The sequence below is a fragment of the Phoenix dactylifera genome, chromosome 4 (assembly GCF_051530095.1).
Source record: "Phoenix dactylifera cultivar Ajwa chromosome 4, Ajwa_hap1_PhDact_Kaust_v1.1, whole genome shotgun sequence".
Lineage (NCBI taxonomy): Eukaryota > Viridiplantae > Streptophyta > Magnoliopsida > Arecales > Arecaceae > Phoenix > Phoenix dactylifera.
This window is the reverse complement of record NC_143193.1, coordinates 42,527,279-42,599,367: the sequence shown is the minus strand read 5'-3', so window position 1 is coordinate 42,599,367 and position 72,089 is coordinate 42,527,279. Positions and strand designations below refer to the sequence as shown.

Sequence of the window (72,089 nt, the reverse complement as noted above, 5' to 3'; positions counted from 1 at the left end):
AATTTCTAAAAGTATAAGTCAGTCACTACACATATAGACATGATATCAAAAATTAATAATTAAAGAATTTAATCATGCCATAATAAGGTTTAAGTTACTGACTTTGCTCAACTAATTTGTGAGAAAGGTATCTAAATTACCTATTCATTATATGTTCTTCAAGCCAAACTAGATTTCTTATGTGTGAACTTTTGGCTGAAGAAGATCCTCTCTCTTGTTTGCATGTGAATCTTTAGTGTATCTTACATGAAGATATCCTTCAAGTTGAAATTTCTCATTTTTCTTTCTTGAAGGAAGGTCATTAGTTTCTTTAAGATACAAAGCATTCATCCAACATATATATTTTTAACTAGATGACTCAATATAAGATATGACAATAGTTGCATGTTGAGTCACTTTACTCAAGAGATTGCCTAAATATAAGCAAGCACATATCACTTGAACTAAAGAGATAGATTCATTAACCAAGATAGTTCAAGGACAAGCATGTGAGGCAATAGACAGATTTATCAAGGTCAAATCAATTTAGTTTAGATTCTATTTGCTTAAGATAATTATCAATAAGATGTGTTAACTAAGTTTTAATCAACTTATCTTAAGCGTTTGTTTCTATCAAAATTCAGATTATGACGTATTTGTTATCAATAAAATATGATTCATTAAAGTTAGATTGATGTCTTGCACAAGGTCACATAATGAGCATACAACCTGGTCTACTAGCTGTATGATAAAATAATTATTCTATCATGCTTCAATACAGCTTTAAACAATAGATCTATTTTGCTCATTCTTTTCAAATTCTACAAGATGGGGTCATAGACATACCTTCTTCATGCCAATCTTCTATGAGAGTTTTCTTGTGGACTAACATTGGTCAATGAAGATCCCCTTTCCTGTTTGTCTTAATTTGGAGTTTGAGAGAAGATGTTAATTCATTCATCATACATATTTCAAACTCACCTTGCAATATAACTCTTCATTAGTAGAACCAGAAATGATGTCATTAATGTATACTTTGAGCAAGTGAGGTGTCACACATTTTTTGATGCAAAGAATTATCACTATTACCTTCTATCAAAAAGGTTATTTAAGCTTTTATATCATGCTCTTGATGCTTGTATCAAATCATATATTGCTTTATCATATTTGTAATGAGTGTTTTCAAATATGGTGGTTATTTAACATATATCTTCTTTAATAAAGTAAGCACATAGGAGTCCATTCTACACACTCATTTGATGGACTATAAAGCTCATAAAGCAAGCAAATGATGATGGTGATCTTTACTTCTAATCATGCAAAAATTTCATCAAGATCTATTTCATCTTTTCTTAATTTAGTCTTTTAGTAGTCATCACTTTTTCTTCATTAAGAGCATATCTGAAAATCCAAGTTGGTTCTAATTATTAACAAGTTTTTCAGATTGTTATATGTAAAAGATTAACCATATACATACATAATTTAATTTTAGTATCTTGATAATAAATCATTAGTCTCATAAAGAATAAAATACCTTGATATTTTTGCAACTAAAAACTTTTCATTGAATACTCTATATGCATTGCTTGATGAATGATATCCAAGGATAGACATATCTCTATCAGATTTGGCATTATTTTCATAAGAGCATATCAAGCATAACATGTACGACTGAAAAATATGAAAGATATGCAATGGTTCATTTTTCATTTTTTTCAGAAGATCAAAATTTTCATCAGAAATAGATCTAATAGAAATCATATGTATGACAAGCAGTGATGATAGTCTTTTAAAAATTATTTAAGTAGATGACTATCATACATAATTGTCTTTTTCATTTCTTCAAGAATTCTATTAACCCCTTTTTACTTATGATGTCCATGGAGCTGAAATAATTGAATTTAATACTATTTTCTGTATAACCTTAATCTGGATTTTGGTTTTCAACACTGTGCCATGATCTTCACAGTTTGGAAACCTTTTTCATTTGAAACGCTTCTACAAGATTTAGTAAATACAGAAAAATACTTCAGTTTTATTCTCCAAGAACAAGTCCAATGTAAGCTTTTGAAGACTTAGAGATGGAAACAACATCTTTAGATTTAGAAATGATTTTTGTTTGTTTCCTTAGTTAGCATGCATAGCAAAACTTTGACCTTTAAGTAGATAATCTAAACAAGCCTATGGCAAGGTCTTTTGATATTAAGTACATACTAGCATGAGTTGATTCTATGTGCCAAGGATGGTTTCTTTAATCTTGGTATTCAAAAGCATACCAAGTACACATTATCATATTGATGATCAATAAAAATAATGCCATAGACAAAAATTCTTAATCAAGCATATAGAGGGTTCATAGAGTTATTTTTAATGAATTAATTAATCATTTAGCAACTTATCCAATAGTGAGTGGAGCATACAAAAAAAATGAAGTGATTTGAATATATTTTCTTTTCATACCCAAAAAGACAAATATCACTTATATCACAAAAATGATTAATACTTTCAAGTTATGTTTTAATCAACTAATAAAGTAATTTCAATACGAGAAGATGTAAGAATTACTTATTTCATCCTTTCTTTCATTTAAATCATTCTTTTTAATTACATTTTAAATTCAATTCTTTAACACATGTCTAGAGCACCCATTGTTTAGATAACATCTTTCATTAGAACCTTGGATAGCTAGACATGCTTGCTGAAAGAATAATCATATTTTCAACTTAGGAACCCAAGCTCTTTTGGGTCCTTGTAGGTTAGCTATAATTGTTCCTTTTGGAACCCATATTCTCTTAATAGCTATTTTGTCCATGAATTTACAGATTTTAGGATTACAAGGGATGTATTTCTGTATCCTCTTGTTGAATTTAACAAACTTAGATCGAACATGAGTAGTAGGAAAACTTTTAATTTTCTGTTTCTCCCTTTTTGGTTCATTAAATTTGTAATGTATAGATTTAGGGACAACAGAAGAGATTTTACTTAGCTTTTGTTTATGAGAATCTGTTTTAGAGTAATTAAAAACTGTTTTAACAAACATATTCTTAAAAGGTTTTTGGGTGTACCAAGGTTGATATCCTAATGTAACTTTATCAAATTCAGCTCCTTGATCATTTATCATTAGGTTCAATTTTTCAGAGCTGAGGGTAAATCTTTCAACAACAGGTTTTAATCTGTCAACTTCTTTAGTTAATCTTCTGTTATCTTCTGAAAGTAACTCATTGTTTTTCTTAAGTTTATCATGACTTTCAGTGAGAAGTTGATCTCTTTGATTTAGTTCTTGATTTTCTTTAATTAAGATTTCAGTTTTACTGGTTAGTTTCAGTTTTTCATCTATTAGAATTTGATTTTCAATCTTCAAGTTTTTGTTCTTACAAATAAGTTTCTTATATTCTAAATACAAATCAGAAAAGGCATCATGGAGTTCATCAAATGTAAAATTGCTTTCAGTTTCAGCATGTACCTCTTGTGCCACCAAGCATAGATTTTCAATATGATACTGCTCTCCTTCTACACATGATATTTCAGATTTGTTAGTGCATTCATATTTGTCTTCAAGCATATTCCATATTTCTTTAGCAGTCATGCAAGAAGATATGTAATTAAACTCATTCCTATCTAATGCACAATATAAAAGGTTCATGGCATCAGCATTCAATTGTGCTAAATCCTTTTCATTAAAAGTTTGAGAGAGTGTGTGAAGATCATTTATTATGATTTTCCATAAATAATAGTTTTGTGATTGAATAAAGATGCGCATGCGTATTTTCCAATGTGTATAGTTTATGCCATTAAATAGTGGTGGTGTATCAATTGATTGTCCTTCTCCTAGAAAACTATCTATTTGAGTTGTCATGATCTTTGGCTCTAGTCGGTTAAGACTACAAATAATATTTGAGCACCTGCTCTGATACCACTTGTTGCCCAAGGTGACAACCCAAGAGGGGGGGGTGAATTGGGTCTTTTAAAACCTTTTAAACTACTTCTAATCTTTTAGATTAATTATGCTAAGTTGTATGGATGCTTAGTGAAGCTTAACCTTAGCAAGAGTATGATTCTAATCTAATCAACTATTAAGCAGTGGGTTCAATAAAAGATTAGTCTAATTTTGCCCTAGTATGCTATTCAATTTAATGATTGAGTAAATTGATTATGCTTGCAACTAAAGGATGCACGAAGAAGAGTTAAGCAAGCTTAATATCTAAGTAAGTGAGTGAGGAGGTCAGTCAACAAAGAGCATCACAAACACAACAAAAATATAGTGGTTCGGTGCACCCCAGCACCTACATCCACTCCCCAAGACCTCTTGGGAATTTCACTATAATCCTAGCGATTACAGCCGGTTGTTTTACAAGCTCACAACCCAACTTGTTGTTTTACGAGCGCACAACGAACTCGGTCGGTTTTCCCAGGCTCACCGACTAGAACCACTCCGATTGTTTTCCCGGGCTCACAATCAAACCCTTACACGTTGGTTTTACCCTCGGCTCACCAACAAACCTAAACCCCGTTGGTTTTCCCTTTGGCTCACCAACAAACCTTACACCGTTGGTTTTCCCTTTGGCTCACCAACAAACCTTTACCCCTTGATTCAATCCCGTGATTGAATCAAGTTACAAGATATTATAACAAAGTTTAAGATAAATCAAAGCTTCTTAAACAAGCAAATATAACACTATAAGCAAATAGAGTAAAGTGAAGTCCTCAAACGAGTTTGGAAGATGAAGGAGCTCGACTTCTTCTTTACTTGACCCTCTTCTGATTTGGCACGAAGTGGAGGATCACTGAGGCAGCACACGGATGGAGAGGAAGCTTTGGGATTCACTTGGATGCTCTTCTTCCCTCTATTTCACTTTGAATGGCCCTTTTGTGCTTTTGGGAGATTTCCCTTGTAATCTGTTTGGAATCTCTTCCCTAAAAGTTCTCTCCCACTTCCATGAGTTCTCCCCTAGCTCTCTTCTTGTTTTTATAGCTTTAGATGGAGTGGAAACAAGAATATAGCCGTTAGAGACAAAAATATAGCCGTTGGAACCAGTCTGCACCTCCTGACAATATTACCGTTGGGATCGGAGTCGACTCGCGCGATCAGGAGTCGACTCGGCTGTAGCGGGAGTCGACTCAAGCTTTTCCGGAGTCGACTCGGCAACTGTTCCAAATTTGAATTTTGTCCACTCGAGTCGACTCGACTATCCTGGGAGTCGACTCGAATCCCAGAGTCCGAACTCCCGATCCTCTGTCTTTTGGCTCGTCCAGTCTTGGAGTCGACTCGAACTTCCTTGGAGTCGACTCGGCTCTCAGTTTGTGAAACACAACCTTCTGCCATCTTGGTGTAGCGCTGCCTTGGAGTCGACTCGAGCTGTCTGGGAGTCGACTCGAATCTCAGAGGCAGTAACTTGGTTTTCTGTCTGTTGATGGTCGCGGAGTCTCGGAGTCGACTCGTGCAATGCGGGAGTCGACTCGAATCTCAGAGTCCCAAAAATGCTCTCTGACTTTTTCCTTGTGTTCCGCTGAGAGTCGACTCTTGCTTTCTTCGGAGTCGACCTACCAACCATCGGAGTCGACTCGCGTTCCACTGGAGTCGACTCGAATCTCAGACCCGAAAACTGCTCTCTGACTTTTCTGCCTGTGACTCCTAGGAGTCGACTCATACTTCCCCGGAGTCGACTCGGTAAACATTGGAGTCGACTCGAATTCCTCAGGAGTCGACTCGAAGACTATTCTTTCGAATTTTTCCTTTGATTTTACTCCTCCAATTTGAACCTTTTGAACTTTAAACTTGGGCCAATGAATTGTAGCTTTCTTCTAACTTTTCTTGAGAGCTTTTGGAGGCCTTCTTGTGTTCTTCCAACTTGCTATGTTCCTTGCAAAATAAATATCTTTCTCCTTGCAACATAAACATTAGTATCTATACTTCAAGGTTTTGTGATCATCAAAATCAATCTATGAATCAATCTTTGGGTCATCAAGTAGGGCTTTGCCCTATTCGGATCCTACACGGGCCTTCGGGCCATTCCAGGCCGGTTAGTGGATCGGATCTAGTTTGGTCCTTCACACCCAAGATTCTCATATCTTCAAAAACCCATATTTTAAAAATCCATAAAATTATTAAGTACGAGTTCATAATAAAATAATCAATGAAAATTCTACTACGAAAGCTTCTTAGCATGATTTTCCAAGCCTGAATGACTTTTCACTCCTAGCCATAATAAACTACTATATTGGTAGTTTGAAAACTAATGAGGTGGGTAAAGATTGCCTACTTCTTTCATCTTGAATTCTTAAAATTCAACTGAGTGAATTACTTGAATCAATTCAATACCATGCAAGGCGCAATTAATTCATATTTAATAAATTCAATGGTATTAAAATTTTAAGAGAGAGAAAAAGAGGGCGGTTGGCCGGGTGACGGCGTTTGGCGGCTCTGATTGGGTTAGATTTAAGCGACTCAATCGGTGGATCATGAAGCAAAATCTTAATTAGGGTCCAAAATTTCAAGAATGCTTGACAAAGGCTGGGGTGATGGGTCGACAAGCTGTGTAGGTACTGTAATGTCCGGGCCCACAACCTACTAGGCCCAATAAGAAATGGGCCCAGTTAAGGGTTTGGGCCCAAATTTCACTGTGGGCAGTGCTGTTATAATGTTTAGAAAAAAAAAAAAAACGAAGGGATAAGACCGACAGGGAGGGGTTACCGCACCCCCTGCTGGCAGCCGTTGCCGGCGCGCCGGAGACAGGGGGGGCGGCGGCCAGTCCCTAAGTATGGAGGAAAAGAGAGGATGGGACCTCTCAGAGGGGGGTTTCATCCTCTAAACAATGATTTAAGCCTCTGCCGGCAACCCTAAGTCACAGACCCCCAAGAACACTGAACGGGAGAGAGAGCCGAAGCCCTGGAGCCGAAGGCGAAGGAACCCTGAAGCTCCAAGAGGAAGGGCAAAAAGCCAGGTAAGCCCCCTTCCTTCTCTCCCCCTGTTTTGTGCAAGACAACAAAGAAACAAAGAAAGAAGGGAGGAAGGGGATTGATGGCAGACCAAGGGGAGCGGCCGCGGGCATCCCGCAGTGCCGCCGGCTTCTCTCGGCATCTCTTCCCCGTGGGAGAAGAGAGGGCCGCCGCAGGCGCGGCCGTGGGCTCAGCCGCAGGCGCGGCTGTGGATGCCGCGAGCTCGGCCATGGCACCGCCGACTGTGGCTCGGCCCTCCCAAACCCCCCTTCTTCCTTCACAGGGGAAGAATGGAGAGAGGAAGAGAGAGGGTTTGGGAGTGAGAGAGAGAATATGGGGTGGTGCCGGAGGGAAGGACCAAAGAAAAGAAAGAAAGAAAGAAAGAGAGAGAGGAGGAAGAGGCCGTAGATTCGGCCAGAGGAGAAGAAGAAGACCGGAGGATCGGCCGAAATGGCTAGGGCTTCCGATCGGAACCAAGGAGAGAGAGAAAAAGGAGAGGAGGAGGGGACTTGCCCGTGTACGGCCGTGAGCGTCGCCGGTGCGGGCTCGGCCGGGGAAGCCGAGAGCTCGGCCGGGGAAGCCGAGAGCTCGGCCGCAGGCTCGACCGAAGAAGCCGAGAGCTCGGCTGCGGGCGTCGCCGATCGCGGTCCGACCCCCTCCCCGTGAGGAGGAGACCATCGACCTCCCTTTCCGCTCGTCGTGCTCCCATCGTCGGAGAAAAGAGGAAGGGGAGATCGGGATGAAAGAAGAAGGGAGGAGAGGAAGCTTCGGGAAGGAGAAGAAAAGAAAAAGGAGAAGAGAAGAAAAGAAAAGAAAAAGGAAAAGAAAAAGAAAAAGAAAAAGAAAGAAAAAGAGAAACAAAAAAAAAAAAAGAAAAGAAAAGAAAAAGAAAAGAAAAGAAAGAAAATGAGAAGAGAAAAGAAAAGAGTGGGTTAACGGACCGGAATCGGGTTCGGATCCGAAACACGTTAAGCCCAATAATAAGAAATTGGTTTAGCCAATTGAACCTGAACCCGAGCCCAATCAAATTGGGCTAAGTCTGGACAAGCCAGACTATAAATTTAACCAATTAAAGCCCAATTCAAGCCAATGTAATTAATATGGGGGCCAAATTGATTCCGGATTGACCCTGACTCAGGCCCAAACGGGTCACAGTGACCCTAAACCCGAAATTAAACCCAATTAAGCTGGGAATTAAGCTTAGTGGCCAATCGGAAGGCCAATTAAGACTTATGAGCCCAGCCAAGACCCCAATACAGAGGAATTAGGCTTGGGCTAAATTTCAGGTAGAAAAGAAAATAACATATTGTTATTATGACATGATTTAGGTGATTAAGGATCTGTCACCTGGACTTGAGCAATTTGGAAAGCGAATTGAAGTAAGTAATCTGCCTTAATCTTATCGTAGATCCTGTATTACATTTTATAAGATGAACCAGTGTTTTTTATACAATTTGAATTGTATGCATGATTAGTGAAGAATGTAAGTAACCTGCCCTAATCTTTATGGATCATACATGAAATTTAACATGTTATGCATGTACTGTAGGCTAAGAATGATATGTGTATCTGACATGCTCTAGTTATACAAGATATGATGATATATGTTTTATATTCCGTTATGCCTGGGATTACGTTACATGCTAAGATATGAGTTATGAAATATGAACATGAGTGGTACATGTCAGTCACATGATTCATAGTTGTGCACATATTATGTTTTCATAGCTCTTGTGATACATGCAAAATGAATGGAGTTCCATGTTATGATTTTCTTAGCATGAGTGTAAAGAATGATAATGATTTGCCCTAGCTGCATATTGCTTGTAAGGGGGTACCTAAGAACTACTAATGCTACGGGCCGAATGCAACTGAGCCGGCCTTGCCAGTGGCCGATAATGACTGAGCCGGCCCCGCCAGTGGCCGACTAATAACTGAGCAGGCCCCGCCAGTGACCATTAATGAATTCGCCGTAGAATCTATGAGGTACTACCTATACGGAGCATTATTTATGAACTCTTAAGAGCTACTGACCCAATATAACTGAGCCGGCCTTGCCAGTGGCCGAGAATGACTGAGCCAGCCCCGCCAGTGGCCGCCTAATAACTGAGCCGGTCCCGCCAGTGGCCAAGAATGACTTCGCAGTAGCATTTAAGAGCATGACCACGGTATGCCGGGGGCACGGTTTCATGTGCATGTTTTATGAAAATTTTGTGATGTGCAATACTGCTTTGTTTAAATTGCATACTTTATGAAAATGATATTTGAAGCATGATCATGAGGCTCGTTTCAGAGCCTGGGTATATGAGGCGGTTGCTTCCAAATCCTGCAGATGTATTTTTGGGGAGAAGCAAAATCGGTGAGGGGTGAAGGACGCTTGCGTGAAGCCCCGGAACCGGCCAACATCTGGCAGGGGAGCCCCGTGTTTCCCCCTCATGTAGGCCCGATAGTCACGTGCCCTGCGCAGGCGGGCCGTGACATTTCTGAACGTGCTTGGCCAAAGCATACATGGTTTTACAACGGGTTTTTGTATATATCGTTATGAAATGTTGTATTTTGCTATAACCGCTATCTCCTTTAAATTGCATACATATTATGCCATGAAGATGATTAGATAAAATATGCATGTCAGCTTCTCAAACCCTGCATAAACATGGTTACCGTTATGTTCGATCCGGTAAGATTATGTATGATTACTTACTGAGCCGTGTAGCTCATATCCGTTCATTTACTTTTTTCTTTCAGATCCTCACCACTGATAGCTGCCAGAGACACGTTAATTTGGTATTAGCGCTTCTTTCTTTTGGGGTAAAGCAAGTATACTTTTGTGTATATAAACTACATAGAAGCTCTGTATTTGGGTACTGACCAGCATGTTGTACTAAGAATGCTTTCATATGAAAAGATTTGGTTGGTTTGACTACCCTATTACCCAGGTATGAGGCTGCGTGCTATTGTGGGCGGTAGTCGGCAATAGCACGGCCGTGTCACGGATCCGGATCCGGGGCGTGACATTCTCGTGGTATCAGAGCAATAGGTTAATCATGAGTAAAAATTTCAAATTTTAATAAGGGAATGGGTAGTTAAGTCTCATTCGGGAGGATTCTGCATACTTGGAGAGAGAAAAAAAAAAATTTTCAAACAGAATGGTAGCGAGCCATGTCAAAATAAGAATAAGCTAGTTTGGAGATTTCTCGATGGAGTAATTTGTATTTTGGATTATGATTAAAGTATATTTTGACTGATATTAAGTGGAGTACTAGCTATGGAATATTAAAGTACATGGTGATTATTTGTGTATTAGTATATAGGTGATTTTGGAAGTTTAACTTGATACCGGGTACTGTGGATAATACTTCTAGTTTGAAGTTAATTATTTTGATGGCAAGATAGGGTTCATTCATAAGTTGTTTAAGGCTTGGACAAGGAAAGCTTTTATATTCTTTGAGGTTAAAATCTGTATGACAATTATGCATGAAACTATTATATAGAAAGAAAGTATATTTGAGAAATGAGATTTAAGAATTTCTCCTTTGTTTACTTGGAATGTGAAATATTAGATCTTTGCAAATTATAATGCAAGATTAATATTTCGATTGGAAGTCATTTAGTAAATTCTGAGAATAATTTTCAATGTTGAAGAATATTTTAGGCTCAAATGTTCTACTATGGATAAAGTGCAGTAGTTTGTGATCCTGTGATAAATCAATTAAACAAATATTAGTTGATGTTTTGACAAAAAAAAAAAAGAAAAAAGAAAAGAGAAGAGAATGATGAGGACATGGGGTCATTAGGAAATGCGAGCGGAATCAACAATAGAGTTGATATGGGAACAGACCCAATAGCACATGATGTTTTAGGGGTTTGTACTTAGTGACCCTGCTTCTAAGATTTGAAGTAAACTATTTCATCTCTAATAGAGGGGCAATTATTAAATGCTTTCATTTATCACTAAGAAGCAAGTCTAAATTGTTTTATGAGAAAGGTGAAAAAAAAAAAAATTATGGATGATAATTCCACGTATCATTATCTAGTGCAAGGAGCACAAAAGAAGAAGATTTTTTTTAAAAAAAAAAAAAAAAAAGATCTTACGATAAAAGTATGCATCTCTTTCTTTTAACGGATATATGAGATCGAGAATTACCTTCTAGCAATGCAATAGGGCAAATTATTGTTCATGCAATTTAAAGATACCTAATATAAGATTGGGATATTGAGAAATAATTTTCAGAAGTTTACACAATTCTGAGCTTAAAATGTTCTAAGATGACTTGAGAGTTCATCTCTTATTAGAAAAGAAGGCTCATTTTTATGGCTGAAGTTGCTGGAAATGTAAAATTCATTTAAAGCATTTGTCACTTGTTTAAGGGGATCTCATGTTGGGATACCCTTTCTTTGCTCGCTCATGGAAAAGTAAAAAGAAGTTCTATCTAAGTAAAACTCGATCAAGATGGAGGAAAGATTTGCAGTGCAAATACACATGAGGTATTGAATAGTCCTGTTTGTAGACAAGTAGTATGTTGTTCAAAAGTTATTAGTGAATTCAAAGGATTGTGATGTTTTGAATCAGAGTACGCAGCGAAAACATAGTGATCTGAATTATTTATCTAAGTTGGCCAGAAGTATTATTCTTTTGATTCGGAAAGTTTTAATAACAAAAAATTTGATCTGTTTTCTTGTGTAGTAAGATTTTTCTGGATAAATAAAAGGAGAATGTTCTGATTTTTGGATAGCACTGTGCTATCCTAGATTCTCCAGTTTTATGTCATGCTAAGAAACTTCTTAGCATCTTTTGACATGAATTAATAGATCATCGATTTTGATCTTGGATCTAGAATACGTTGGTATGAACCTTCTCCCTCCTAAATTTGAAGCTTGAATTTTTTAATTAATATCCATCCTTTATTCGATTGAAAGAAATTGAGGTTGTCAATTGACTTTGATGAATATCTATCAAGGGTGGATTGAAGTTGTTTATGATCTAATCTTGTGATAGATCGGGTAATCGAGAGCAGTTGATACTTTGACAAAGAAACTCGAAGTTCTTATTCAGAATTGAGATGTAGATTTTTGTGTATAAGAGAAAAGTTTGATTTAGATCACCTACCAAAAGAATCAAATCTGAAAATGTTAGACCTTATTCTTTTGATAAGATCTAATGATGAAACTGTATTGATGAATAGAATTATTGAAAAATTTGAATTAGAATTCTAATGGAGAAAAGTGTTGTTGATTCTCTGAATAATCTGGAGATAGCTATATAATTTCACCAGTGAGTTTTTCTATTGTTGGCAACTCCTGGGAGATTTTGAGCATCTTAAATTTAGTATTAACGGATTGATGGTGCCTTGGATGGGCTCAGACCTGGAATGTTCCTTACTCCTAGCTATGACATTTTCGATCTACCTATTTGAAAGGGGTTTGAGTTTTGCTAGGGTAAAAGTTGATCATTAAATTGTAGGCAAAATCAAGAGAAGAAAGAGGATTATAGATTATGAAAAGTATTTGATGCTAATGCTCTCACCTATTTCTGTTAAGCCGATTACGATCTTTGTGTGGACTTAATCGAAAGCAATTAATTTCTCGGGCCAAGGATTATAGCATTTAAAATCTAAGGTGGGAAGATTAGTCTTCTTTTAGGAGAGATCAAAAGAACTCCTATATCATAAATAGAAGGGATCAAGTTTTGAGATGCCATGATTTTTGCCAAAATCTTATCAGCAAGCATTTTAAGAGGGAGACTAACCGAGAACTAGAGGGTGACTCGATGGTTGAATACTTTTAAAGCTTGAACCTTAAGGTATGACTAATTTCGAGGATGAAATTTATTTTAAGGGGGGTAGGATGTAATGTCCGGGCCCACAACCTACTAGGCCCAATAAGAAATGGGCCCAGTTAAGGGTTTGGGCCCAAATTTCACTGTGGGCAGTGCTGTTATAATGTTTAGAAAAAAAAAAAAAAAAACGAAGGGATAAGACCGACAGGGAGGGGTTACCGCACCCCCTGCTGGCAGCCGTTGCCGGCGCGCCGGAGACAAGGGGGGCGGCCAGTCCCTAAGTATGGAGGAAAAGAGAGGATGGGACCTCTCAGAGGGGGGTTTCATCCTCTAAACAATGATTTAAGCCTCTGCCGGCAACCCTAAGTCACAGACCCCCAAGAACACTGAACGGGAGAGAGAGCCGAAGCCCTGGAGCCGAAGGCGAAGGAACCCTGAAGCTCCAAGAGGAAGGGCAAAAAGCCAGGTAAGCCCCCTTCCTTCTCTCCCCCTGTTTTGTGCAAGACAACAAAGAAACAAAGAAAGAAGGGAGGAAGGGGATTGATGGCAGACCAAGGGGAGCGGCCGCGGGCATCCCGCAGTGCCGCCGGCTTCTCCCGGCATCTCTTCCCCGTGGGAGAAGAGAGGGCCGCCGCAGGCGCGGCCGTGGGCTCAGCCGCAGGCGCGGCTGTGGATGCCGCGAGCTCGGCCATGGCACCGCCGACTGTGGCTCGGCCCTCCCAAACCCCCCTTCTTCCTTCACAGGGGAAGAATGGAGAGAGGAAGAGAGAGGGTTTGGGAGTGAGAGAGAGAATATGGGGTGGTGCCGGAGGGAAGGACCAAAGAAAAGAAAGAAAGAAAGAAAGAGAGAGAGGAGGAAGAGGCCGTAGATTCGGCCAGAGGAGAAGAAGAAGACCGGAGGATCGGCCGAAATGGCTAGGGCTTCCGATCGGAACCAAGGAGAGAGAGAAAAAGGAGAGGAGGAGGGGACTTGCCCGTGTACGGCCGTGAGCGTCGCCGGTGCGGGCTCGGCCGGGGAAGCCGAGAGCTCGGCCGCGGGCTCGGCCGGGGAAGCCGAGAGCTCGGCCGCGGGCTCGACCGAAGAAGCCGAGAGCTCGGCTGCGGGCGTCGCCGATCGCGGTCCGACCCCCTCCCCGTGAGGAGGAGACCATCGACCTCCCTTTCCGCTCGTCGTGCTCCCATCGTCGGAGAAAAGAGGAAGGGGAGATCGGGATGAAAGAAGAAGGGAGGAGAGGAAGCTTCGGGAAGGAGAAGAAAAGAAAAAGGAGAAGAGAAGAAAAGGAAAGAAAAAGGAAAAGAAAAAGAAAAAGAAAAAGAAAAAGAAAGAAAAAGAGAAACAAAAAAAAAAGAAAAGAAAAGAAAAAGAAAAGAAAAGAAAGAAAATGAGAAGAGAAAAGAAAAGAGTGGGTTAACGGACCGGAATCGGGTTCGGATCCGAAACACGTTAAGCCCAATAATAAGAAATTGGTTTAGCCAATTGAACCTGAACCCGAGCCCAATCAAATTGGGCTAAGTCTGGACAAGCCAGACTATAAATTTAACCAATTAAAGCCCAATTCAAGCCAATGTAATTAATATGGGGGCCAAATTGATTCCGGATTGACCCTGACTCAGGCCCAAACGGGTCACAGTGACCCTAAACCCGAAATTAAACCCAATTAAGCTGGGAATTAAGCTTAGTGGCCAATCGGAAGGCCAATTAAGACTTATGAGCCCAGCCAAGACCCCAATACAGAGGAATTAGGCTTGGGCTAAATTTCAGGTAGAAAAGGAAATAACATATTGTTATTATGACATGATTTAGGTGATTAAGGATCTGTCACCTGGACTTGAGCAATTTGGAAAGCGAATTGAAGTAAGTAATCTGCCTTAATCTTATCGTAGATCCTGTATTACATTTTATAAGATGAACCAGTGTTTTTTATACAATTTGAATTGTATGCATGATTAGTGAAGAATGTAAGTAACCTGCCCTAATCTTTATGGATCATACATGAAATTTAACATGTTATGCATGTACTGTAGGCTAAGAATGATATGTGTATCTGACATGCTCTAGTTATACAAGATATGATGATATATGTTTTATATTCCGTTATGCCTGGGATTACGTTACATGCTAAGATATGAGTTATGAAATATGAACATGAGTGGTACATGTCAGTCACATGATTCATAGTTGTGCACATATTATGTTTTCATAGCTCTTGTGATACATGCAAAATGAATGGAGTTCCATGTTATGATTTTCTTAGCATGAGTGTAAAGAATGATAATGATTTGCCCTAGCTGCATATTGCTTATAAGGGGGTACCTAAGAACTACTAATGCTACGGGCCGAATGCAACTGAGCCGGCCTTGCCAGTGGCCGATAATGACTGAGCCGGCCCCGCCAGTGGCCGACTAATAACTGAGCAGGCCCCGCCAGTGACCATTAATGAATTCGCCGTAGAATCTATGAGGTACTACCTATACGGAGCATTATTTATGAACTCTTAAGAGCTACTGACCCAATGTAACTGAGCCGGCCTTGCCAGTGGCCAAGAATGACTGAGCCAGCCCCGCCAGTGGCCGCCTAATAACTGAGCCGGTCCCGCCAGTGGCCAAGAATGACTTCGCAGTAGCATTTAAGAGCATGACCACGGTATGCCGGGGGCATGGTTTCATGTGCATGTTTTATGAAAATTTTGTGATGTGCAATACTGCTTTGTTTAAATTGCATACTTTATGAAAATGATATTTGAAGCATGATCATGAGGCTCGTTTCAGAGCCTGGGTATATGAGGCGGTTGCTTCCAAATCCTGCAGATGTGTTTTTGGGGAGAAGCAAAATCGGTGAGGGGTGAAGGACGCTTGCGTGAAGCCCCGGAACCGGCCAACATCTGGCAGGGGAGCCCCGTGTTTCCCCCTCATGTAGGCCCGATAGTCACATGCCCTGCGCAGGCGGGCCGTGACATTTCTGAACGTGCTTGGCCAAAGCATACATGGTTTTACAACGGGTTTTTGTATATATCGTTATGAAATGTTGTATTTTGCTATAACCGCTATCTCCTTTAAATTGCATACATATTATGCCATGAAGATGATTAGATAAAATATGCATGTCAGCTTCTCAAACCCTGCATAAACATGGTTACCGTTATGTTCGATCCGCTAAGATTATGTATGATTACTTACTGAGCCGTGTAGCTCATATCCGTTCATTTACTTTTTTCTTTCAGATCCTCACCACTGATAGCTGCCAGAGACACGTTAATTTGGTATTAGCGCTTCTTTCTTTTGGGGTAAAGCAAGTATACTTTTGTGTATATAAACTACATAGAAGCTCTGTATTTGGGTACTGACCAGCATGTTGTACTAAGAATGCTTTCATATGAAAAGATTTGGTTGGTTTGACTACCCTATTACCCAGGTATGAGGCTGCGTGCTATTGTGGGCGGTAGTCGGCAATAGCACGGCCGTGTCACGGATCCGGATCCGGGGCGTGACAGGTACCAAGGCAGCTCAGAGCCTCTTCATTTGGGTTAAGTTAGATCCATAAAAAAAAAAAAAAAAGGGACACGAACTGGGTCCAAGGATCTTCTTAGAGAGAGAAAGAAGAGGGAGAAATAAGAGAGTAAAAGAGGGATGCTTTGCCTCTCTTAGAAGGAGAGATAGAGGTTGCTAGAGGCCCAGCTAAGGGGTCATGGTCGGCAGCAGGAGATAGTGAACATTCGGTGCAGTGACCAACTGATGAGAAAACAAAGAAAAAAGGGTCAGAAAAATAGGGGAACAAAGATTTCCTTATTTTGGGCACTGGCTGTTCATCGGTGGCCATGACTTCACCATGCAGGATCACAGAGATGCCAAGAAACTTGGCAAAGGGTCTTGCATCAATGGGCAGTGACACCAGTGGCTGGTAAAAGGGGAAAAGAGAAGATAACAGGAGCGGAATAGAGGACGACAATGGTGATGGAAATCTGGTGATTTTTTGCCAAAATTGAATCGGTAGCCATGATCTTATATACAAAAAAGTAGCGGAGAGGGAGAATCCATGGGTGGTGGTGCTTACCTCATCTTCGGCGAGCAGTGGCGGAAAGCACAAGAACACGATGCGGCAGAACTCAACTAGAAGAAAGGGAGAAGGAGGTAGCGGTGATCGACGGTGGGTGGTCATGAGGGGAGGGGAGACCTTCTTATAGAAGAGCCCTAGGACTGTTCTTCTTTGCGTGGACACTATTTTCGACCTCCATATGTGGGAGTCTTCTATCGTCCGCTCATATGTGGGATATGCGTGGGCCAACCAATTGGGCCAAGCCCAAGTTAGGTTGGTTAAATAGACCAAGTACTGACGACATCCTCACAGAACCTTGATTTAAACTAATACCAAGAAAAAGAGTAATCATCCAAAAAAAATCTTATCTAAAAAAAAAACTTAATCCAATCTAATTATTTTGATCTAATTAGAACTTTATTTTCATGAACTAGGCCGAGTCAAAGCTTTGACCCATTCAACATTTCAGATCTAAAAATCAACCCATACGGACTCATAACCCAAAAAAGGCAGGAGGAAACCTCGACCTAAACTCGACCCAAATAGGATGGGTCAGGTTGATAGTTTTGGTTCGGCTACGGTGATTGACTAGATTCGGAATCGGAGATGCACAGGTAAGGAGAGGCCGCTGCTCCTCGACATTCGTAGACTTCTGCAGGAGTGTAGTTTTCATCAGGTCATATACGTTTACTGAGAAGCAAACGTTGCAGCAGACTAGATGGCTTCCTATGCAGTTCACAATTCTGGAGACTTCATTTGGATGGATTGTGACATAGTGTCCGGTCCTTTATCTGGTCTTTTGTTTTCTAATTTTATTAGCCGCATCCATGCCCGTAGAATATGAACCGCCGTTGTACCCAAAAAAAATAAAAATAAATAATAATAATAATAATAATAATAATAATAAATCTCAAAGCCAACATCATAAGCCTGATCTCACTTTGTCAAAGCAATAAGAAAAGAATGTATCCCATTACATGATGTTTCTTTTGCTTCACCCCAGAAAACACGCACAAAAATGCTTGAAACTTCCCTCATGCTTCTCTCCTTTCATCTCCATGGTTGTGTTTCTTCGTGGCTTAGAGATCAACAAGATCGCAAGCTCTTTAATGGAATTGGAAGATACTAGCTTCCAAGAGGAGCTGTGTGGAACATAGCCTTTACCCTTTAGCTACATACCATGCAAAGCAAAGCTAGACTTATGAGGCACGAACTACGAGGTATCACTTTAAGACTGGAAAGAACCAGCAAGGGTGCCCCACGATCGAACAGAATGGCTCTAGCCAAAGGGATCTAGATTAAGCCCTGGCCGTGAAGCAAGGTAGTTGGTTCACTTGGGCTTTATTCCATATGCTTCTATACTTGCTCTATTAATATGTGCCCTACCAGCAACCAAGCTGCAGAGCCCCTGCTACTACTCTCCAGCCTTTGAGGCCTTACTTTGTGCAGCAATTCTTGAGGAAATGGCATCATCGGCATTGGCTTCAGCATCGGCGGCGGCTGCGGCGGCGGCGCAGATGCAGAAGATGCAACTGATTAAGGGAGAGCGTCACCTCTTCTCATCGTCGGACGATAATATTGTGATGAAGCAAACCCTTGAAACGCATTCCCCCGATGGCCGTGAAGTGGATGTGAGGTCGTTGTTGTACCTCATTGAGGACATCATGCAACGAGCAACTCCTGCCATTTTAGAGGTATATTTGACAAGCTCCCTTAAATTCAATATATATATATATTTTTCTTTTTCTTTTTCTTTTCTTTTTTTTGAGATTGGCCTTTAGATGACTCTAAGTTCTGCTGAGCCATCAAATTATGGTGATGAAACAAAGCTCATGTTATGTATATAGGCAGTTATATTTTTAGGCTTCGGCCCAGTCACTTAACTCGATGTGTGGATGGCAATTGGCCAATAGGTGGTCAAGCCATTGGACCAGAGGGATCAACGAAAAAGCCCACGCCTGTCAGCCCATGTAAGAAAGTTTCTTCCATTCTAGTCCGAGCCAAAATAGAGCTTGGAATTCATGGGTTTTTCCACTTTTGTAAAGCTAGAATACAATTAAGTGAAAAGCTGAATCAATGGATCAGGTGACTAAAATTAGAAAAAGGGTTATAAATTATAAAAATAGTTATTTTAGAAAGATTAATAGATAATATTATGATAAATAAAATTTTAAAAATATTAAAAAGAAAATTAAAAAGTATTAACTTTTAAGTAGATTGAGGGTCTTTGGAGGTTAGGTACCAATGACCTAGATTCTAGTTCTGCCCTCGTCCCAAACTTGGCCAGGCTTCTCCATTCTAGTTCTTAAATAAATATATAATATATATATATATATATATATATATATATATTAATGTAAATTATAAAAAACTGCTAATTAAAACTAGTTGGCATGAAAATATAAGATCATAAGAATTTTTAGTAATCATGTTGCACCACCACTTATCAAGCATTTGCTGGTTCATGACTGATGAGTTCAGCTGAGTTTGTTGTCCTTGGATGTTTGAGGAATCATATCGTTTATAGAAGTACAAATAGGTCGGGTCAGGTCGGATCATAAGTGACCCTGATCCAATCTGGTTTTTTGTTCTAGTCCTAATTTTGGACCCAGATCCGACCCCATTGAATATCGGATCGGGTCGGGTCAGGTCCACCGTTACAATTTTTGATCCAATGGATTATTTCGGTTGGGTCGGATCCATGTATAATCCGAACCCAACCCAAAAAATTTGGGTTTAGTTCGGGTCCGGGTCGGATTTTCTTCGGATCAACCCATCCATGGCTTCAGAACTTGTGTTTGCACCTTTGTAGGCTCAAATAATTTTACAGATTTAGGTCGGGTCAGATCGGATCGTGGGATTGAAAATCTAAAATTGTTCAAATTTCAAATGGAGCAGATCGGGTTTGAACTAAAGTAGGGCAAAATTTTTGACAGGTCCAAGATTAAGACTAGCATTTGTCTTAATCTCCCTGTCCTGCCTGCCACCTTGAGAATTCATCATAGGTCAGAACTAAAAAATTTTGGCAATTCCTTTAGAAATGAAGCTTACCCACATGTAGATCATATCAGAAGATAGACAAGAAATCCTGTTGGCATTGTGAAAACACTGTAATCATGCGGCAGCACTGCTGACACAACAATAGAAGCAAGTAGCAAAGCTCTTTCTTCCTTCATCCTTACAATAAGCTCACAAACTTTACTGTTGTTGTCGTTGTTCTTCTTGGTGTGCAGACGCCGCACACTCACATGGAGGTTATGGAAGACAGAGCGCATCATGCTGCAGTTGTTGGAATGCTCGAAGCCCTCGCGTACCCCATTCACAGGATTGCTGCTGAGGTTAATGAAATTAACCTCATGACCAAACCATAAATTTTATCCGTAGATATCACATTAACTTAGATTTTTTGAGATTGTTCTCCGTTCCCTACCATTTTTCCAGCATTCTTCTCTCTTCAAGCATTAAACTAGGTTATTGCTAGTTAAATTTGGTGAGATTTCAGAGAAATTCTACTGATAAGATGTCTTTTGCCTGCTCTCACATCTTAGTTCAAGATCATTATCTGGAAAATCTATGCAACAAGTCTTGGGTAACAGCATACATTTATTATTTTATTTCTTCCACCATATTGTTATAGATTACGTACAAGTGCACGAGCGGTGGCGATGCCCATGCAACGACGATCGCCTTGTTGCACACGTTGTCGAACTATGCATGGGACGCAAAGGTTATCCTAGTTTTAGCAGCTTTTGCAGTGACCTATGGGGAGTTCTGGCTGACAGCCCAGCTTCATACCATCAATCCCCTGGCGAAATCTGTGTCACTACTTAAGCAGCTCCCTGACATTTTTGAGCACACCCATCTTCTTAAGCCAAGATTTGACGCCATTAACAACCTCATCAAGGCCATGGTGGATGTTACAAAGTGCATTGTTGAGTTCAAGGAGCTCCCCTCAGAATATATCTCCCCTGAATCCCCTGACATGTCGATGGCCATGACCCATATCCCAACTGCTGTCTACTGGACCATTAGAAGTATTGTAGCTTGTTCCTCTCAGATCATTATGCTCGTAGGCCTTGGCCATGAGTAAGTTCATGCTCTTACCTGCATCAATAACAGAAAACTCAGAATAACCTCTAACTTTTGTTCTCTTTATTCTTATTTTTTTTCACAGGTACATCAGCTCCACCACTGAGGCATGGGAATTGTCGAGTTTAGCTCACAAAGTTAGCAACATTCATAGGCACCTTACTAAGCAACTTGCCTTGTGCCATCACCATATAGGTTAGTACCTAAATCCTAAATATATTCTCTTGATTTAAGCTAAGAGCATATTTGATGTAACAACAACCCATACCACACCTATAAAGGTTAGCTGAAAGGTATTATTTGAGTTTCTTGATCCTATATTATAAGTACTCAGGATCTACTCAGTGTATAGCTGTTGTAGGACTAAACACACGTCCGTACGAATCCTCACATACTCCCCCCGCTTCTGTCCGACGTCCTCACCAAGATTCAAATCAATTCAGATCTAATTATAAGCACCATAATCGGCTCGTAGTCAACCTCGATGAGCCTGTGTCTTGTAGTCCATATAGGCTATGGGCTGGATCTACTCTGATATTATTTGAAACAATTCAGTAGCTCACTCAAAAGGCTAGATGGAAGGTATTATTTGGATTTTTAGCTCTATATAAGCATCCAAAATCTATTCAGTGTATAACTGAGGTGAGAATAAACACACGCCCGCAAATCCTCGCATTTGGAGCTCTAAAATTCTTCAGCTAAAGTAGATTTAACCTGTTGATTTTGTGAATCCTAAACATGATGTGCTCCTTCTAATTTAGAAAGTACATCTTATCCGTTGATGCAGATGAGAAGAAGCATATCGAGACTTACCAAACACTTGCGCGTCTCTTCGAAGTTGCCCATCTTGATAACTTGAAGATCCTTAGGGCATTAATGCAGTCAAAGGATGATCTTCCCCTCTCTGATGGTACTAGAAAGAAAAGAGTTAGTGTTGATATGCTGAGACGAAAGATCGTTATGTTGTTCATCTCGGACCTCGACATTCCCCAGGAAGAACTCCTAGTTCTCGTTCAGATATACAACGATACACATCAAGGGAAGCTCGAGAGGCCCTATGAGATTGTCTGGTTACCGGTCATTGATAGGCACATCCCATGGAACAGCGGCAGAGAGGAGACTTTCAATCGCTTGGCATCCATGATGCCATGGTACTTAATGCACCACCCTTCGCTGCTCGATCGAGCTGTGATCAAATACATCAGGGATGTGTGGCACTTCGAGAAGAAGCCTCTGCTAGTGGTGTTGGATCCTCAGGGAAAGGTAGTGAATCCTAATGCCCTCCACATGATGTGGATATGGGGCACTCTAGCCTTCCCTTTTACCAGCAATAGGGAGGCAGCTCTTTGGAATGAGGAGACTTGGCGGCTTGAATTCCTCGCCGACGAAATCGATCCTGTGATACTAACATGGGTATGAATTCAAAATCTCATTCTATTATGCAAATATATCATACCGTACTGGTTCGATAACGGTATATGATATAGAGAGTGAATTGACACTCAGTATATCAAACCAGTCCGTACCATATCAATATAGTAATAATATTGGTATTGGTATGGAGCTTGGTATCAAAACAGCGTACGTACCTTGCTCTCATATTCAATTTACTCTATGCATGGCAGGTGAGAGAAGGCCGGTATGTTTGCCTGTATGGCGGCGAGGACATCGATTGGATTCGGAGGTTTGCTACAAGTTTGAGGAGGGTGGCGCAGGAGGCAAAAATCCCCTTAGAGATGGTGTATGTGGGGAAGAGCAATCCGAAGGAGCGAGTGAAGAAAGCCGTGGGGGTGATCGCGGCGGAGAAGCTCAGTGGCTACTGGCAAGACCCGGTGATGGTGTGGTTCTTCTGGGTGAGGCTGGAGAGCATGTGGCACTCCAAGATGCAGCATGGAAAAAGCATTGAGGATGACACCATCATGCAGGAGGTGATGACCATGCTCAGCTTCGACGGAAGCGACGAGGGCTGGGCCGTCATAAGCCGGGGCTCGGTGGAGATGGTGAAGTCCCAGGGGAAGAAGCTTGTGGACTGCCTGACGCAGTTCGACGCATGGAAGGAAACTGTGGAGACTGAAGGATTCATTCCAGCGCTGACAAATGCATTGATCCCATACCACACCCATGAGCACTGCACTCGTCTCATCCTCCCCGGCGACAATGGCCGGATCAAGCATCAGGTGATTTGTGCCCAATGCAAGCGTCCCATGGAGAAATTCATCCTGTATCGCTGCTGCAATGACTGAGATTGTCGTTAGGCCAGGACTACCTTGGAAGTTTGAATGTGTGTGGTTCGAAGGCAAGCTTTTCTTGTAGGCCTAAATAAAGTGTGTTTGTAATGTTTGAAGTGTCTTGTGGTCCTCCTCACATGTGAGATCACTGTTCTTGTGAGTTGTTTCCAGTAATCTAATTTGTCTTTGTTATGGACCTATGGTTCAAGAAATAAAATTTTCTACATTTCAGTGATAAATGAGCAATGCCTAGTACCTTGTCATTTCTTGGATGATTAATGAGAATTTTATGTCCTTAGAAGCTACTCATCATGCCGAACAAAGAAATGATTGATGCGTAAAACGCAACACCGGGTTCCATATAATTTAGAAAACACAAAGCAAACATTTGTTGCTTTAGTTATTTGCAAAAATAAACAAAAAAAAAATGATATAACAATGAAAAGTGAGAACAAGTATTCAAAAGAATTTGATATGCTTGTACCGAATACATTTTTAATTATAGTTGCAAAGTATACATAGAAAATAAATGTTACAATAAATATTCTTCCGAGAGTCACTATTGCTTGAAAATGATTGTCATTTTAAATATGTGATCAATGCTAACATGGTGAAAGATTATTATAATGTTATGAAAAATTTGGAGAAAATCTGTTATATTGTGTATTTTAATAATGTTATGTAAATTATAACCTTCATATGATGGTTATTCTGTATAATGTCATCTACTTATCTTTTACACCAATCATGGAATGTAATAATTTTATAAATTTTATTTTTTTGTACAACTGGAAATAAATAAATTTTTATTTGATCAAAATATATTTTTGGTTTTCTTCTACATCGATCCGCTGAAGTTTTAAAACTCGAACCGGACCGGTCTGTTAACCGGTTAGACCACCAACGAGACAGGTTTGCGGTTCGGATGAACCCCCAAAACCTTTTCACGGAAAAAACGAGCTTTTACTTTATAAAAAGCGTTCAAACCGGTGGTTAAACTAATAAACTGTTTAAACCAGTCTAGGTTTTTACGCGGTCTGGTTTTAGAATTCCGCTTAGAAATCTTTTTTAAATAAATCGAGCCGTTCAGGAGTGCGGGATTTGGTGTTCGCTCGATTCCGCCCCCTTCTCCTTCCTCGAGCTCCGGTCGACACGCGGTGGCAATCAGCAGCCCCAGGTCACCCCTACCCATGCTCTTGTCACGCCATGCAATCCTCGGTTTATAAGTTTTTAAGTTCTTCAGTGAAAAATTAAGTTTGGTCAAGCCAATTTCAGTGATTTCCTGTTGAACCATGTAATTGTCTCTTTTCTTGATGATTTTGTCATATTGTAAGATATTAGATTTTTCTAGGAAATTCTAGCAAGCTGTTTAGTATAGCAATTGCAAGTATTCATTACTTCATTAGGATTGTCAATATCGATAGGAATTGCATACTTTTATTATATTAAAGCTTCTAATTTATGATATCATATAACCATGGTTTTATTCATGAGGATTGTCGTTACTTAGTTCTAGTTTGATTGTTAGTAGAGTTTTTTTTATTCCTTGAAAATAAGAACATTTGGTAGTCGTTACTTGATGAAACCTTTAATTAACTACGGTAAAGAGTACCTTTAATTAATTTGGTATTCTATACTTCCTATGTATGCTAGCTATATAATATGATCGTAAAGAGTACTGAATTTGCTGGGTAAGTGATTATGAATATATTGTTTAGATTTTTTATGTATACTGTTATTTTTATTGTTATTAAATAATATATTTATTTATTATCGACATCACGGTTCGTTTCTGGTAACCAGTGACCGATAACTTTGCAACTTTCTGGTTTTATTAGCAGTCAGGTTTTCAAAGCACTCATTCAGGTTCCCACTATATTTCCATTATGACCATCATTTCGTCATGTTATAGTGATAAATTATAATCATTATAACTATTAGTTTAAGCCCAAATAATCTCAATCTAGAATATTTTGCGCAAAATCGACCATTATAGTGGTCAATAACAGATTCGGTGGTGTCCATTATAATAGGATGATGTTGTTATTAAAACCTTACAATGGACAAAGACCTGTGGAGAGTTGCTGCTTCAGAAGTGCACTGCAGCATTGGCCTTGGAGGTGTTCATGAGGAGCTAGCAGCAGATATCTCCACCCACGTGGAGCAAAAATGTAAATTTCATTCTATATTTTCATCTACAATTAGATTTAGGATAGATTGTTCTTCCTTTTTTCTTTTTAAATGTTTCTAACTCTTATTACGTTCGATACATGTTACCAAATAACTTAGATGACCATGATCACATGCAATCTGTCGTACTGCAGAGCATACTGTACTGGGAGAAAATCGGTACGAAACACATATTCAAGTCGATACAAGCCTCGTACTACCTGTATCGAGGCGTACCAAGGTGTATACCAATCTGTATCAAGGCGTACCGAGATGAAAATTGAGAAAATGAATAAGAGAGCTATTTTGGTACAGAGATGTGCCGTACCGTACCATATCGAACCGATAAGGTACAAACACAGTATCTAGTATCGAGATTGCAGACCTTGATCACATGCTTGATGAGTGGGAGAAGCCAAAGAGTTTATTTCCCCTCTTTCATGCACTTTCCTTCTTTCCTTGGGCATGGAGTATCATGGCTCCATAAAAACGTGGGGCATCATGGTGTTTTATCTTCCTATTATCTCGTATGGCACACAGATTTTTATCTTCCCATCATATTGCATGGCACATGTATTTTTATCTTCCCATCATCTTGCTTGGCACATTGTTTTTTTTATCTTCCATCATCCCACATGCGTGATTTTCATTCTCACATCCACTCACATGAAGTCGGCCAAATCATTAATAGTGGGTTGCACGAGAATTTCCATTATATATGGAATATAGGCTATATATTGTCCCTTAACTTTCATTTTACCTTTTACATCTCCTATGTCTATACTATATTACTTTTGTAGTAGCACAGCATAATTATACTCGTCATTCTTTATTCTTGTAAATTTTTACTAAATATTTTCTTTTCGAGATGCAGTCCTCTTCAAATATAGACATTTGATGCATATATGGCTTAATGCCTTACTTATATATCTATGTTCATTCATCGTCATTTTGTTATTCTTTTCCAATTCATTTTTTGTTCTTTTTAAATTTAATCGCTTTTTTCTTATAGACACAAGTGCGTGAGAACAAATAGAGGATTTAACTTATTACTATATGCACCTTTAGGTTTGCAGATTCTGCCTTCATAGCCACATTAAGTCAACAAAATTAAGATGTCGGATCCCAATTTGGTGGTTCAAACTGATCTTCTATTCCTTGCTCCTATGACAATATAGTCTTAACTTGAGTATATATGTTCTAGGAGAATGTGTATGGTAGCCAAGTTGATAACATATTTCAAATATTGGAAATTACACATTAAACTCATATTTTTTTTAATAGGTTAGAAATATAATATCTTGAAAGCTACCAAAAAAATCATATAAAGGGCTTATTTTTGCTGATGAAAAGATATTGTGTGAGATATTATGGGTGTATATGGGTATGAGTCGTTGGTAAGTTTAAACTGAACTTTTTATGCTTTGTTGTTCAAGAAGTAATCTAGCATGGCGCTATACGAGAAAGCAAGAATATAAAAGCAATTTGTCCTTCTACAAGGAACCAGCTCATGATAATTGCAAGTAACTTAGCTTTTTGAACGAAAGAAAGAAATAGTATTATATATCAGACAAATAAGAACTTGTAGCTAAAAGATTCATGAAAAAGACTGGATTAGGTATTTAACTTGCACTGATACATATAGTTCTTTTCCATGGGACACTTGCATTTCTTGCATAGTAATATGTTTTCCTTCAAATCCTCAATATAGGGAGTGATGCTATAGTAATTGCAGTGATCTATAACCGAAGGAGGGTCAAGTGCTTTTCTGATGGCACCCATGAATCCCCATTTACCAACTTTGTGGCCCCATACTGGAAAAAGTGATAAAAGTTCAAGGACTTTGTTTCCATAGAGCTTTATAATTTCAGTTGATGATCCTTTGCTTACAAGTAGCCATCCTTTTTTGCCAGACTTAAAGCTCAACAAAGAGTTTGCTTCACTCATAATGAAATCAGACTTATCTGTATTTCCAAGACGGAGTTTTGAACTTAATATGCTATTCAACCGTAACCAAAAGATACGAATCTTTGTCTGAGACAAGTAGCTGCTAAGCTTTTCTTTGATGATGGTTGCTAAAATATCTCTTGTATCTTCATCGTAGTTGCTTCCAGCATATATTAATTCTAAGAGAACTCCAGCTTTGGTAATGTCTTTTATCTGGTTGGTGAGTTCCTGGACCCAACCTATGTTATTACTTCCATAAAGGCAAATTACTCTTCCATCTTGCATCTGCAAATATTCTCGATATTAATGTCTAGTAACAAAAGGACAAATATTCAATGTCATATTTAGTATGACTGAACAAAATTCTCCATAATGGTTTATGTTTCAAAGAAATTTACATGTTAGAGGAAGCATAATGTGATAATTGCGAATGAGACTGAATATCCACCATCAACATAGCCAAACAAAGTAATGAATATGTATGCTGGCCTTTCTTCATTGTTTCTACTAGTATTTATTTTTTAAGAGTTGTATGCATGTTTTTCCAAATACTTACACATTTGACAATAATGTGGGTTAAACGTTATCGATTTAAAAGAAAAAGTTATTCATATTTTAAATTTGAGGTTGTCGGCTAGGAATTGGTATTCTTTATTACCTGAGTGATAAAAAAAGAAAGTGCTCTAAATTTTTTTATATTATGTAGTAGGGTTATGTTAGTTGTTTGAATTGTATGAAAAAAAAACTCAATTTATAAGATTATTTGCTCATAGTTTGCTTATTTTAAATTGCAATAGTTCATGGTAAAGTTTTGCTGTAAGGTTTAGAAAATTGTTTATTTGTTATGAAGTGCAGAGTTTTACAATTATTTGAAATGCAATAAAATCGATTATGTATTCTTTAAAGAAACAAATACTTTTGAGCATTCAACATGTTAAAAAAAATGTTTTCTTTAAAGAAGAATCATTAAATGCATTATTCGAAGAAAAATCTGTTTGGGCATTCAACCACATAGCACTCTGTTCAAATTGTTGCGAGGACATTGCTATTTGATTTTGAAAAATGTGCAAATAAATGTAGAGCAACCATATGATTAGCAAGTATGCACACAGATTGAACATGAGCAGCGGAGTGCGAGCATAAATAATTACTTGTTTTTATTCTCATTATGTGATATTATATTATCATGAAGATACATTCAGCACATATTCAATCAATTTTTTTTTTCTTTTTTTTGGGTTTGGGACATAGGGCGATGAAGACCGTGTTATACAGGAAGACCTATCCAATAGCTAGGATTTAGTCAAGATTGTTATTATTTATTTAAATTTAATTTTTCATTAATTTTTAATTTTGTTTTATAACTTGGTGGTATTGAGATGGTTTATGTTGGTCTTTCTTCTATAAGTTACAGTTGGTGTGTAATCATCTCAAGAACTTATCATGAGAGTTTGAACCTCTATAAATGGATGACTAGATAGAGATTGTTGCTATATATTCTTTTGATATATATTTGTAGATAAAGATAATAGGTAATCGAACCATATGTTTAAACACCTCAACATTAATGCTCCTTTTAATACTCTTTTGCCTAAGTATTAATCACTTTTATTTTGTTGAAAACTGTAAGTTGTTTTTTAAAAAGATTATGGCACATGCCTTCATGATTTCTTTCATGATTATGTATTCAGATTGCAACAAATATGTTTTCACACATGCACCTGCCCTTTATGTTTGAAATAATCCGCAAGTTATGAGGTTAGAATCAATCAAAGGATTACCTACAGGTTGCCAAAGGAGCTTTGGTCTTTTCCAAGGTTTGTTGTCCTAGTATTAGACCCCATATTGATGCTACACTAGCATAGTGTCGGTACAGTACGGTACAAAATTTTGTTGGCATACCAAGTGCCGGTACGCCACTCATAGCAGGTATTGGTACCAAACTGGTAGAGTATGGTACGCCCTTTACTGTCTGGTTCGGACTGGTATGGCGTACCTTGGTATTTTCTGTACCTGAAGGCAATTATTTCTTTAACTGTAGATGAATGTTCCTTATTCTATGATGTGGGTTTTTCTCCGTATTGAATGGTTAAGATTGAAACACTCCTAAAATAATAGTATCTGTTTTAAACTTATTTTTGAAATATCTAGCAATCCTTTGACATGAAGGCATGACTACTAGCTCATCGTAGTCTAATCACATCCATTGCAACTCAAAAGATACTATTGTTGGAGTAGAAAAGGTTGTTAGAATCGACTTTGAATGGGAATAGGAAGTATAATAGTGACCTCCTTCTTGGATTTATGAGTTTTTATGGTTGTGGGTTGGATGTACTAATGGTCAGCAACAAAAAGGCTGTGCTACAGTATCCCGTAGCTACATAAAACCTATGGACTAGGTTCGCTTTTAATACCAATTTTAACGACCCATGTCCTTACCCAAAAAGGCTAGCTAGAAGTTATTAAATCGGGTTGTTGGCATTGCTTAAGTACTCTCCAATACACACCTAACGAGGGACTAAACTGTTGCCGATGTGAGTCTTCGTATACTTCTATTGTTTAAGCCTTTGCATCCTTGCTAGAGGAAGAGTCCCATCACAAACACCATGTGTGGCTAGGGGACATTGTAGCCCAAATCTTTGCTGGGCTGACAATTCAATCATAGTGTTCCTATTTCTGATTGGACCCTTCCTTGCTGACTATAACAGGGCTTAAATAGGAGGAGTGTGCGAGAACCCGTGTAAATGTCTTTAGTCCCACATTTGTATGCGTTGAAGTGGTCTTGGGTGCTTAGGTAGGGCCAAAGACCCCAAATAATAACCTTGTGGTTAGCCTTTTTTAGGTGAGGTCTTGGGCTATTACAGTATCCTTTTTAGATGGGTGAAGCTGCTATTCTTATGCAAACATCTTGTATCTATGTACCTCTATGAAACATCTTGGCTCTTGGAAATTATAGATAATGGAGCTTAATTCATGTCATGCAACAAATGCAATATATAAGCCTTCAATAAAATTCACATTAATTATGTTGAAAAAACAAGCATAGGAATACAGTTAGAAACATGAATTCTACAACTCAGGGAAAACTTTTGTATAGGTACATGTTATTCCTAAAAAAGATTGATCTTATATGAACCCTAGTTAAAATATGGAGACATTTACATAGAGTTGTTTCTGTAGTTTAAAGCATTGTCATATGACTAGCTATAATACCAAAAAATCATATGTGCTTAGGATAATATAAATGATATAAAAAAAGAATATAATTAACATTTCCAAAAGTAAGTATAGAAGTATACCCAGTAGGATATAAGGGGGTCAATATCATCAAGTAGAAATTCAATTGTCCAGTTTTGTTCTTCCCAAAGCTCTCGTTCTCTTGAAACTGAAAAAGGATATGCCTTTAGCCCCCAAATTGATATCATATCCATGGCATTTAAAGATGTAACCTTTCCTTTGGAATCCAGAACCACCATGATTGGACCGCCTTGAAAATGCCATGCTTCTTTGATAAATTTTATGACAGATAAACTCAGTTTTGATGGCTCATACAGAGAATACCATGGGATTATGTTAGCCAATTTTTTGAAAGCTCTCTCTTCAGCATTAGACCATGGTATGGAGAAAACTATAGGAACCCAAACAATCACAAAGGGTTTTTCTGACCCATTTTGAGGATGATTTTGGAGTTGTTGGATGATAAGAAGAAGCTTTTCTAGGTTTATTGTTAGAGTTGATATGAAGAGTATAACCTCCTTGTTTCTCAGGACAACCACACCAACCTACACAATCAGCATAAAGGAAATCACCAACTTGGTGTATAATAATATATAATGTTCAATAACAGAAGCAACAGATGAACTAAATGGTTAGACAGAAACTCATGGAAATATACAAAACCTTAACTTCACCATATGACAGTAAAAGTTACAATAAACATGTTCATATTATATAATACAGGGCAACCTAAAAATAGTATAATACATAATAATGTTTTATTTGTACCATGGTTTTTTAGTACCCACCTGTCTTGCCCCACTATTGGGTGTATCTTAGCATACCATTGTGGAACTGAATAGTATTGAGGCTCGATATCATACCGTACCAACACATGGTATGAATATTTTGCTGAATTAGCACCTATACCATGTGTTGGTACAGTGTCGTTCCATACTATGTCATACTAAGAGTGAGGGTACCAATACGTGGCTTGTTATGGGGGGGATGTAAAACCTTGATTTGTACTAACCTTTTCTTGTGACTGATAATCCCTGAGTGGATAGTCATCCTTTAGCGCAAATAACGTGCTTAGAACTTTTTGGTTGTCAAGATGAGCCTCCTCGAACAGATGCGAGAGACCTGAATTTATGTTCTTCTCTGTTGCAGTCACACGAACAAAAGAGGGTGGGCGTAAGTCTATAAGCAATGGCACGAAAGTAAAAAAAATCCTAGAATTTTGCAATGCCTATGCTTTTAAATGCAAGTAGTACTCATATCAACTTTAGCTATGTGTAATTTAATGCTCACTGAAGGACTCAACCAAAATTCAGTTACCACTAGGATCAACTAAATAGTTCATTTCTCTTACTTTTGTTTAATATAAGTTTGCCTACTTGCAGATTGTATACATCAATTAGACTGTTTCTCATCTTTTCAATGTGATATGAAAAAACTCAGGCAAACTACTTTAAATCAAAATACAACATAAATTGAATAGTCAAATAACCTATACGGTATAACTATGTAACTTGATTAAAATTTGCAATGACCATCCTAACTCAAGAAATTGTCTATAAGTAGGTTGTTTTAACCTAATATCTTCAGTGATATTCTATCTTTGTGCTTGAATAGTTAGTTCTACTCAATGTAATCATGAGAAAATTTCCTTTCTTTTGTTTCCAATTCTTGTGTCAACCTCATACCGGAAATCTAGTTGTATAGTGACCATCTTGTTGATTGGTCAAACAAGGAAGGTCAGTAGATTTATATTTTATATTCTCAAACTAATATGCTGAAATTTGTTATAACCCTTTTTTTGGAGAGGAAAATTCTGTTATAATCTTTTGAATTTTTGAAAGTCAAAACTCGAACTTCTTCTTGCCTTATTACACCAACAGTCTAAGTTTGAAAGGATTAATGGTAATTTAGCATGATGATTAAGCTTTTATAGTTACAGTCTTCTTAATCTTTGACCGACTATTAGTATCAATGATTTTAGCATGGATGACATAATTCAATGAATTCGGCTACTTTTGTCCAATACAGCAATCCTAAAAGTATGTGGCAAGTGAAAATAACTTTAGGTGTTCTTGAAGTATGACAATTATTTAGATCTTTATCTAACTAAAATACTCGAGTTTTGTTGTCTCTAGTTTAACAAAATGTTGTTCAATTTCATTTTCCCCCTTTTTGTGTGATAAGCACTCCACCATATTGGCAATTTATAGTCACATGTCATCGAAATCACTAATTCTGTAAAGGAATCAAAAAATGAACACCCTATTTCTTTATCTTTTCATCATCAGATAACAAATTAATTGATTTCATACTTCAATTATGTTCTTAGGTAACCACTGGCTGGGCAGGTTTTTGGTTCATCTCATTCTTAAGCTACTCTGGGCTGACATTTCAAAGGCATATGATTTCTACGAGTTATGCTTCTAGCCCATTTTCCCATCATACTTGGCTTTGAGCTAGGTTGCTAGCACTCATTGTCTACAGCTGTCAGGTCCATGAGAAGGCACAAAACATACAAAATATAGGACTATGTGGAAAATAGATCCATTATCGAGTGCAACAACTACCAATGCCAGAAATATAACATGATCTATGAATAGGACTATGTGGAAAATAGATCCATTATCGAGTGCAACAACTATCAATGCTATAATTATAACATGATCTATGAATAGCTGAGGCCTCTTTAGTGTTTCTTTTTCTCATGTAAACATTTCTGTCCATAGAATGTGGTTTAGAGTCAATAAATAGTTTATCTTTCAAATAATGCATTTACCAATAAAAGTCATGATGATGCATTACCTATTTGTTGATGAAAGATATCGAGTTGCTTTCTTAAAAAAATGTCCATGTCGCCGACCTTACGGGCTGAACTCCAAAGTTCCCATGTTGCAGTTATGGTACTTGTGTGCCTGTAAAATTGATTTAATACTATTAAATCCATCTTGTTTCATACTTGTTCTTACATGTTAAACATAGGGGAGGGCATGCCAGTTGCTTCTAGTTATGATCAGAACAGTATTCTATTACTAATAGAACAATGATCTCCATGATCTTTTGAGAAACACAGTGCTAAAATAATGCCACCACCAGGGTTTGAAACCCTGGACCTCTACAAAGAGCAAGCCTTTTGGAGAGGGTTGCCAACCACTGGACCAAATTCCTTTGGTGTGGTCTCCATGATCTATATGCTGCAAAAATATTATCATTCTCTTATGGAGGTGATTAATCAAATTTGAAAGATCATATCTTTTAGATCAGGGAAAGAACATGCACTTGCTCGAAGCCCAATGCTGCCAAGCTAGTGATCTGGGAGGCGCATGCCACTGAACTTCTGATTACCCAGTAGGAAGCTTGGTGGATTTGAGTCTTCATCGCAGCCACTGCATCATAATCTAGGGTTGTGTATTGCACTGGAAGCATTTCAAATTCCACCATGCATTTTGTCACGCTGACCATTTTCTCAACAAGATACCTGAAAGCCTTGAGCTTTTGCTCCAATGATTTGGTGACTTGTATCCTATTCCTCAGCCCTTTTATTAATCCTATTGATAAGGCCAGAGGATTAGTAGGATATAGCTGCATGATGAGCCAAAGCTCCCCAAAGCTTGTCGCCACAGCTGCAAGCACTATAACAAGTTTTGTGCTCCATGAATGCTTCCCCAACAATTCTAGCACAGCCATTGTTGTTGCATGCAAGGATCGATCCATCGAGCTGTACCTCAGCATCTGTCATTGAAGGAATTCGTGGAGTTACATATTAATATAGGGACATGGAAAAATGATTGTCCAGTTATCAATGTTCACTTGTACCTCACATGAGATGTGATGAATTGTCTGTCCTAGTTGTTTGATGGTGCTGACAATCCCAGTGTCTTGTCTGCCATTACGATCTGCTTGAACTGATTTTATACCTGACTTGACGACCTGGAAATGATAGCTATTAATTTGTTGTTCTTCTGAAAGAGTACTTGGGCAGAAAAAAAAAAAATCATCTCATGATTTTGTTTTTGGAGCAGATAATAATAGTTTATTGGAAAATTTTATCATCTTAAACCCTCTATTAGATCTATTACATATTCATTGCAAGAGCTTGCTGTGATACATCTATTGCATTTTCAGTTATGGACTACTCAAGAAACATAACCTAAAAAATGCGAGGATTGAAGAAAGAAAAGAAGCTGAAGGGGAACAGTATTATATTACACATGGCATTGTGATGTTGTGGATGATGTTCTCAGTCAGATGGAGTAGTGGAGCAGAGTCAACATGATAATCATCTGGCATGTGTGTCTGCAGAATTTTTTTCATCAAGATGTCCTCATGGGAGGATAGGAAGTGCGCTGAAGTACTGTTGGACTGCATTATGTGAACCTTCGCTACTCTGTATATGATTTGTCTTCTCGGTGAGTGAAAATTTCTGGCTGCTGTGATTGTATTAGTAGACTTGCATGCCTTGTTCACTGGGTATTTGGAATCTGCTTTTTAAGGTGATCTGTGTCAGTTGATTTGAATAAAACATTGTTCACTTCCTCTTTATCTTTTCGAAAGTTATAGTGGAACAGGTATCTATGAACTCATCAATGACGAGAGTTATATTACTGAAGTCAAATGTTTGGAGAGTTCAAAAGGACGAGCTTGGTGATTCTGCTTCTACTTGTTAACAACTGATTGCTTAATTCTGAAGGTACTTAGAAGCATATGATTTAACTGTTGCTTTTCTTGCATCAAATTGGAAAGTCTCTTTATTGAAAAAGTTGAAGGAGCCAAATATCATAAGATTGGAGTGAGATCACAGAGTATTGAGTGGTGCTGAAGGCCATTCAATTAGAGCATGCCAAGGCTTATGGAGATGATGAGAACCCATGTTGAGCATTGAGTGCTTTGCAAAAATTCCAACAGCTTCCTCTTTTAAAAGGAAATGGAATCTGACTTTAACCCCAAGTCAAGGAAGATAACTGTATGAGAGGGCTAAAGCTTAAGGATAAAGCTGGTTCCTTCCTTGCTTTCTCCCTTTAACCACAGGGCAGTATTTCTTTTCTCTTTTTTTCGCTTTTTTCCAATAAGATTTATAACATGTGATAAGTTGCTCAATCAAAATTAAATGTTTAAAGCGCAGTAAGTGCATGATTGGACGTTGTTAGATCACTAATCTAACCTATTTTGGGGGAAAACACTAAAGGAACTTGAGATTCTCTTTTAGCTTCAATTATGTGGGAGTCATCATTGTTCTTTGTCATCTTTGTTCTTTGCATGCAGACTTGCAGCTGGCAATGAGGGTAGGGACTGCTGAAATTACTTCTGAGCTTTCATTTCCTATAATGCAAGATGCTCTGGCTTAGTTACCATCCAGGTGGAACAATTACCTTGTTGACTTTGGTGACTTGAAGGGACTGCAGCTTTTACCCACGATCTTGGTTTGGATACGACACCCATACAGAAAATAGAAAATATCAGCTCTTTTTATTTTGGCCGAGAAAAATAGATAACCCTGTTATATTGATTTATATGATATCAAAAATATAATCCAATATTTTCCAATCAAATTGTAATTCATTGATTTGATATTCTAGTTAGTAAATCTCAAATTTAATAATTTTTAAATGATTACTAACTTTGGATTTATCATATTGGCCAAGATTTTGGTATATGGGCTTTTCCAGTCTAGTAAGAATTCTAAACCGCAGCACTACAAGTAATAATACAATAATCAAACAAACAATACCAGGTAAAATAAATGCCATATCAACACTCGGAAAATTCATATAAATAATATGCACATAAGCCCATCTTATCAAAAAAGCGCGCGCGTGCGCATATATATAATTTAACCAATTGTTCAATAATAGTTTTTTATGTCATGTAATTCGTTTTTCATTAACTTAATTTTCAGATTTCATAGCACTATTTTTTCAGCTTTGGACTAACCAAGATCATGACCTAATCCAAGATTGCTAAACAAAATTCCACGTAGAAGCATGTGGAGGCTATCCTACGCATAAGCCCGCGGAGGCTATCCCACGCGTAAGCCCATGTAGACTATTCGATGCATAAGCTCGTAGAGGCTATCCCATGCATAAGCTCGTGGAGGCTATTTCATGTATAAACTTGTGGAGACAATCCCATGATAAGATTAGTCCAAACCATATCTTATCAATTTAATTTATATGTTACTCTTCTCAAATCAATTTCTACTTACACAGTGCATTTTCCTTAATTTTAAGGCATCATTGTTCACATAATCATGTTTTCAATATCTACTACGTATAATAACCATACAAGCATATCTAATACGTAAAATAACCATACAAGTATATTTGTATTGAAAATCATATAAAATATGCCATCACATGCCAAACCAGATCTATCGATGTAAATATCATCATGCAAATTGCAAATCTTATAATGTAGATTTCATGATGCAAATCCAATGGTTCAAACTAATAAACATATATATATATATATATATATATATATATATATATATTGGTGACCAAGTAGAGGGATTCTTACCTCTACCGAAGACAGACTAAACATAACAATCACTGACCCACTTCATGATCTACGAGCTGGGGTACGGAGTACCCCGATCAGAAACTTCTTGCGTAGATGACTCTTTCTCTACAAAATCAAACTCGATTATCATAAAAAAACAAACAGTCGACTAGCAACCTAGACCGCCTACCGACGTCCACTACGGTCCATCACTAGGCCCCCCAAATGCCTTCTACTACTTATCTCGAATCAACTCGTGAAACAAGAATTAGATCATGGCACTGATAACACAATAGAGATTAGTGATGATAAAGTTTAGTGTTACCCAGCAAGGATCCGAGTAAGGGCCAACACACCGTGCAACAACAAGCATGATTCAAGATCCTCTTTTACTAAGGGTTGACCAGAGGTCTATTGAGGTGGCCAGGACCCTCTTCTAGGGCTCATGGAGAGGGAGAAAAAAATAAAGAAAGAGAGAGAAATAGGGAGATTAGAGAAAGAAAGAGAGAGATGGGCTTTCTCTCTCCTCTTCTTCTTCCTTTTACTGAGATCCAAATCCTCAACTTCATGAATAGAGAAAGGAGGAGGACTTGGCTGATCAGGGTGGTCTGGCAAGGCGGCAGCTAGAGGCGGGTGGGGTGGTGGAGAGCGGCCGACGACAACCAATGGGAATGACTGTGCTCGGCCCAAAATGAGGAAAGAAAGGAAGAGGAACAACGTCCCCTAGCTACCCGGTGGAAGCCCACAAGGCCCAAGGAAGCGGTGGGGAACTTAATGGCGAGGGGGTAGAGAAGGTGCTCTTCAGCCGACGGTGGCGTTTTCTAGTAGAACCCAACGATAGGAGAGGAGGTGGCTCTCGGAGTAGTGCACTCGAACTAAAGAGAAAATGGAGGTGCGTCGGGCGTCTGTATTTGGTCGAGGTGGCACGCCGGCCACTGGAAAAGAAGGAGGTGGGGAGGTGAGGGGCGATGGGTCAATTGAGGAGAAGAGGGGTTTAAATAAATGTTTGGGAGAGGGGATAAGTTCGAACGAATGACGACACCTATCGGCCGTTACCAGTTGCAACAGTCCCTAGCGGCCGTCGGCCTTTCGCACTGGCCATGCCTCCCTCGGTAGCACCTCATCGGCAGTCATTCGGGCAAGGGATTACGATCCCCTATTCCGATTTTTTTTTTTTGAATCATTTTATTTGAAGCCGGCTGGGCCTATGGACTTGCCGGCGCACCAGCCCAAATGAAGTGGGTTCTTACATTAGGTGCTTTGTTGTCCGCATCTAATATTTTGTGTGCGCCTGATGGAAACCACCCCGCCGCCCAACCAAACAAAAGAAGGCAAAAAAACATCATTCATGCTTTCCATATCACTATTTACCAGTCAAATGTTCTCTCTTCCTCTGTTATGGCCTTTTCTTCAACTTCCATGACAAAGTGCTCGATGTTTTTTTAAAAAAATATTAGTGCAATCGTCAACCCCATTTATATTATTTGGTAAGGCTGATACTTTTTTATATGGCAGGTATCTTTCCGAGCATGGCCTTAGTTCGACTTGGGCTAGCATATATTTGAACCAATACATATTGAAAGCTAACGAAAGGAACAAAAGAGATTTGATATTGTATCTGGACCTACGTCAGCTCTCAAAAATTGCTATAAAATAACATAATCCTAAAGATCTAATTAAATAAGGCTGATACTAATAAAATCTAGACAAACTTGGAAGGATCTGACATCAAAATCAATTGGAGATCTTATCCAATTGAAAGGCATATTATGAACATTTTTTTTATTCTTGTAACAAATTTCTATATTTGCATCAAATCAAATCAAAGCATATATTAGATATTCCTTTTTCTTTATATGTAAATTATTCTACCTTTTTCAGCAAGAAACAAATGTGGACACATTTGTGGATAAGTTCAAAGTATCCTATAATTATAAATAGGGGTGCCTAACTTTGTAAAAAGTATATTGAATCCAATAAAATTTCAAATTCTCTTCTTTATTATTCTAGGAGAGTTGTTTATAATTGCTTTCTCCTATGTTGTTATTCCATTGTTGAGTAGATTTTATTCTTCAAGAAGAATCATCATTATGTATCCAATTTTGTTATCAGGGTGAGTTCTGATTTACATGTGGTATTTATTTTATATCTGATGCAGCACCAGTGCGGGGAAAGAGGAGAAGAAAGAAGAACAAGAGAAGGAGAAGGAAGAAGAGGTTGTAGAGACGCAGGAAGAATAGAGGAGGAGAGGAGAAAAAGAGAAGAAAGAACGTAGGAGAAAGAAAATTCCAAATTACTTCATTAAACCCTAATCATGAAAATAGTTCCCTATATATAGGGCCCAAATACACAATTTGCATAAACCCCCTTACACAAAAATAAATTCTAATAAACCCACAAATAACACAAATAAACCACAAATAAGCTCTAAAATGCAAATAAGCCTAGAAATAAAATAAACCACAAATTAACCCTAGAATGCAAATAAGCCTAGAAATAAAATAATAAAATAAATATGCAAATAAACGGGTCTGACTCAATCCGGGGGCTCAGGATCATCTGGATGAAGGGCTCTGATGTCCCCATCAACTCCTCCCGGGTGAGAAAAACTCGACCCCGTCGAGTACAGGTCTGGCCGGCTGTCGTACTGCTCCAGAAGATCGAGGTCAAGGCGCTGCAACTGTGCTCTAGAAATCCACGTCACATCAGACTTTGGTCGACCTTTCCACCGAACAAGGTAACGTTGGTAATCACCGTTCCTGGTTGAAATAACCTGCTCATCCAATATATGTTCTATTTGTTCTCTGCGTGCATGAATTTTGGGAAGTGGTGGCTCAACAGCAGGTAATAGGTCAGGGTGTCCAACATGGGCAGGTATATCAATAAAGGGGTCAGAAGGCATGAATATTATCTTTTTGTATGGGACCAAATCTTCAATATTAAATGTCGCACTAATTCCATAGTGTTGCCCAGTAGATACAACCCAAGAGGGGGGGTGAATTGGGTCTTTTAAAACTTTTATGCTACTTCTAAAACTTTTTGATTAACTATGCTAAGTTGTATAGATGCACAGTGAAAGTTAAACTTAGCAAGGGTTTGATGTATAGACTTCGACTTGATTAAATATGCTTGCAACTAAAGGATGTGCGGATAAGAATTAAGCAAGCAATTTATCTAAGTAAGTAAGTGTGTTAGTTAGACAATAACTAGAGGCATTACAAACACAAAGGACATATAGTGGTTCGGTGCACCCCAGCACCTACATCCACTCCCCAAGACCTCTTGGGAATTTCACTATAATCCTACCGATTACAGCCGGTTGTTTTACAAGCTCACAACCCAACTTGTTGTTTTACGAGCGCACAACGAACTCGGTCGGTTTTCCCAGGCTCACCGACTAGAACCACTCCGATTGTTTTTCCGGGCTCACAATCAAACCCTTACACGTTGGTTTTACCCTCGGCTCACCAACAAACCTAAACCCCGTTGGTTTTCCCTTTGGCTCACCAACAAACCTTTCACCGTTGGTTTTCCCTTTGGCTCACCAACAAACCTTTACCCCTTGATTCAATCCCGTGATTGAATCAAGTTACAAGATATTATAACAAAGTTTAAGATAAATCAAAGCTTCTTAAACAAGCAAATATAACACTATAAGCAAATAGAGTAAAGTGAAGTCCTCAAACGAGTTTGGAAGATGAAGGAGCTCGACTTCTTCTTTACTTGACCCTCTTCTGATTTGGCACGAAGTGGAGGATCACTGAGGCAGCACACGGATGGAGAGGAAGCTTTGGGATTCACTTGGATGCTCTTCTTCCCTCTATTTCACTTTGAATGGCCCTTTTGTGCTTTTGGGAGATTTCCCTTGTAATCTGTTTAGAATCTCTTCCCTAAAAGTTCTCTCCCACTTCCATGAGTTCTCCCCTAGCTCTCTTCTTGTTTTTATAGCTTTAGATGGCGTGGAAACAAGAATATAGCCGTTAGAGACAAGAAAAAGAGCCGTTGGACACAGTCTGCATTTCCTGACAATGTTACCGTTGGGATCGGAGTCGACTCGCGCGATCAGGAGTCGACTCGCCTGTTGCAGGAGTCGGCTCGTGTTTTACCGGAGACGACTCGGCCACTGTTCCAAATTTGAATTAATGTGCTTGCCTCGACTGGGAGTCGACTCGTCTTAACCTGGAGTCGACTCGCCAACTTCTGGAGCTGACTTGGCAATTTCGGAGTCGGCTCATCCACTGAAGTCCGTGGATCCAATTTTGAATTTTGTCCTCTCGAGTCGACTCGACTGTCCTGGGAGTCGACTCGAATCTCAGAGCCCGAACTCCCGATCCTCTGTCTTTTGGCTCGTCCAGTCTTGGAGTCGACTCGAACTTTCTTGGAGTCGACTCGGCTCTCAGTTTGCGAAACACAGCCTTCTGCCATCTTGGTGTAGCGCTGCCTTGGAGTCGACTCGAATCTCAGAGGCAGTAACTTGGTTTTCTGTCTGTTGATGGTCGCGGAGTCTCGGAGTCGACTCGTGCAATGCGGGAGTCGACTCGAATCTCTGAGTCCCAAAAATGCTCTCTGACTTTTTCCTTGTGTTCCGCTGAGAGTCGACTCTTGCTTTCTTTGGAGTCGACCTACCAACCATCGGAGTCGACTCGCGTTCCACTGGAGTCGACTCGAATCTCAGACCCGAAAACTGCTCTCTGACTTTTCTGCCTGTGACTCCTAGGAGTCGACTCATACTTCCCCGGAGTCGACTCGGTAAACATTGGAGTCGACTCGAATTCCTCAGGAGTCGACTCGAAGACTATTCTTTCGAATTTTTCCTTTGATTTTACTCCTCCAATTTGAACCTTTTGAACTTTAAACTTGGGCCAATGAATTGTAGCTTTCTTCTAACTTTTCTTGAGAGCTTTTGGAGGCCTTCTTGTGTTCTTCCAACTTGCTATGTTCCTTGCAAAATAAATATCTTTCTCCTTGCAACATAAACATTAGTATCTATACTTCAAGGTTTTGTGATCATCAAAATCAATCTATGAATCAATCTTTGGGTCATCAATCTCCCCCTTTTTGATGATGACAAAACTTGGAGTATATGCAATATAAAAGATATTGTTTTCTAGAAGTAATACATAGCTAAGTTGCATGAAGTAGAAAATATATATATTTAAAAAAAACATACTTCATGATAATGCTTTAGATTTAATCAGCTTAACACAATCAACATATTTCAATTTAAGCTGATTTGTATTCAATTCAAAGCATAAAGGCATTATGAGCATATACTTAGATATTTCTCCCCCTTTTTGACAACATCAAAAAGATAGTGAAACATTAAGCACAAAGATCAGAATGCTCATATATTTCTTTTCCTTATTGTACTCTGATTTGCAAGTTAAATTATTGCAAGGATATGAATCATATAACTCAAGGCAATAATATTAGAATCAGATTAATAAGCATAGATCAGAGCCAATTAAGATAATTTCAGAGCAGAACACATCGAATGTGATACCACAGATAGTTTTCTAAGCAAGTGTAGGTGGAATCTTTCTTAAGTTAATTCAAGAAGTACCACACGAATGGAAATCTAACCTCTCTTCAATAATAAGTATGAAAGCTTGTTCATTTAGGACCTTTTGCCCAATCTATTAAGTATTTTATCAACCATGAGAGCAAATTAATTAATTCTCTTAATGACTTCAAAGTTCTTTTATGATAATAGGAGCATTGGGGCACAAATATCAAAATATACATTCATGCAATTTTTGATACATCTTAGAGCTCTTTTAAAGACTTTCTTTTATTTCTTTAGAAAATAAGCACAATTTGATACATAAAAATATGAATTGGCACACAATTTAAGTTTTAAAGATCAAGTCAATTAGGACTCATTAGTGAATATCAAAATAGATTTTCTAAAAGATACTCAAGAAAATTTTACACGTTATTCTCCCCCTTTTTCATTAAGTTAGAGGCTCTTTAAGCTCAACTTGCAATTTGGTTCATGATTTATGCATAAGATATACTAACCAAATAACACGCCTCAAGGTGTATCATAAAGATTTTCAGATTAAATTTCAGATGATACATATTGGAGAGTATTAGGATCATTTTTCATTTTGTATTCTTCCTCTCTCCTTTAGTTATAGATATACGCGATTAAGTTCCGTGAGACCTCTCCTTCTGAAATGTTCTTTCTCCCCATCTATTGATCATTCCATTTAAGAGTTTAGAATTTGAAGATAATGTTCAATAAGATTGTCAATCTCAAAAATATATTTTCTATAAGTTTCAGCTCATTTTCATAAGACTCAAGGTTTGAGATAAGACAGCCTTTATAGAACTCATCTCAAGGTAATTAAAGCATGTCTTGCAATATAAGGAGGTTCATCAAAATCAATCCATAAAATTCAAGGTATGCATCAAATTAAAGTTTCTTTAGGATAAGATACTAAATATCTAAAGCTCCCCCTCAAAAGATGCATTCTTCTTTAATCATTCTTTTCTTTGGTTGAATTTCAGAATTTAATAATAAACGTGAATAAAACTGAAATTCTGTAATATCAAGAATGTAGAGTAATCTAGTATTATTCCAAAATTTGTAGTAATTACTCTTTCTAATCCTTTACGAACAAGTTATGCTTTCTCATAATCTTAGAGAAAATGTATAGAAATATTAATCAGAAAATGATTCATTTGAAGCTTAGTTTCTTTCAACCGCATTTACATTTTCTTTCTTTTAGAATCATTTGAGTGAGCTGAAATATTTCTAGCTTTAAGATCATTCACTCTATTGATAGAAGTGTTTAATAATGTAGGAGAGAAAAACATATAGATGATTATTGAAATATATATATTTTTAGAACTCAATTTCTTAATCATAGTTTTTCATGAAGCACAATAAATCTTTTTAATATCAAAATAAAATCATATATTTAGAAATTTTTGTTTGCAATCAAGATCATCGAAAGACACATCATTTGAACCGATATTAGTATACTTTGAAGATAAGAAATGATATGTTTCGGATGCGTATCGGAGCAATCAAAATAAATTCTGTTTTTCTTACATTAACATTTTATTTAGTAATCATATGGAGTTTAAACTTTTATACAAAATCGGATTCTGAATTACATAGGATTTTCAATAGAAGCTTTCTAAGTCATAATATGAGATATGTATCTTTCACAATGTAGCTCATCTTAAATTGTTACGATTGAAAAATACATATTTCAATAACATTAAAGCACTTTCAGAATCTTTGTGTTTAATTTTGAGTTTCGATACAAAATAAAGGATATTTTAACAAGTATTAGGACATTATGTATCAAAGTTAGGCAAGTAGAAAGATAGATCAATATCAATTTATTTTTCCTAAATAGAGATGTTCTTCTCTTCTCCTTTCTACAATTTTATTTAGCTTTCAGATTTTAACAATGATTGTGAATGACAAATCTGAAATTTCTTTTCAATAAAACTAAACAAAAGATGTTATGTAGCAATTCAAATATTCAATCAAATTGTTCAAGTATGAAACATTACAAAATATTGAGAACCCATAAATCAAGACATCATACCATATGCAAAATATACCATGTGTTAAGTCATGCATTAAAATACTAATAACAAGAATGTCAAGGATCAAAATCAATTCTTTTCAAATAAACTCCCCCTATTTAAATATAATCTTGCAATGATTTCATCCTTAAAGTGTGTTTTCAAGTGATTAAAAATTTGACTTAATTCTACTTTCATTTACTTTGTTTTTCATTTATAACTTTCTTATGCTCTATACTCTATTTGCTCCCTATCCGGTGGAGTTGGGAAGGGGCACGAGGTACTACCACTAGCCTCCCTCTTGTGCCGTCCCTAATATGCCCTACACCGAATAGTTGGGTCAAATAGTGCCGGGTACTACCACTAGCCTCCCCATTGGCACCATCCCTATGATGAGCAATATAGAAAGGTTAAAATGTTCACTTCAAACTCTCCCTGTTTAAGTGTAATTAATTATGGATTTTATCACTTCCAAATATGTCGAATATATTATGCTTGTTTTGCTTTTCCTTAAGATTGGAGTAGTTGCTTTTGCTTAGATTTTTCATCTCTTGAGTAATATCCATTTTCTTTTCTTTATCTCTCTCCCTTTTTGTTATTCTCAAGTAATTTTCATGAGAGAGCAGAATAGAGAATTAATCTTACGTATCATATATATGTATATCATGCAAACAACATTTTCATTATGCTCAAGGATTCATAACTTCTCACAAGTTATTTTACATCAACATTTTAAGCATATACTTGTGTATTTCATGGTTATGACATAGGCAAAGATATATTTTAGTTTGGGCAAACCATGAAATAATTTCTAAAAGTATAAGTCAGTCAATACACATATAGACATGATATCAAAAATTAATAATTAAAGAATTTAATCATGCCATAATAAGATTTAAGTTACTGACTTTGCTCAACTAATTTGTGAGAAAGGTATCTAAATTACCTATTCATTATATGTTCTTCAAGCCAAACTAGATTTCTTATGTGTGAACTTTTGGCCGAAGAAGATCCTCTCTCTTGTTTGCATGTGAATGTTTAGTGTATCTTACATGAAGATATCCTTCAAGTTGAAATTTCTCATTTTTCTTTCTTGAAGGGAGGTCATTAGTTTCTTTAAGATACAAAGCATTCATCCAACATATATATATTTTTTTAACTAGATGACTCAATATAAGATATGACCATAGTTGCATGTTGAGTCACTTTACTCAAGAGATTGCCTAAATATAAGCAAGCACATATCATTTGAACTAAAGAGATAGATTCATTAACCAAGATAGTTTAAGTCAATTTAGTTTAGATTCTATTTGCTTAAGATAATTATCAATAAGATATGTTAACTATGTTTTAATCAATTTATCTTTAACATTTGTTTCTATCAAAATTCAGATTATGATTTATTTGTTATCAATAAAATATGATTAATTAAAGTTAGATTGAAGTCTTGCACAAGGTCACATAATGAGCATACAATCTGGTCTACTAGCTGTATGATAAAATAATTATTCTATCATGCTTCAATACAGCTTTAACACAATAGATCTACTTTGCTCATCCTTTTCAAATTCTACAAGATGGGGTCATAGATATACCTTCTTCATGCCAATCTTCTATAAGAGTTTTCTTGTGGACTAACGTTGGTCAATGAAGATCCCCTTTCCTGTTTGTCTTAATTTGGAGTTTGAGAGAAGATGTTAATTCATTCATCATATTTCAAACTCACTTTGCAATATAACTCTTCATTAGTATAACCAAAAATGATGTCATCAATGCATGCTTTGAGCAAATAAGATATCACAAATTCATCTTTTTGATGCATAGATTTATCACTATTACTTTCTATCAAAAAGGTTGCTTAAGCTTTTATATATCATGCTTTTGATGCTTGTTCTAAATCACATATTGCTTTATCATATATGTAATGTGTATTTTTAAATATGGTGGTTATTTTTCATAGATCTCCTTTTTAATGAAGTAACCACATAGGAGTGACTTCTACACATTCATTTGACAGAATATAAAGCTCATGAAGCAAGCACATGATAATGATGATCTTTACTTCTAATCATGCAAGAATCTTTATCAAGATCTATTTCCTCTTTTCTTGATTTAGTCTTTTAGTAGTCATCAATTTTTCTTCATTAAGTGCATATGTAAAAGATTAATCATATAATTTGATTTTAGTATTTTGATAATGAATCATTAGTCTCATAAAGAATAAAATGAATTGATACTTCTACAACTAGAATTTTTTCATGAATGTTCTATATGCATTGCTTGATGAATGATATCCAAGGATAGACATATCTCTATCAGATTTGGCATTATTTTCATAATAACATATACGACTGAAAAATATGAAAGATATGCAATGGTTCATTTTCCATTTTTCAGAAGATCAAAATTTTCATCAAAAATAGAAATCATATGTATGACAAGCAGTGATGATAGTCTTTTAAAAATTATTTAAGTAGATGACTATCATACATAATTGTCTTTTTCATTTCTTCAAGAATTCTATTAATCCTATTTTGCTTATGGTGTCCTTGGTGCTGAAATCATTGGATTTAATATTATTTTCTGTATAAACTTTATCAGGATTTTGGTTTTCAATACTGTGCCATGATACTCTTTATCTTCACAGTTTGGAAACCTTTATCATTTGAACCACTTTTACAAGATTTAGTAAATACAGAAAAATACTTCAGTTTTATTTTTCAAGAATAAATCCAATGTAAGCTTTTGAAAAACTTGGAGATGGAAACAACATCTTTAGATTTAGAAATGATTTTTGTTTGTTTCCTTAGTTAGCATGCATAGCAAAACTTTGACCTTTAAGTAGATAATCTAAGTAAGCCTATGGCAAGGTCTTTTGAGATTAAGTACATACTAGCATGAGTTGATTTTATATGCCAAGGATGGTTTCTTGGTATTCATAGTGCATATATTGAAAAGCATACCAAGTACACATTATCATATCTATGATCAATAAACAATAATGCCATGGATAATAACTCTCAATCAAGCATATAGAGAATTCATAGAGTTATTCTTAATAAATTGATTAATCATTTAGCAACTTATCCAATAGTGAGTAAAGTATACTAAAAAATGAAGAGATTTGATTATATTTCCAAAAGTATTTTCTATATCACAAAATTGATCACTACTAGCAAATCATATCAAATACTAAAGCACAAATAATGATGAGATGCAAGAATTACTGATTTCATTATTATTTTTTTGTTAATAACTTTTTAAGTTTCTTTATGTTCCATAGGTACCTTGGTACACCTATGTGTACATCCTCATTTTCTCATTTTGGGTACCCAAGCTTGCTTGAGTCCTTGAGAGTTAGGACAAATGGTTCCTTTTGGAACCCATATCTGTTTAATAGTAATAACTTTACCATTTGATTTAATTATACTAGAACGATAGGTAAAGTTGTTATTCCCATCCTTTTCATTTTTGAAATAAGTTATCTTATTTAATGGTTTGCTTGGTAAATTGATAACCTTTTTCTCTAGAGATTTATGGCTAAGTGAAGGAGTCAAGCTAAATTTTGATTTATCAAAATCAGCATGTTGGCTTTCAAACATCATTTTTAATCTTTCTGAACTTACAGTGAATTTGTTAATAAAACATCTTAATTGGTTAATTTCTTTACTTAAGTTTTGATTTTCTTTAATTAAGCTATGATTTTTCTGAATCAATTCTTCTGAAAATGACCTTAAGCTTTCATTTTCAGAATTTAGTTTCTTAAGATTTTTATTCTTTACAGTTAATTTTCTACATTCACTATACAACTCATGAAAAGCATTTAATAATTCATCATAAGAGAATTCTTCTTGAAAATCATTTGAGGTAAGAGTAGATTCAGATTTTACCTTGTCTTCTTGTGCCATAAAGCACAAGTCAGTTACCTCTTGTAGTTTCTTGGAGCTAATATCATCATTGTTGCTCCTAACCTTTATTTTTTGGCTTGACTCTTTCTTGGTCAAGGCTTTCTTCCTTTTTATCTCTTTCTTTCTTTCTTCTTGCTTCCTCTTTTTCTTTGTCTTTAGGAAGCTGATTTGCCTCGGAGTCGACTTGGACCTTATTGGAGTCGACTCGGTTATCTTGAGGGTCGACTCTGAAATACTTGGAGTCGACTCGACTGAGGTGGGAGATTCAACACCTTTTTCTGCAGTCTCATTGTTAGAATGTAATTGAAGCACATGAGAGCTAATCTGAGATTTATCATAAATATTTTCTAAAGTATCCCAGATCTCCTTAGCAGATAAGCATGCAGAAATTTCATTAAACTTTGTTTCTTGAATAGCACAATATAATATGTTCATAGCATTAGCATTTAATTGTGCTAAGTCCTTCTCATTAATATGAGAGAGTGTGTGAAGGTCATTTATTATGATTTTCCATAGATAATAGTTTTGTGATTGAATGAAGATGCGCATGCGTATTTTCCAATGTGGGTAGTTTATACCATTAAACAGTGGAGGTGTATCAATTGATTGTCCTTCTCCTAGAAAACTATCTATTTGAGTTATCATGATCTTTGGCTCTAGTCGGTTAAGACTACAAATAATATTTGAGCACCTGCTCTGATACCACTTGTTGCCCAGTAGATACAACCCAAGAGGGGGGGTGAATTGGGTCTTTTAAAACTTTTATGCTACTTCTAAAACTTTTTGATTAACTATGCTAAGTTGTATAGATGCACAGTGAAAGTTAAACTTAGCAAGGGTTTGATGTATAGACTTCGACTTGATTAAATATGCTTGCAACTAAAGGATGTGCGGATAAGAATTAAGCAAGCAATTTATCTAAGTAAGTAAGTGTGTTAGTTAGACAATAACTAGAGGCATTACAAACACAAAGGACATATAGTGGTTCGGTGCACCCCAGCACCTACATCCACTCCCCAAGACCTCTTGGGAATTTCACTATAATCCTACCGATTACAGCCGGTTGTTTTACAAGCTCACAACCCAACTTGTTGTTTTACGAGCGCACAACGAACTCGGTCGGTTTTCCCAGGCTCACCGACTAGAACCACTCCGATTGTTTTCCCGGGCTCACAATCAAACCCTTACACGTTGGTTTTACCCTCGGCTCACCAACAAACCTAAACCCCGTTGGTTTTTCCTTTGGCTCACCAACAAACCTTTCACCGTTGGTTTTCCCTTTGGCTCACCAACAAACCTTTACCCCTTGATTCAATCCCGTGATTGAATCAAGTTACAAGATATTATAACAAAGTTTAAGATAAATCAAAGCTTCTTAAACAAGCAAATATAACACTATAAGCAAATAGAGTAAAGTGAAGTCCTCAAACGAGTTTGGAAGATGAAGGAGCTCGACTTCTTCTTTACTTGACCCTCTTCTGATTTGGCACGAAGTGGAGGATCACTGAGGCAGCACACGGATGGAGAGGAAGCTTTGGGATTCACTTGGATGCTCTTCTTCCCTCTATTTCACTTTGAATGGCCCTTTTGTACTTTTGGGAGATTTCCCTTGTAATCTGTTTAGAATCTCTTCCCTAAAAGTTCTCTCCCACTTCCATGAGTTCTCCCCTAGCTCTCTTCTTGTTTTTATAGCTTTAGATGGCGTGGAAACAAGAATATAGCCGTTAGAGACAAGAAAAAGAGCCGTTGGACACAGTCTGCATTTCCTGACAATGTTACCGTTGGGATCGGAGTCGACTCGCGCGATCAGGAGTCGACTCGCCTGTTGCAGGAGTCGGCTCGTGTTTTACCGGAGACGACTCGGCCACTGTTCCAAATTTGAATTAATGTGCTTGCCTCGACTGGGAGTCGACTCGTCTTAACCTAGAGTCGACTCGCCAACTTCTGGAGCTGACTTGGCAATTTCGGAGTCGGCTCATCCACTGAAGTCCGTGGATCCAATTTTGAATTTTGTCCTCTCGAGTCGACTCGACTGTCCTGGGAGTCGACTCGAATCTCAGAGCCCGAACTCCCGATCCTCTGTCTTTTGGCTCGTCCAGTCTTGGAGTCGACTCGAACTTTCTTGGAGTCGACTCGGCTCTCAGTTTGCGAAACACAGCCTTCTGCCATCTTGGTGTAGCGCTGCCTTGGAGTCGACTCGAGCTGTCTGGGAGTCGACTCGAATCTCAGAGGCAGTAACTTGGTTTTCTGTCTGTTGATGGTCGCGGAGTCTCGGAGTCGACTCGTGCAATGCGGGAGTCGACTCGAATCTCTGAGTCCCAAAAATGCTCTCTGACTTTTTCCTTGTGTTCCGCTGAGAGTCGACTCTTGCTTTCTTTGGAGTCGACCTACCAACCATCGGAGTCGACTCGCGTTCCACTGGAGTCGACTCGAATCTCAGATCCGAAAACTGCTCTCTGACTTTTCTGCCTGTGACTCCTAGGAGTCGACTCATACTTCCCCGGAGTCGACTCGGTAAACATTGGAGTCGACTCGAATTCCTCAGGAGTCGACTCGAAGACTATTCTTTCGAATTTTTTCTTTGATTTTACTCCTCCAATTTGAACCTTTTGAACTTTAAACTTGGGCCAATGAATTGTAGCTTTCTTCTAACTTTTCTTGAGAGCTTTTGGAGGCCTTCTTGTGTTCTTCCAACTTGCTATGTTCCTTGCAAAATAAATATCTTTCTCCTTGCAACATAAACATTAGTATCTATACTTCAAGGTTTTGTGATCATCAAAATCAATCTATGAATCAATCTTTGGGTCATCACATAGTCATCAGGAAGATCCACAACATATGCATTCGAACTGATTTTTTTTAAGATTTTGAACGGTTCTGCACTACAAGTTTGCAATTTCTTAAACGTATCTGAAGAAAATCGTTCAAGCCTAATTCTTATCATGATGTAATCTTTTTTACTTAACTCTTTATAACGTCTATGTAAATCAGCAAGGAATTTATATTTTAAGTTATTAAAGTGACTACAATTGCTGATTTTTTGATGCAATGAATGTGGATGTGATGCAATTGATTGTGCAGACTCAAAGACTCTATACTGATGAGACATGAAAAACAGGTCTATGGGTTGCCTAGGTTTGTAATCATGCACCAATTCGAATGGACTCATACCTATGGACTTGTAACCGAACTATTACATGCAAACTCAACTGTCCGTAATATTAAATTCCAGGTCCTAGCATATGCATTCGGTCTGAGCCTATGATGTGGAAGGTTGGACAGAGATGCTCCGGGAACTAGATCGATTGCGCGTTGGATATCACGCATTGGAGAAAGTGCATCCGGAAGATCATCAGGGAGTGCATCATGAAACTCCTTTAGAAGAGAAACTACTACTGGGGAATGTTCAAGGTTGGACTCTGCATGGGTATCTTTAGCTACAAGTGCCAATTCAGGTGACTTGCTCTCAATATCTGTCACTACCTCTTCCACAGTAGTGATGTGAAGTGGCTTGGTTGTACTTAGATCAATAGTCTCCCTTTGGAAATCATTTTGGACAAAGTCTAATTCTGTAGGTTCGTCTTCAAAGTCTTCTTCATAGTCTTCTATATTTGGTTCATAGACTTCTTCGACATATTCGGCCTCTTGGTTCCTAACTTCTGCTTCAGTAATCGGGTAGGTCTTAGTGGAACATTGGGGCGCTATATGGCCGAATTGTTGACACCTAGAGTATTGGGTTTGGTGCCTAGGAGAGTGGGAAAGGACTACAGGTGGTGTGACCAAACCGATTTTAGGTTGGGCTGTAACAGGGGTTGGCGATTTAGGGGTCCTAGAATTTTGCATGAGCTCACGGATCTCTTGTTTGAATTCCTTGTATCCAGTCCGCATGGCAACGATCTGTTCTAAGAGAGACCTCAAAATGTCGGAATTCATGGTAGCTACAGGGGTTTTAGGTTAATTGAGATAGTACTCCATATCACTACAGGTTGGCATGCAATGATGACACTGGGTGATGATGTGAAATGCAGTGTCACTAATGAAACCCTAATAAATATGATGCAAGATCAAATTTGATGCAGGACAACCTACTAATGCAATCTATTATGATTTCAGAGATCAGCAAGTTTTCACAAGAATAACTTAAAGTTTAAATATTGCTGATTTTTTACTTCGGTTATTCAGAATTAAGGATTAAGATTATTCAATTTAAGAAATTAGATTGCAATCAAGTAGTACAGTTGTTCCGATCCTAAAGTAATCTGATCGAATAATGTTGAGAAACGTCCTGTTACTAGGGTGTGCTAATTTAATGTTAAGATTTAAAGGGTAATAGGACGGGTTCGAAAGTGAAAGGTTTAATATTCTGAATTTTGAGAACAATATAAATTTTCAAGAATATGGCTATCATGCAAGAGAACTAGAACATAATTAAATGAACAAGCTAGAAAAAGTAGAAACCTATCACCTGTCGTGAAGTAGTCGACCAAAATCGTGTGCTTATGGACTGGGGCGACGATCAGGGACGAATGCAGCTGGTAGGCTCTTCAATTGGCGGACCGAATTTGACTTCAGCAATTTGCAGACTTGAATAATTCTAACTAGTAGGCCTATACTCAGCGGCTCTGAAAAGGAGTGGCGTGCCTGGCGACAGTGGCCCGATTGCGAAGAAAAGGGTGGTTTTCAGGCTGGGTCTGATGGGGAGGAATGGGCCGAATACTTTTTTGTGATGGCCTGATGAAGGGGGGGTGGGGGGGTGGGGGGTGGGGTGGATTATGCTTACGGTGGTGGCGCAGACCTGACACTTGTTGGCCCGAAGGTTGAGGAAGGGGCGGGCGAGTGTGTGGGTGTGGGGCCTGATGAAACCCCCGTGGAGTCGGCCCATGGGAGTTTGAAGGGAAGAGGGGTTTTGATCGGAGAAGAAGGGAGGGGAAAGGGGAGCGGGGCGGGGGCGGCGGAAGTGGGGGAGGAGAGGGACAAAGGGAGCCGGACGTGGGTTGGGGCGAGAGCGGAAGCGGCGAGAAGCGGCGAGGCAGTGGAGCAGATGTAGGGGGATGGATCTCGGCGCCAAGAAAGAAGCACAGAGGTGGGGCGGCTCGGTGGTTCGATGGCGGCGTGCTCGGAGGGCACGAAGAAGCGCTGCGGGCGGTCTGCTTGGGGAAGGCGGCGTTCGGAGGGAAAGCTCGGCGGAGGGCCCGGCGGAGGCGGCGCTAAAGCGGTGGAGCGGTACTGCGGTCGGCCACGGAGAAGGAGGCGCACGGCTTGGCGGCGCTGCGGCGACGGAGGGGCAGCGGGGACGACTAGCCGGTGCGGCGGCGCTGCTCGTCGGGTGGGCGGCGATTGGGCAGCTGCGGCTTGGTGATGACGCGACTCGGCAACGACGGCGGCGCGGTTCACAGCGTGGGCGGAGGTTGAAGATGAACAGTTACAGAGGTATTTTTTTTTCCTTTTTTTTCTTTTTTTTTCTTTTTTTTTTTAGACACGTGAGATCACGTGTGTTGTTAAAACCTTGGATCCGGTCGGATTCGGGTTGTCGGGCGTGAATCGCTCCGAGAACCCGTTAGTTCCTCACGTGCAAGGCACGTGTATTTTTTTTTTTTTTTGGAATGGATCCGGGCTAGCAGAGAAACGGGTAACGGATTTGGATCTTACCCGTTAGGTTCGTTTTCTTCAACCTCCCGATAGTTTCGGGAGAAGGCTCCGATCTTCACGGTGATGGCGGTGGCCGGGGCTCTGGGACCTATGGCGGCGGGCGGGGCCAGTCACGGGCTCCGGCCGGCGGCGCTTCCGGTGACGCGTCGGCAGTCACGGCTGCGGCTCCGTGACCTGTGGCGGGGGATGGTTGGCGTTCTCGGGTTTGCCACGGGTTGGCTGTGGGCGGCGCGGGCGAGCTGGTGGCGCTGCTAGCGTTGTGCGCGGGGTGAAGGCGGCTGTGGGAGCGACGGGTGGTGGGATATGGCTCCTCCGACGGCGGGCTCGGGCCTTCACTGGGCAGCGGCGGCGGCGAGAATGTCCGACGGTGGCTCGGCGCTGCTGGCGGCGACTGGCGGCGGCGGTGGGCACGGGTGTGACGACGGGTGGGGTGGACCTGGCGAAGGGATTTTCCCCCTGTTCTTTGTGTGAGAACCGAGAGAGGAAAGAAAGGATTTTTTCTTTTTTTTGGGGGGGGGGGGGAAGGCCTGATGAAGGAGGCGTGTGGTAGCGGGCAGTAGGAAATCAAAAGGATAAAGACGGAGGTGGAGGTGGTGGCGTGAGGTTGTGCAGCGGGCGTGGGTGACGATTCAAGTGGCAGCAACGGAGAAAGATGCTGTGTAGGGATCCGAGGCTTTGGCACAGGGGCAAAGCCGAGGCTCTGATACCAAGTTGATGCAGCACCAGTGCGGGGAAAGAGGAGAAGAAAGAAGAACAAGAGAAGGAGAAGGAAGAAGAGGTTGTAGAGACGCAGGAAGAATAGAGGAGGAGAGGAGAAAAAGAGAAGAAAGAACGTAGGAGAAAGAAAATTCCAAATTACTTCATTAAACCCTAATCATGAAAATAGTTTCCTATATATAAGGCCCAAATACACAATTTGCATAAACCCCCTTACACAAAAATAAATCCTAATAAACCCACAAATAACACAAATAAACCACAAATAAGCTCTAAAATGCAAATAAGCCCAAAAATAAAATAAACCACAAATAAACCCTAGAATGCAAATAAGCCCAGAAATAAAATAATAAAATAAATATGCAAATAAACGGGTCTGATTCAATCCGGAGGCTCAGGATCATCTGGATGAAGGGCTCTGATGTCCCCATCAATATCGACATTGAAGTCATAGTTTGCCAAAGCACCCTCAATGTCCCAATGTTAGAGAGAGATCCAAGACTTGCAGATCCAAAAAAATTACGAGAACAGATAGTGCAATTATAGGTAGAGCTTGATCATGTGGTTGGCCATGATCACCACCTTAGAGGATCGATTGGGAGGTTGATGTGTCATTGATTGCATCTTCTAATCACCTCATCAACCCTTTTCCACCATCATGCTCTAAATCAAAGGCTGATTCATCTTCCTCTGCTTGATGAAAGATACTTGTAAGATCTTAATAGGTTCTTTGCATCAAGCCAAGCTTCATAAGTTTCATGAGAGGCTCAATCCAAAGAACTTCGACTAGATCACTATCGTTGGGAGGTTCTTTGAAGCTATGGACTTCCCCAACAACAAGATTGGTCTTGAAATTACAAGGTTGTGCATCTGCATGGTAGAAAATATCTAGTGCTCTGAAATAAGTATTGAGAAAATGAAGATCACTAATTGGTTAAATATGGAGAAATATCCATTACACCACCTCCAAAAGATCTATCTCATTTTTCATCAATCCAATATGAATCTTAGGTAGATCAAAAGGAGCATCACCGACTATATAAAGGAGTTATCAAACTCTTTGCTTTGACATGCCAGCAAAAGGACAAAGGAACTTGTGGAGCCCATTATCTTGGTGACTTGCAAGTTTTGATCTATAAGATGGTGATAAGTGCTGATTAATCTATAATTTAATATTCTTTTTCCAGCACTTATCAATGTTCTTAAACGGATAACTACTTGTTTTACCATGAAATTGAATAAACAATGAAATAAATTTAAATTATGGTAAGAGGTAAATAATACTTTTCTTAAAACAGACTCTGAATTTGTCTCTCTTCTGGTTGAGATCTTTCATAAAAACATATAAGGAGGAGATTGTGTTAACCCGGTTTAGTAACCTGATGGAGTTGCAATCAAGCTAAGGCCATGATTAAATAGGTCTTGATCCTAATTAGATAATTAATCTTGTATGAAGAAAAAGGTTTGATTAACACCTTTTTATTAAGTCAGGGTCCTGCTTTTAGTCTTGTCGAGTTCGGTCTGAAGCAGTTTAGCAAGAATTAAATTTAAATGATATTGGGCTCGAGAATAAGTTCAAGCAAAGCAACGATCATGATCCACCTCAAACCCAAGTCAATTCCCAACCAATTCCTTACCTACCTTTATATAAAATTTATAATTTTAAAACAAAAAAAAGGAAGAAAGAAAATAATAAATATAATAAAATAAATAAAAATAATATCGGAAAGAATTACTGGTAACACTGTTCATATGAACAGTGTCCCTTGAAAATACTGTTTATATGAACAGTGTTACCAAAAAAAAAAAAATAATTAAACCCCACTGTTCATCTTCTTCCCCCGCTCCCCGCAGTGTATCACGGCCGAGATGACGTCGCCTGAGGGACCCTCCACGCAATCTTCCACGCGGTGCAGCCAGCCTCCCGTTCCTCCGCCTCTTTCTCCGCCTGCATCCCCGCCTCCGCGCTGCCGTTCCGAGCGTCCGAGACAGGCTCCCAGCGTATCACGCCACGGATCCGGCCACCTTCTTCTTTGGCTCCTCCAGCTCATCCTGCAGCATCTCCTTCCTTCCCAAATCAGCAAGCCGTGATCTTCTTCTTCCGCGCCCTAGCTCATTCCGCACGTCAACCTCCCGGAATCCCGTGGCCAGCTCCACTGATCCGACCGCCTGCAATCAAACCGGCACCCCAGCAATCACGCCGTCCTCCTTCTGGATCGGCGCCCGTCTGCAGCTCTTCCCCAATTCCAGCATCCGCGAGCAATCATCCCACGCAGACCAGCTCTCTTCCGAATTTGAAATCCCAAGCATCCGCCTCACAGATCGCGTCCGTTTTTCCCCTCCTCTCCACGTGCTTGCTGGCTGATATGATGAGGGGATCTATATAAGGAGCTGGGGGGCGAGCGGAGGAAGGGAAGAAAGGGGGGGCTCGGTTCAACAAAAAAAACAGGGGAGACCCCCTGTTTCGGTGAAGAGAAGAAGAGAGGTTCGGTTGGGAGAAAAAGAAAAGAAAAGAAAAGAGGGGGGAAAGAGAATAGTTTGTGATATTTTTGGAAGAATGGGAGGTGAAGGCTTTCATTTGAAGATGGAAGGACATCCGGCCACCATGCGCGGCTGAACACCTAGTCTAGGGCTGGATGAAGCCCTAGCAATGTATCAGGGCATTGTAGTTCTTACTCTTTTAATTTTTTGGAGCTTGTTTAAATTCTTATTATCAATGGAAAATCCTTTTACGATGTTTAAACTTTGAGCATGCTATTTATTATTCATGTCTGCTAAAGTACTTTAAGATGATCCATGCCTAGGAAGATGAGGTGTGCTGCACTCTAGGTTAGCATAATTAAGTAGACACTTCATGCTACACCGAAGATGGATCTTCCTAACACTCTTTATGTTTTTATTTTAAAAGGCTTGTAGCCAATTTGCATGCATCTCTAAAAGATAAAAATTAAGAACACAGTCCCTAATGCAATGCTATGCGGTGGATTCCAAACCCTAGATCTATCTACTTTGATAAATTTCAATTCGTACTCATAGATTAATTTAGTTAAATCAAGTTAGCAAATCCTTCTTCTTGATTTATTTTTTAAAAAAAATAACTTATTCTTCAATCCCTGTGGACCGACACCCGTAATCACTATCCTACAGGATACGTGCTATTGCGTGGCTTATCTTTGAAATTGAAAGAACCGATCAATTTTTGGCGCCGTTGCCGGGGATTGCTAGCATAGTTATTTTTCTTATTAAAAAAAATTATTTAAAAATTAAAAAAAAAATAAAAAAAAATTTCTATTATTGTTACTTTTCTTATCTTCTTTTTCTCCCTTACTAATTTTTTATTTATTTTGTTATCAGGAATCGAGAAAAAAAAAAATCTGGGATGATCAAAAGGAGAACTGCCAGAAAAGAAATGCTGTAGAGGTTTGCAAAAAAAAAAATATAAATTGCTGGGGAAATTTCCTTTGGTAACCTCTAAACTTTTCTTATTTAAATTAATTATTGGTTTGAAATTTTGTGGTGATTGTTTGATTTTAATTATAGCAAAATTGTGAATGCATGCTTGATACACATACACAAATCAATTTGCACATAGTAAGGGCAATCACCCCAACAAGATAAGAGCCGGATTTCATCACCGGACTCTTGCCCAACTTAGGTGAACTCAATCTCACATAGTGTCATCTTTAATTAAAATCAATTAGACGTTGGCTCCTAGGGACATTCGAGCTCAATAGGACGAAGATCACCGAAAGTTGCACCAATTTCGCTCTGTGGCTTAGTTGATGTCTAGGCAAGCTTTGTCCCTATAAGGGAGACAGTTCATCTGTTCGAGGCAAGTGGGTTTTAAGTGGGACCTTTGCGAACGCATCGTGACCCCTCCACTTACCTGGGAGCTTACCTGGTCAACTCGGTTCATTAGACCGGATTGGAGGCTTAGGTGCCCTCTTCAAACCAGTTAGAAGCTGTCTAGTAATTTTAGGTCAAAGACTAGGATTGATATGCTTTTCTCTTTTATTGCATGCTTGATTGATCGAGTACTAGTGTATGCACGGTAGTCGTTCTAGAGTACAAAACCTATTACCTTTTGACCCTGAAATAGAACGAACCCTTAGGAACATTCGAGCTAAGATCAAAACATTAGGATCATCCCCACCTCTTAAGATGGCTGAAGAACAACCCAAACTCCTGAGGGAATACTTTACTCCCACTATTTACACTTCCCCATCTTGCATTCGATTACCTGAGGTAGCAGCTGTACAATATGAAATAAAGTCTAGTGTGATCCAAATGCTTCCATCTTTTTATGGGCTCACCAATGAAGATCCATATAAATACCTAGATGAATTCTTTGAAATTTGCACCACTGTCAAGATTCAGAATTTCACTGATGATGCTCTGAAACTTAGATTATTCCCCTTCTCCCTTAAAGATAGAGCCAAACAATTGCTGAATTCTTTAGAAGCTAACTCAATTCGTTCTTGGGATCAAATGCAACAAGAATTCCTTAAAAAATACTTTCCCATAGGAAGAACGAACCAGTTTAGACGTGCCATTACAAGCTTCTCCCAAACTGAGGGAGAAGAATTTCATGAAACTTGGGAGAGATTTAGGGACCTAATCCGTAAATGCCCTCATCATCAAATACCTAAGTGGCAACTAGTGCAATGTTTTTATGACGGATTGACAGAACGAAACCGTCAGATGATCGATGCTGCATGCGGGGACACTTTTATGCTTCAAAATGAGCATGAAGCATGGAAATTATTTGAAAATCTTAATGAAAACTCCCTCCACCATGCTTCATGTTCTCGTCAAGCACCCCCGAGTTCTCAAAGAAAAGGGACAATTTGTGAAATAAGTCATTCTATGGACCTGTCTAGCAAGGTAGATGCATTGTCCCATAAGATTGACCAACTGATGATAGGTGGGCATTACATGAACTCTTCCCAAGCACAAGTGTGTACTATTTGTTCTAGCTCATCCCACCCTATTCATGAGTGCCCCTCAGCACCCCAATATCCCGAACTCGTGCAAGAACACATCAATGCTGCTCAAACACTGCCTAGACCGGGTAATGACCCATTTTCCAATACATATAACCCGGGATGGCGAAATCATCCAAACTTTTCTTGGAAGCAGCAAGCTTCGAATACTGCCCAACCTTATTCCCAAAACTTTCCAAACCCTCAGAATTTTCAAACCCTACAAAATATTCATCCCTACCATCCCTCGACTCAATTTCAACACACTCCTCCTCCACCCCAAAGAAACACAGCCTTTGAGGAGAAAGTGTTGAACGCCCTTCAAGGTTTGGAAACCATTACACAATTAGTGCACTCTCATATGCAATCAATCGCCAAGCTAGAATCCCAAATGGGTCAACTAGCTAATGCACTAAACAAGCGAGAGGAAGGAAAGCTTCCAAGCCAACCACTAAGTAATCCTAGGGGACAATACATGGCTCAAGAAAATCAACTAAATGCAATTCATCATGAACAAGCCAATGCTTTGACTACCCTAAGGAGTGGACGTGTAGTAGACAATAAGATTGGGGAGGACAACAATAAGGAAGATGAAGAAGAGGATAGAAATGTGTCAAATGAAAAACCTTCTTCTTCTTCTTCACCTAGTCCACCTTCTGCCAAAACTCATATTCCAAAGGCCCCATATCCTGAAGCTCTTAATTCACCCTCTCCCTTTGGCAAAAAGGGAACTTCACTAGAGGAAATAATGGAGGTTTTCAAACAAGTGAAAATCAACCTTCCGCTTGTTGATGCTATTAGACAAGTTCCCTCCTATGCTAAATTCCTCAAAGACCTTTGTACACAAAAGCGAAAATCTAGGACACATGTGCCTAAAAAGGTCTTCCTAACTGATCAAGTGAGTTCTATTCTCCAACACAACACCCCTCCGAAATTCAAAGATCCTGGTGCTCCCACTATCTCCTGTGTCTTAGGAAATAATTTCATTGATCGAGCACTCTTAGATCTAGGGGCAAGTGTCAACCTTTTACCTTATTCAGTTTATGAGAAACTTGGGTTAGGTGAGTTAAAACCAACCTCGGTATCCCTTCAATTGGCTGATCGATCTGTAAAAACACCACGTGGGATAATTGAAGATGTTCTTGTCAAGGTAGATAAATTCTATTTTCCAGTAGATTTCATTGTCCTTGATATGGAACATGAACCTAATCCTAAGAAACAAATCCCCGTTATCCTTGGGCGGCCCTTTTTAGCAACAGCCAATGCGTGCATCAATTGTAGAACAGGGGTAATGAACATATCATTTGGGAATATGAAGGTAAAATTAAATGTGTTCAATGCGGCCGACCAACCCGCAAGGGAAATTGAGTGTTTTATGATAGACAAAATAGATGACCTCATAGAAGGAGATGCAAAAACTATCTCACTATGTCTGGCTGAAGACAATAAACTTAGCGCTTGTTGGAAGGCAACCCAATTCTCTTAGATTATTTCTTAACATTGAGGACAATGTTAGGTTTAGGTTTGGGGGTATTCATCTTGATTTTCATCCAAAAAAAATAAAAAAAATAAAAAAAATAAAAAATAAAAAAATAAAAAAATAAAAAATAAAAAATAATAATAAAAAAATCATTTTTTTAAAAAAAAGAAAAAAATAAAAAATAAAAATATTTTTTTAAAAAAAAATGTGTTTATTTTCATTTTTTTATAAAAAAAAAGTTATTAAAAAAAAAGTTTTTGTTATAAAAAAAAAAAACCTAATTTATATACATTTATGCGAGAATGATAAACACACAAGGTATATAAAATTTAAAGAGCCCAATGACTAGTGGGAAGTAATACAAATTTAAGTTCTTTTTATTAAGTCTCTCTTAGGGAGTTGTGAGCTAATTAATACTTTGGAATTTCACTACACACTGGCCGACTCTTCTAAGGTCTAGGCTCGACATTATGTTGAGAGTATGGTAGCAACCTTGGACCCTGATGAATCATACTTATCTAATCAAAAAAAAAAAAACATCAATAAAAATGGATTTAGTCAGGAACATCGAAAAGGGCTACCTATTGTCAAAGATCAAGTGGGCTTGTGATGAGGACTCCGAGTATAAGTCCGCAGGGGAGTCTTGATGCCCGACACCTTATGCCAACTAGTGTGAGAGTTGTCGACTGATTGCTCGTTACACGGAGAAATCACCACAAGAGTAAAAGTGCACAATTTATATATCTTTCTTTAAAAAAAAAGAAAAAAAAAGAAAAAAAAATGTTGTATTGACCGAAAAGACAATAGTGTGAAAGCCGTCGTTGTAAAAATTCGAGTAAACTGGAATATTACAGATAAAGCCCGTGAGGTACTAAAGTAAACATCCACAACTCTCGAAATCCTGCAGATAAGATGATTTTGAATCAGTGAGTAGGTCTTTTCGACCAATCCTTGGAAACTACTAATACTAACAATATTTTGGAGATCCGAACCCTTAGCTTGTGTACGGTCCAGATTTCACCGAGCACTCCAGTATAAATAAGTCTTACAACTCCCTAAAAGGAAACTTAATGACTTTAACTTAGATTGCATACTAACCTAGAATTTGGGCTGACTTAGTAAATAAAACTGTGTGTGCTTTGAAATTCTTATCATTTATGTATCTTAGATAATAATAATAATAATAAAAGAGAGTTTTTGAAAATCTTAGCTAGTATGCATTTGGAATTCGATTTTCACTTCATAGATCAATCGATCTAATAAAAAAAAATAAAAAATAAAAAATAAAAAATAATAATAATAATAAATAATAATAAAAAAAATGATTTATTGAAGTTTGTGGGTATCTTCACTGAAAACTCTCACGAGACTATAACTCGTCCACTAGGGTAACCTGGGGGTTTAAAGCCATGTTGCATATGGTAAATGCAATCGCGATGCCTGCGAAAGTGAGTTAGAGTTGTTCTTTTCTAATTTTATTTTGCTCGAGGACTAGCAAAACATAGGTTTGGGGGTGTGATAAGTGCTGATTAATCTATAATTTAATATTCTTTTTCCAGCACTTATCAATGTTCTTAAACGGATAACTACTTGTTTTACCATGAAATTGAATAAACAATAAAATAAATTTAAATTATGGTAAGAGGTAAATAATACTTTTCTTAAAACAGACTCTGAATTTGTCTCTCTTCTGATTGAGATCTTTCATAAAAACATATAAGGAGGAGATTGTGTTAACCCGGTTTAGTAACCTGATAGAGTTGCAATCAAGCTAAGGCCATGATTAAATAGGTCTTGATCCTAATTAGATAATTAATCTTGTATGAAGAAAAAGGTTTGATTAACACCTTTTTATTAAGTTAGGGTCCTGCTTTTAGTCTTGTCGAGTTCGGTCTGAAGCAGTTTAGCAAGAATTAAATTTAAATGACATTGGGCTCGAGAATAAGTTCAAGCAAAGCAACGATCATGATCCACCTCAAACCCAAGTCAATTCCCAACCAATTCCTTACCTACCTTTATATAAAATTTATAATTTTAAAACAAAAAAAGGAAGAAAGAAAATAATAAATATAATAAAATAAATAAAAATAATATCGGGAAGAATTACTGGTAACACTGTTCATATGAACAGTGTCCCGTGAAAATACTGTTTATATGAACAGTGTTACCAAAAAAAAAAAAAAATAATTAAACCCCACTGTTCATCTTCTTCCCCCGCTCCCCGCAGTGTATCACGGCCGAGATGACGTCGCCTGAGGGACCCTCCACGCAATCTTCCACGCGGTGCAGCCAGCCTCCCGTTCCTCCGCCTCTTTCTCCGCCTGTATCCCCGCCTCCGCGCTACCGTTCCGAGCGTCCGAGACAGGCTCCCAGCGTATCACGCCACGGATCCGGCCACCTTCTTCTTCGGCTCCTCCCAACGCTCCCGGCTCCTCCAGCTCATCCTGCAGCATCTCCTTCCTTCCCAAATCAGCAAGCCGTGATCTTCTTCTTCCGCGCCCTAGCTCATTCCGCACGTCAACCTCCTGGAATCCCGCAGCCAGCTCCACTGATCCGACCGCCTGCAATCAAACCGGCACCCCAGCAATCATGCCGTCCTCCTTCCGGATCGGCGCCCGTCTGCAGCTCTTCCCCAATTCCAGCATCCGCGAGCAATCATCCCACGCAGACCAGCTCTCTTCCGGATTTGAAATCCCAAGCATCCGCCTCACAGATCGCGTCCGTTTTTCCCCTCCTCTCCACGTGCTTGCTGGCTGATATGATGAGGGGATCTATATAAGGAGCTGGGGGGCGAGCAGAGGAAGGGAAGAAAGGGGGGGCTCGGTTCAACAAAAAAAACAGGGGAGACCCCCTGTTTCGGTGAAGAGAAGAAGAGAGGTTCGGTTGGGAGAAAAAGAAAAGAAAAGAAAAGAGGGGGGGAAAGAGAATAGTTTGTGATATTTTTGGAAGAATGGGAGGTGAAGGCTTTCATTTGAAGATGGAAGGACATCCGGCCACCATGCGCGGCTGAACACCTAGTCTAGGGCTGGATGAAGCCCTAGCAATGTATCAGGGCATTGTAGTTCTTACTCTTTTAATTTTTTGGAGCTTGTTTAAATTCTTATTATCAATGGAAAATCCTTTTACGATGTTTAAACTTTGAGCATGCTATTTATTATTCATGTCTGCTAAAGTAGTTTAAGATGATCCATGCCTAGGAAGATGAGGTGTGCTGCACTCTAGGTTAGCATAATTAGGTAGACACTTCATGCTACACCGAAGATGGATCTTCCTAACACTCTTTATGTTTTTATTTTAAAAGGCTTGTAGCCAATTTGCATGCATCTCTAAAAGATAAAAATTAAGAACACAGTCCCTAATGCAATGCTATGCGGTGGATTCCAAACCCTAGATCTATCTACTTTGATAAATTTCAATTCGTACTCATAGATTAATTTAGTTAAATCAAGTTAGCAAATCCTTCTTCTTGATTTATTTTTAAAAGAAAAATAACTTATTCTTCAATCCCTGTGGACCGACACCCGTAATCACTATCCTACAGGATACGTGCTATTGCGTGGTTTATCTTTGAAAATGAAAGAACCGATCAGATTGCCGATCACATCATGTGGAATGTGAATGTGAATGATGCCTATCATAAGGCGCGACATGTATAGAAGCAGTTGCAACAAGCTGAAATGTCAAGAAGGGGATACACACTACAGCAAAAATCGTTATCAATGACATTTTTAAGTGCCACAATAAGCAAAAAAGAATGCTGCAAAATCGAAGATTTGAACTTGTTGGGGGGGAAAAATGGACCACCCCACAAATACAATTAAAGCACCCAAATCCGACAGCAAGGCCGAGCTCATCCAGGCCGAGCTCATCCAAGCTGCTGAGCTCAGAAGGCTGCCGTGCTCAGAAGGCTGACGAGACCAGAAGGCCGAGCTCAGAAGGCCGAGCACAGAAAGCCGAGCTCTGAAGGCCGAACTCATGCAGGCCGAGCCGAGCTCCGAAGGTCGAGCTCATGCAGGCCGAGCCGAGCTTAGAAGGCCGAGCTCGTCATCCACATGCTGCAGCCACGACCTACAGCAGTCTCATCCAGGCCGAGCTCATGCAGGCCGAGTCGAGCTCAGAAGCCGAGCTCGTCATTCACATGCTGCAGCCACGACCTGTAGCAGTCCCATCCAGGCCGAGCTCATGCAGAAGGCTGAGCTCAAAAAGCCGTCGAGGTCAGAATACCGAGCTCAAAAGGCTGCCGAGCTCAGAAGGCCGAGCTCAAAAGGCTGTCGAGACCAGAAAGCCGAGCTCAAAAGGCTGCCGAGACCAGAAGGCCGAGCACAGAAGGCCGAACACAGAAGGCCAAGCTCAGAAGGCCGAGACCAAAAGGCCGAGCATAGAAGGCTGTCGAGCTCATTCAGGCCGAGGTCAGAAGGCTGCCAAGCTCCGAAGGCTGCCGAGCTCATTCAAGCCGAGCTCATTTAGGCCGAGCTCAGAAGGCTGCCGTGCTCATTCAGGCCGAGCTCATGCAGGCTGCCGAGCTCAGAAGGCTGCCGTGCTCATTCAGGCCGAGCTCATGCAGGCTGCCGAGCTCAAAAGGTTGCCGAGCTCATTCAGGCCGAGCTCATGCAGGCTGCCGAGCTCAAATCACCGAGCACAGAAGGCCGAACTGACCTCAGAAGGCCGACCTCGTCGTCCACATGCTGCGGCCATGCCCTGCAGCAGCCTCACCGCACCATGCTTTACTTGTCGGCCATGCCACGACATATCAACCAGGGACCATACCCTGCTACGACTGTCAATGTCTCACCATTCCAAAGAATGGACTGCACTGCGCACCACAAGCAAGCTCTGGCTGCACGCCATCTCCTCCCATGATAGGAACGGGCCACCCACGGCAACTCATTACTTCCACGCCCACGTCGAATCGTGATGGTAATCCATTAATTCGCCCAGTCACATCACAGGTAACCTTGGCATTCTCCCTATAAAAGGAAAGCTTCTCCCTCAAACAAGAGGCTTCTTCCTCTCAAGGGAGGCTTCGGACTTCTATATACAGTCCATCTCCTTCTCCAAAATTAAGCCCCCCTCTGACTTAAGTATCGGAAGGCCGGCGCTGGAAATCCCGGCCACCGGCTTTTTTGCAGGTCCCCTGGAGGACCCAGCCCGCTGACGGATCGCCGCCCGCCAGTGTTCACCGGAGCTCCTCCTCCTCGGTCTGCGGCCGCCCCCGGATCCAATTTCCAGCAACAGTTGGTGCTAGAGGAAGGGTCCGAGTTGCGGCCATGAAACTAAGGAGCAGAGGAGCCTTTAATGCCTCTCGGCATCATGCTCCAAGTTTCGAACGCTCAGTCCAGAATTCACCACCAAGATCTCTGGTAGATCAAGTTCCACAAGTCTAACCCGAGCACTTCGACGTGCTAGTGCAGCAAGTCCAAGCGCTAGCCATTGCAGTCCAAAGCCTGCAATAAGTGGAGGCCCCTCCTGTGCTGCCTCCACGGATTCATGTTAAGCAGAGGTAGAAACTTTCTCCCGAGCCATCTCGAATCAGGCATGGCTCCCGCTGCAATGACGTATGTGGAGGCAACCAGTGAGAAGTAGTAGCCCAAGTCTCACGTCAACGAGTTGGAGGGAAAGAGAAATAAAAGCTGAGGTCTGGAGAAGGAGAGTTATGGAGCTTTAAAATGGGATTGTAAGCCTCTGTGGCAAAGGGTACAGCCCCATTAAATCCCATTATCCTTCCAAGTCTTCTGTCTTCCGGCAGCAAGTAAGAAACCAGCATGTACTCTCTCCTCATGGGTGTAAGTCCTTAGGACGGCGCCGGCGACGTTGCTCTCCTTCAGAGCGTCGCCATCACCGAAGCCCCCACCGAGCTCATGCAAACCAAGCCAAGCTCAGAAGGCTGAGCTCATGCAGGCCGAGCCGAGCTTAGAAGGCCGAGCTCGTCATCCACATGCTGCAGCCACGACCTGCAGCAGTCTCATCCAAGCCGAGCTCATGCAGGCCGAGCCGAGCTCAGAAGGCCGAGCTTGTCATCCCCATGCTACAGCCACGACCTGCAGCAGTCTCATCCAGGCCGAGCTCATGCAGGCCGAGCCGAGCTCAGAAGGTCGAGCTCATGCAGGCTAAGCCGAGCTCAGAAGGCCGAGCTCGTCATCCACATGCTGCAGCCACGACCTGCAGCAGTCTCATCCAGGCCGAGCTCATGCAGAAGGCCGAGCTCAGAAGGCTGCCGAGGTTAGAATGCCGAGCTCAAAAGGCTGCCGAGCTTAGAAAGCTGCCGAGCTAAGAAGGTCGCCGAGCACAGAAGGCCGAGCTCAGAAGGTTGCCGAGCTCATAAGCCCGAGCTCCGAAGCTCGAGCACAGAACACCTCTCTCAGAAAATCGAGCCAAAGAAAGCTGGTGCTAAGCCAAGTCCTGAGAGACTTCGAAGTTCGGAAGCCATCAAAATATCTCCAAAAGGTACAGGATGCCACTTTGGCTTTAAATAATTTTAATATTTTACCTATCTCCAGGTCGGAGAATGCAAAAGACGACCTATGGGTATCTCTATCTCCAACATCGCCCCACTCCAGGTGGGAACGCACGATCGCCAACAAACAAGGCCATCTCCGGTCTCCATCTCCATCTCCCTCAAAGACCCCGACTAACTTTGGGATGCCCCGAGTGTTGATGTGCGTTCCTAGACCCCTCAACCTCGAAAAATGTCGCAGGTCGACAGTGCGTTCCCAGACCCCTCGACCTTGCGCACGATCCCTCGACTAAGGTCGAGATGCCCCGCTGAGTCGATAGTGCGCCCAAGCTCCCTCGGCCTCGGAAAGACAGGGTAGTACCTTCACGGTCCTCCGTGGCGCTCGACATCGACAACGGGGTAGTACCTTCGCAGCCCCCCGTAGCGCCTCCTCGACTAAGGTCGAGATGCCCCGTGTGTCGACAGTGCGTTCCCAGACCCCTTGACCTCGGAAAGCGTCGCAGGTCGACAGTGCGTTCCCAGACCCCTCGACCTTGCGCATGATTCCTCGACTAAGGTCGAGATGCCCCGATAAGTCGACAGCGAGCCCAAGCTCCCTCGATCTCGAGAAGACGGGGTAGTACCTTCGCGGCCCTCCATGGCGCTCGACATCGACAACGGGGTAATACCTTCGCGGCCCCCCGTAGCACCTCCTCGACTAAGGTCGAGATGCCTCGATAAGTCGACAGCGAGCCCAAGCTCCCTCGATCTCGGAAAAATGGGGTAATACCTTCGCGGCCCTCCGTGGCATCCGACAACGACAACGGGGTAGTACCTACGCGGACCTCCGAGGCTTTCAACGATATTCGACGACATTCGACGCCTCCTATGATAACACGCCCCGATCTGAGTGGGGGCACCCTGCTGAGTCGACCACAAGCCAAAGAAGGCTGCTGAGTCGACCTGAAGCACTTAACTCCAACTGCATGAGAGGTACACCCTACTTGGCACGCACATCTCTATATATATTTGGCTATATTACTGGATGATCGACGACTGGACTACTTCCTTCGCCCGAGCCAAAAAGCGGCTCGAACTCGGAAGTCATGGGGTAGTGTTGGGGGAAAAAATGGACCACCCCACAAATACAATTAAAGCACCCAAATCCGACAGCAAGGCCGAGCTCATCCAGGCCGAGCTCAGAAGGCTGCCGAGTTCAAAAGGCTGCCGAGACCAGAAGGCCGAGCTCAAAAGGCTGCCGAGCACAGAAGGCCGAGCACAGAAAGCCGAGCTCTGAAGACCGAGCTCATGCAGGCCGAACCGAGCTCAGAAGGCCGAGCTCATCATCCACATGCTGCAGCCACGACTTGCAGCAGTTTCATCCAGGTCGAGCTCTGAAGGCCGAGCTCATGCAGGTCGAGCCGAGCTCAGAAGGCCGAGCTCGTCATCCACATGCTGCAGCCACGACCTGCAGCAGTCTCATCCAGGCCGGGCTCATGCAGAAGGCCGAGCTCAGAAGGCTGCCGAGGTCAGAATGCCGAGTTCAAAAGGCTGTCGAGCTTCAAAGGCCGAGCTCAAAAGGCTGCCGAGACCAGAAGGCCGAGCACAAAAGGCTGCCGAGACCAGAAGGCCGAGCACAGAAAGCCGAGCTCAAAAGGCCGAGCACAGAAGGCCGAGACCAGAAGGCCGAGCACAGAAGGCTGCCGAGCTCATTCAGGCCGAGCTCATGCAGGCTGCCGAGCTCAGAAGACTGAGCACAGAAGGCCCAGCTAACCTCAGAAGGCCGACCTCGTCGTCCGCATGCTGCGGCCAAGCCCTGCAGCAGCCTCACCGCACCATGCTTTACTTGCCGGCCATGCCACGACATATCAACTAGGGACCATACCCTGCTACGACTGTCAACGTCTCACCATTCCCAAGAATAGACTGCACTGGGCACCACAAGCAAGCTCTAGCTACACGCCATCTCCTTCCATGATGGGAACGGGCTACCCACGGCAACTCATTACTTCCACGCCCACGTCGAGTCGTGACGGTAACCCATTAATTCGTCCAGTCACATCACAGGTAACCCTGGCATTTTTTCTATAAAAGGGAAGCTTCTCCCTCTAAAAAGGGGCTTCTTCCTCCCAAGGGAGGCTTCAGACTTCTACATACAGTCCATCTCCTTCTCCAAAATTAAGCCCCCCTCTGACTTAAGCATCGGAGGGCCGGCGCCGGAAACCCCGGCCACCGGCTTTTTTACAGGTCCCCTGGAGGACCCAGCCCGCTGACGGATTGCCGCCCGCCAGTGTTCGCCAGAGCTCCTCCTCCTCGGTCCGCGGCCGCCCTCGGGTCCAATTTCCAGCAACAGAACTAGTGTTCCCTTCTTTGAGAGTAGGGTTGAAAATGAGTCGGATATTGGTATATCTATATTTGTATTCATAATTTTTAACGAATATGGATACATATACGGATATTAAATAGATATCAAAATCAATATGCATATTTGTTCTAAATGGATATAGATACGAATAAGAAATTAAGCATATCCATATTTGTTATAAACGAATATAGATACGATTCTGATATTTTTTTAGATATTAATCAAATTTGGACAAAATTAAATAATAAAAACTAGCAATAAAAATATGATCATAAAGAAAAAATTAATTAAAAAAATATAATTTTATCAAGCATTCATCAATAATAAAAACTAACAATTTTATAAAGGATATATCGCTCAAGATTGCTCATCACCAAAGTAGACAGGATGATCTATGGTGCCTCTAAGACGTCTTACGGTGATCATTGATTGCAATCATTGGGTAGAAACTAAAAAGTGGATGGGACCTTCAAAACTATAGTTGCTTGAAAAAGACGAAGAGGAAAGAGGGATGAAAAAGACGAATGAGAGGTTTGAGCTTTTTAGACTTGTGGGGTGATTCGAAGAAGTATTTCGTATTCGGATTACTATTTTAAGTGATAGTCATCCAATATCCAGATTTCTTATAATTTGGCTAATCACTTAATTGATTTCTTTGTTCCGAATCTAAAAAAATTAGATGTATTCCCATGTGTATCCATATTCCGAAGATTTTTGAACTGACTATTCGGATCCGATCGAACAAAAAAAAAATAGTATTCGAATCTGACCTGAATCGAATATGAAAACGGATATGGTCGGATATAATTTGACCCACTTTCAGCTCTATTTGAGAGGCAAGCTCTTAACCACCAAGCTACAACGTGTATTCTGATAAAATAAAAGTGATTTATTTAACTTATTAAAATATATTCGTGTCATTAAATAATTATTCAATGTACATTGAAATATTTCATATTATAATCATTATCTAAAAAATCCTTTTCTTTATAACAAAAATGAAAAATGAATTTACTTTATTTTATTCTTTATGATATTTTCAAAGTTTTTTTATTAAAAATATTTAATAAATTAACCTTTGTGTATCACCATATTCATATATAATTTTTCCTATAAACTCTTTGAATAGATAATTCATGACTATTTTTATTTATACTATAATAAAGTAATAATAATTTTTTATGAAAAGAATATTAATATTATATTAATATTCTTATACTATATTTTTGTCATAAATAAATTTTTATTTTTATTTAAATACAAGCCCAATTGAACTAGTGACCTATACAAAGTAATGCTAAGAACATATGCTAACTTATTATAAATATTTTCATTGTAAAAGATTTCAATCATGAGAGATTCGATGGCCACCATAATGCATATGATAACACATTTGATGACCACAATATGACAAGACCCAAGCTCTATATAAAAATTAATAATTTAAGGTTTAGCGATGATTTTCCAAAATCCAACAACTTATGATATTATTTACCGGCATATTAGTTAAATGCTATAATAATAGTTCTAGTTCCCAGCACTTCAAAATATATGTTATAGAATATAAATTTATAGCTGCATTTATAATAAAGTACTACTAATAAGAAAATGCTTATTGGAAGTTACCGACGTTCATACTATAATGCTGCAAAACCAAGATTTTTAACAATATAAAATAAGAAATACTACAAGTAGTTTGCTGCCAAAATTTATTTTTGTTGGACTGTCATCAGTGCTCATGACACAATGTATGCCCTAATGCGTCCACCTCATCGATGCAATAATGAATATGAAGAGCATGCCATAGGTTGACGAGAGTTAGTTACTGAACCCATCTATAACAATGGATTACGTGATGAACCCACCATCAAGGTTGAAGCAAAATAATGCTAAAGCCTTACTATGCACCGAATGATGTCTGCATCTCAAGTTGAAGAAGAGGATAGGCTACAGACCAACACTTTTCACACTCACTGCATCATTGGTCAACGTGTTTGCAATATCATCATCGATAGTGAAAATATTGTATCTCAAGAAATCATTGACAAGCTCAATCTAAAAGTAGAAAACCAATTTCATGACCATACAAAATTGCCCAATTCAAAAAAGGTAATGATT

At 39.6% G+C, this 72,089-nt stretch overlaps 2 protein-coding genes, 1 long non-coding RNA gene and 1 other non-coding gene across 5 annotated transcripts; 2 read left to right on the top strand and 2 right to left on the bottom strand.

Moving 5' to 3' along the window:
* The first annotated feature begins 18,129 nt into the window (after positions 1-18,129).
* On the top strand, positions 18,130-23,280 carry LOC120107629 (protein SIEVE ELEMENT OCCLUSION B-like). Its single transcript, XM_039120982.3, has 6 exons — positions 18,130-18,418; positions 19,958-20,062; positions 20,362-20,810; positions 20,899-21,008; positions 21,601-22,226; positions 22,439-23,280. The coding sequence occupies exons 1-6, from the start codon at positions 18,188-18,190 to the stop codon at positions 23,054-23,056; spliced, it is 2,139 nt and encodes a 712-aa protein (XP_038976910.3). The 5' UTR covers positions 18,130-18,187; the 3' UTR covers positions 23,057-23,280.
* A 782-nt stretch (positions 23,281-24,062) lies between these two features.
* Positions 24,063-34,933, top strand: LOC113462918 (uncharacterized). 2 transcript variants are annotated; one of them, XR_003386243.4, is made up of 4 exons: positions 24,063-24,218; positions 25,075-25,212; positions 25,366-25,560; positions 34,517-34,933. It is a non-coding gene; the product is annotated as an uncharacterized LOC113462918 (long non-coding RNA). The 2 variants fall into 2 exon arrangements; XR_016400275.1 differs by lacking the exon at positions 25,366-25,560.
* LOC120103853 (protein SIEVE ELEMENT OCCLUSION C-like) lies at positions 26,744-34,759 on the bottom strand. Its single transcript, XM_039120375.3, has 7 exons — positions 34,601-34,759; positions 34,208-34,321; positions 33,669-34,123; positions 33,197-33,306; positions 31,407-31,534; positions 30,457-30,939; positions 26,744-27,442 (listed from the first exon to the last, which is right to left on the bottom strand). Exons 1-7 carry the CDS (start codon positions 34,757-34,759, stop codon positions 26,825-26,827), a joined length of 2,067 nt encoding a protein of 688 aa, XP_038976303.3. The 3' UTR covers positions 26,744-26,824.
* Positions 34,934-59,248: 24,315 nt separating the features above from the next.
* On the bottom strand, positions 59,249-59,354 carry LOC120107209 (small nucleolar RNA R71). The gene has a single exon (XR_005509111.1). It is a non-coding gene; the product is annotated as a small nucleolar RNA R71 (small nucleolar RNA).
* Positions 59,355-72,089: the final 12,735 nt, after the last annotated feature.

What these genes read in the sequence shown, in the direction of transcription:
- LOC120107629 (XM_039120982.3), top strand. Translation starts at nt 18,188, where the DNA reads ATGGCATCATCGGCATTGGCTTCAGCATCGGCGGCGGCTGCGGCGGCG. An exon ending in CAACTCCTGCCATTTTAGAG is followed by an intron (nt 18,419 to 19,957) that starts GTATATTTGACA and finishes CTTGGTGTGCAG; the next exon opens with ACGCCGCACACTCACATGGA. An exon ending in TTCACAGGATTGCTGCTGAG is followed by an intron (nt 20,063 to 20,361) that starts GTTAATGAAATT and finishes ATATTGTTATAG; the next exon opens with ATTACGTACAAGTGCACGAG.
- LOC120103853 (XM_039120375.3), bottom strand. Translation starts at nt 34,759, where the DNA reads ATGCAGTCCAACAGTACTTCAGCGCACTTCCTATCCTCCCATGAGGAC. An exon ending in GCATTGGGCTTCGAGCAAGT is followed by an intron (nt 33,307 to 33,668) that starts GCATGTTCTTTC and finishes TCAATTTTACAG; the next exon opens with GCACACAAGTACCATAACTG. An exon ending in TATCTTTCATCAACAAATAG is followed by an intron (nt 31,535 to 33,196) that starts GTAATGCATCAT and finishes TGACTGCAACAG; the next exon opens with AGAAGAACATAAATTCAGGT.